Genomic DNA, 60,948 nt, shown 5'->3' with positions numbered 1-60,948 from the left:
CATTTTCCTAACGTATATCTTAAAGTATCTTGTATGTATGTGTGTAATGATACACGAAAGTTTTATTTTTTTAACTTTTAACCTTTATCATTTTAACTCACCGAATGGCACAGGTTCTCTTATAACACAGGAGATGATTTTCTTGCATAAATTATTGCTCAAGTAATTAATTATTATTTATTTATTACGAAATATTATTATTATTATTTTTATCCTTATAAATTAAGGAGGGAGAGGACTCAAATCTGAACACATTGAAAGCTGAGCTCTAACAATTAGGCCAATAATTAATTTGCCATAGTTCCTTGCCTGACCAGATGAATGAACCCCAAAGACAAGAAGTTTGGTAAAAAGGTCAAAATCTTCAATGTGGATGTGATCAAGGCAAAAGTTGACTTTTATAAAATTGTTGACAAAGTTATATGCTAAAACAAAACAAAACTTCTATATTCAATTAAAGGAGTATATGAGGGAAAAATCAATTTCAAGAATTGACGCACCTTTAATAATTGCATTAGTGGCATTGTGATCACACTAGACCTGCGAATGGAGTGCATTTTGATTCGAATAAGAATTGAAAATTTAATTCGCTAATTCGTTAATGATTCGAATTCGATAATTCGTTAGCTAAACAAATCATATATGAATTATGGTCGATCCAATTCGATAATAATTCATTATAATATAATATATAGCACAGGAGATGATTTTCTTGCATAACTTATTGCTCAAGTAATTAATTATTATTTATTTATTACGAAATACTATTATTATTATTTCTATCCTTATAAATTAAGGAGGGAGAGGACTCAAATCTGAACACATTGAAAGCTGAGCTCTAACAATTAGGCCAATAATTAATTTGCCATAGTTCCTTGCCTGACCAGATGAATGAACCCCAAAGACAAGAAGTTTGGTAAAAAGGTCAAAATCTTCAATGTGGATGTGATCAAGGCAAAAGTTGACTTTTATAAAATTGTTGACAAAGTTATATGCTAAAACAAAACAAAACTTCTATATTCAATTAAAGGAGTATATGAGGGAAAAATCAATTTCAAGAATTGACGCACCTTTAATAATTGCATTAGTGGCATTGTGATCACACTAGACCTGCGAATGGAGTGCATTTTGATTCGAATAAGAATTGAAAATTTAATTCGCTAATTCGTTAATGATTCGAATTCGATAATTCGTTAGCTAAACAAATCATATATGAATTATGGTCGATCCAATTCGATAATAATTCATTATAATATAATATATAATTATCCAATTTATATATTATAAAATTTGGTAAAGTAAAAATTTGCATATTCCGGAGTCGGTGGCGATTCCTGCATGACAAGAGAGAAGTGATGACCGGCGTGGTGCCAGTCGGGAGCACTTCGACGGTCAAGTTAGTACTTAACGATTGAATGTCCGTATAATATTTTCATTTTTTATCATTTTCCATTTTTTGGAATTTTGTTATTTCAAGGACATTTTCATCTTTTGCCGTTTTGCGTACTGAATACCGTGGGGTGTGTCGATTGTGTCCGAGTGTTGGTTGGGATATTTCATTGAGTTTAGGATTCTTTGAAATATAAGGTTTGTCATTTTTACATTTTTCCGTTTTCTGGCCGAACGGTCCCGTGTGAGACCCGCAACCGGAATTGTTGCGTACAGGATTTTTGTTTGGGTCCATTTGCATCATAAATCATTTTGTTTAATATAATTTATGTGGTTGTAAATTAATATGAGTATATGTATATATATATATTTGTGTGGTGTAAAATGAGGAGATAAATAAAAAGAAAAGAAAATATTTTTAATGATGGGACCCACCACCACTTTAATTGGTCAAGAGACCACATTTCCTCTCTTTTTTCTCTCTCACCCCACTGGTCTCTCTCTTCCCCCTCTTTCTAGACTTTTTTCTTTTTCTTTTGATTTTAATATTCAAACCTTGATTTCTCCCACAATTCTTGGCATTTTTGGGAACCGTTTGCAGCAAATTGAAGATCATGGCGAGATCTACAAATTGATCGGAGTAATTTCGTATTTGAAGCACTTTAGGAAATTTGAGATCTTGTGCACAAATTTGGGAGTTCTTGCTTAATTTGAGGTAGGAGTTTCTAATTCCCAATTTCTTGTTCCCTCGTGAATTTTCTTTCAATATTTGTTGTTAAGCATGTTTAATTTAAGTTGATTGCTTTAGAAATGATATTATTGTTGTAGATAAAATATATGATTATGTGTAGTAATTAAATTGTATAAAAAGCATGCCTAAGTGTTAATTTTTATACCATGGTGTTTATTATTTTGCTAGAAATTTGTTATGTGGAAGCATATTAAATTATATAGTAGAAATTCTTTTATTTTCATAGTGATGTCAAAGTATGTGACATGCATTTATAGCATTGGGCATGGAAAAAGGAGCAAAATGATTTGAACTAAATGAAAAAGAGATTTTGGGGCAAAGTTTTGATTAAAGTGATTTTATGAAAAACTCGATTGCCACGGAGTCACCAAAGGGCCGTGGTATTAATATAACCTAGAGGGAATTAGGGAGATTACCCTAGCGTGGTTGAGCTAGCTGAGCCTCAAATGATGCCGCGGAGGTACCAAGGGTCAAGGACAGTAGCCAATCCTTCTCTTGTGTCACTGCAGAGTCACCAACGGACGGGTTATATTAACAGTTTCTGAAGTAATGGATAATTTTGAAAATGGGGAGTGACATACATGGCATTGCATATCATGGCACAACATTGTTTATTTTTGAATTTGAAATTAATGTTGTATTTTCCCCCGGCTTAACATTATCTCGCTTAATTCCTATTGATCTATTCATTGTTTGGATTCACGGGGTTACAAGAGATGTATCTTAGGCACCACCTATTGAGCAATTTGCTCACCCCATTACATTTCACATTTTTTCAGGACTCGGGAAGGAAGTAGGAGATGCAGACCCTTCACAAAAATTAAGGAGGACTAGGAATATATATATTTTTTGCTATCTTTTGTATTTTGCTACACTTTTGTAAAGTCTCAAAACCATAGTGAAGTGTACACATTTTGCAAGACATGGTCATGCATTTTAAACTATAACTCTTGTTGGTATTTTGAAGGGAAGCGAGACTATGTAAATATTTTGTGTTGAATGTAATGATGATGATGGCCATCTTGAGGAGATTGCTGATGTTGTTGTTTTGGGCTTGTATTATATTTTTTTGTATTGTGTGTTGGGGCAGGTTGGATAAGTCTTGAAGGATCAAGAAAAGGCATTGCATTTTATTATTATTTTTTTATTTTTTATAATTTAAGTAGATTGTTGGAGGTCCCTTTTTAACAGGTCATGCCAATTTATTTATTTATTTATTATTTATTATTATTATTATTATTATTATTATTTTTAATTGGTATCAGTTTAGGGTTGTTATAGTCTAATAAGGATTAAATATGAAATTTATAGCGTACTTTTTTAGTTTGACTGATGACTTCTTTTATAGAAGCTTTAACGGTAGTAGTCTTCTATCATGAAACAAATTTACTTTCCTTGTCCATTACGGATTTAAGAGTCATTGGAGAGGGTAATAATCGTTATTTTTATTTCCTCAAGTTTATTCATACCCTTTGAGTCTCCATGTTACTTGAAATTCTTATCTAGTCGAATATTTCGTATCAAAATTAAATTATAATTCGATTTGAATCCGACCCGTTTAAAGGTCTAAATCACACATCTCCTTTGGCTCTGCCTAGAAGATGCAATATGACAGTGAAATTCACAATTAAGCATTAAAATGACAGTTAAAGTAGTTGGTTTATCACTGGCTAATTCTTGCTTACCCAACATTTGTAGTTGGTTTATCTCAAGATTTCCATTTGGAGACATGGATCAGAAATTGTTAGAATCTATTAGTGTTACAATCTTATCTTCATTTCTCCATTTCTTTTTCTGGAGATGTTAAAACAAGTAAAAAAATTGCTAGAAATCATTCTAGATAAACCGTAGGAGCAAAATAAATGCATGAACTACTTTCACGACCGTACAAAAATGGTGCTACACGTTTCCTTTTAAGTGGATTAAGCCGTCTTGCTTCATATATTACATAAAATTTTATTTCTTTCATCATCTTTTGCTTGATGTGAAGATGGGAGAGAGATAAAATGTTCATATTAGCATTTTTAAGGGCACTCTTGATGTGAGGATGGATAATCAAGTTCCACATGGAAGTTGGTATAAATAAACAAAGTAATTAAATTAAATAACTCAAATTAGATTTCTACTTTTGTAAATCCAAATAATATTGGCAAAAAATTACCAACGGGCCAGTGACCTAACGATATCAGGCTCTTACTTTGCAAAGAGAGGTCAGAAATTTAAGTCTCAGAAGAGACAAGTGTGTATGAGTACTAACTAAGAAAAAAAAAAAAAAAAAAAAATTGGCAGAAAATTTTTGCCATCAAGGAAGAAGCCTGGGGTAGGCATGACATTGGACCAAATTGGGCTGAATAAGCCTGGGGTAGGCATGACATTGGACCAAATTGGGCTGAATAAATATATACATTATAATATCATCAATCTCAAGACGAGAGGTATATTTAACTTACATTATTTTTTTACTTTTCTTTTGATGGAGAGATGTCACCAAATACAATGAATAAATTGACCAAGTGCTTAGTTGAATCTAGAAGGTTCATATTATTATTGTTGTTTTTATTTTTATTTTTTATTAATAAAGGTGATTATTGATTTATTGTTAGGGAAAAAAAAAACAGAAATTAGTTGGCTTCTTAATGAAATTTGCCAGCCAAGTTATTTGAAAGCGTTGTTTTTCATATGAAATGCAAAGTAAGAAGTTGCCTGAGTGACCCAAAGATTGGAAGCCTTGGATGAATTATAGAAACAGGGTTTCTCCAAAAAGCATCAACATGAATGGATCAAGGCAAAGGCTGGCTTTTGAAAAAAAAAATGACAACAACAATGAGAAAAACAAAACTTTGTATATTCGATTGCAGTGTACATTGGGAACGAAACAAGCAAAAGATTACATACATGCTAACGGCCTTCAATGACTGTAACAGTGACGTTTGCAGGAGAGCTTTTATTTGGGAGAATCTCTTTTTCAGTAAAGGTAGGTTGCTTTGGAGTTGGAAGATTTGCAATTTCACTACTAAACATTGAGAGAGCAGTAGAAATAGTTAGCCTATCTCTGGTGAATTCTTGGACACATAACAGACCTACATGTATGTATCTCAAGATCTCCACTTCGAAGCATGGATCAGAAATGGTCGGATCAATTAGCATTACAATCCCATCCTCATTCCACAACTTCCATGCTTGGACATAGCAACACAACCATTAAATGTTGAAATTAGAAAGATTAAAAGGAACAATGGAGTAACAGAGGCAACACTTCAGGTGAACGAACTTACAAATCCTAGAAGGCTTAAAGAGTGCTCATCGTGATAAAAGCTAGTGTTCTTCCGCCCACTTACAATCTCTAATAACAATATTCCAAAGCTAAAGACATCAGATTTTTCCGAGAATCGCCCTTCCATTGCATATTCAGGGGACATATAGCCGCTGCATTGTGTCATTACAACCCATAGAGTAAAATTATTTGAGTTGAACTATCCCATGAGAAAGAAGGATTATAACATGAATGATTATCATTTCGGACAAAGCAAAGGTTACTTACTATGTTCCAACCACCCTTCTAGTGTTGGCTTGGTCTTGTTTGCTTCCAAAAATTTTTGCCATGCCGAAATCTGAAATTTTTGGAATTAAATCTTCATCTAACAAAACATTACTCGTCTTTAAATCTCTATGAATAATTGTTAAATTGGAATCCCTGTGAAGGTAAAGAATGCCTCGACCAATCCCTTCAATAATCTTGGCACGTTTTCTCCAATCATGGAGTTTTTTTCTTGATTGGATTTGGAAGAATATTGAAGGAAGAAAAAACAAGAAAAGAAGTAGGTTATCAAAAGTTGTAGTGAGAATAAAATTATTTTGAGACAAAAATTATAGTTTTAGTAGATCAGCATGTCCCTAAAGAGTAAAGACTACAAAAGAAAAGGTTATGGTATTGAAATAACATATTTAACTTTATCATGAACTAACCAAAGAGAAATGCATCCAAACTTTTATTTGGCATGTATTCATATATCAACATCTTTTATTCTCCTTCCACACAACAACCAAGAAGTCGAACAAGATTGCGATGCTGGAGTTAGGAAATTACCACCACCTCATTCATAAACTCCTCCAGTCCTTGTCTAGAGGATCTCGAAAGTCGTTTGACAGCGATATTTTGTCCGCTTGGCAATTTTTCCTGAAAATAAAGATGAAATTTATATATATATATATATATATATATATATATATATATATATATTTTTTTTTTTTTTTTTCTGGGGTGCAGTGTAAAAGCTCAAGATGAACAACCATTACCTTGTACACTGGACCAAAACCACCCTGTTCGAGTTTATTGGCCACATCAAATTTGTCTGTTGCATTTGCCAGTCTCTCAAAACTGAATAGAGGTAGCTCTTCAAATTTCATTTGATTCAAATAATCTCCAAGCATGCTTTGATTTGAACAATCTAAATTCTCTTCCCCTCTTTTAGATAGCAATATCTCACTTTTTTTATTCCTTCCCGAATAAAAATTTACTAATAGATAATCTACATAATAACAGCAAATATGTTTTAATCTCTTGAGCTAATTTCAATGGACATATACCTTGTGGTCTAGCCATCCACCTCTAGAAAAGATAGATACAGAATGCAGCGGTTACTGACACTATGACCACTGCAATTGTGACAACTAGTTTTGAGCTTCTCCTTTTTCCTGTAGAACACAACAAAAATTGAGACTTTAGACAATTTCCATGGCTCTCTTTTAAAATAGACTCACACGTTTCTAAATTAGAGTACAAATGTCAAGTGGCTAACATGTTTAGTATATGCAATGGTTCAAATTCAAGTGATATTTGCTTATTCTCAATCAACAAGTAAAAGAAACAGAAGAAGCAAAAAAGGATTACTAGTAGCACATATTACTATTTTATTTAATTTTCTTAAGGATGACGAAAAAAATTACCAAGTTCTGAATATGCTACACGAATGTAAAGATCTGCCTCACCATAGGAAAATTCCTGTATTTCAATTAATTCTCCACTCCACTTCATACAACCAATGCCACTATAATATGTATAAGCTATACAAGAACATACAAGAACAATTATTCAAGCACTGGCTTTTGCAGTCATCTTTTGAAGCAATTAGCAACTCAGCAAAGGCCGGCACTTTCACTGTCTTTAGCTTCAGAAACCCGTCTTTTTTGCTCTTTTCACCACCATCACTGTTGTTTCTCTCGCATTGCAGTTGCCTCCTTCTTACACATCCACTGGACCAATTTCCTCTTTTCCATTCATCCATATCCTTTGGATCAAAACCTTGTAAACAGGTGCAAATTGGTGAACCCTGCACAATATTGCAGCTTCCCAATGGACCACACTTGCCATATGCGTCACATTCAGTTTCTTGAGAGGACCACGTAGTTTCCCAAGTCCCCTTTCCTACCTCCTTTTGCTTCTGAATTAGAGTTCCGTTAGAAATTAAGGTAAGGCATAACAGAGAAGACTTGTTTGTATATGTGTAACTTAGGTCTGCGGTTCCTTCGTTATTATTATCTACAATTTCAAATCTGCCATAATATGCAGAAATCATGCCAGGTATGCCAATAAAAATCTGCCCACTCCATGGGCCACTGCGCCAGTATGGATGACTACCATTCCATACATAAATTTCTGGAATATTCAGAGGATTGATGCCAAAAGTGAAACTTCCAGTGGATGGATCTGAAGGGCTTTTCCATGCGGTCAGCTGAATCTTCTTATCTTTAAACTTGTTGGTACTAAGTTTCATCCCCTGCAAGAAAGAATCAGAAGGGTGTTCAAAACTCTCCCATATTATGTTTCCATTGGAGCCATCTCGCAAGATAAGATTCCCAGAATCTGAAAGCTGGGCACTTGAATTCGCCAAAGAATTTGGAACATCTGATGACCAAACAATCTGTTTCTGTCCATCCAAGACTACAAGATTTCCATCCTTGGAAATTGTCAGAGTACCAGAAGAGTCATTGAGAGGTTTATCTCTATTGGCGACCCATACCACAGCCTTGGCAGAGATGTCGTTGTACCAGATACCAACATACCGGTTGGTAGAATTAAGAAGACTAAAAAATCCCAGTTTGAAGGTGGCACCATTGGAGACTATAGCTTCAGTGTCTTTGATGGGTTGAGTTGATGTAACTGTATCTGTGGCAGTGCAAAATTCTAAGGTACAAAAATAGTAAGATACAAGAACAAGGATTAGAAGAAGAGGCATTAAGCTTGTACGTACCATTGCAGTCCGATAACTCTGTTGAGTGCTTCTTGTTGGTGAAGATGGAAGGTGTGATGTCTTCTCATCTGTTGCCAAAGTACAATTCAATTGAAGGGGTTAGCCACAGTTGAATAATTCAATAGTCCATTTGGTTCAGCTGAAAACTTTGGAAGGAGAGATTACCAAAATCTGAATGCCAGGTGTAACAAAGAAAACATATGTAGATATGTCGATATAAAATATAAAATATATTGACAAAGAGGGCAGGTGGTGATCAACTGATGATGGTTAGAACTGTGGGGGCCAAGGCAAATAAAGAAAGTGGAATTTTTTATTTTGACTTTGCTCGCTCATATGAAACTTTGAACATCAATCTGCCTATCTCCATGTTTCTTCGAAGCATGGATATCACCTGTCTAGGTAGCACCCGTGTTAAACACTTGGATCAATACCTTTTGTTTCCACAGGGAAGTTAGTATAATTAAACAAAGTAATTAAATTAAATAACTCAAATTAGATTTCTACTTTTGTAAATCCAAACAACAGGCAGAAAATTTTCTAAAAAACTACTCACGGAAGAAGCCCTACAAGAAGAATGAATTATCCGTGGGGTAGGTAGCTAGCATTATTCAACAATGTGTTGCAGTCTTTTTTAATCCATAAAAATGATTAAAAAAAGGATTTGAAGCTTCCATGAATCACCTTTTGATGCATGACATTGGATCAGTCACTTGTACAGAGGATTAAAATTCCCACCCCAACAGTAGGGACATCCCTCTAGTCAACCCAAAATAAATTAATAAATAAATAAATAAATTTCTACACAAATACCAAATACCAAATTGGGCTGAATAAATATATACATTATAATATCATCAATGTCAAGACACGAGAGATACATTTAACTTGCATTCTATTTTTACTTTTCTTTTGATGGTGAGATGTCACCAAATACAATGAATAAATTGACCATAGTGCTTAGTTGAATCTAGAAGGATCATATTATTATTGTTGTTTTTATTTTTTATTAATAAAGTTGATTATTGATTCATTGTTAGGGACAAAAAGAAATTAGTTGCCTTCTTAATGAAATTTGCCAGGCAAGTTATTTGAAAGGTTGTTTTTCATATGAAATGCAAAGTAAGAAGTTGCCAGAGTGACCCAAAGATTGGAAGCCTTGGATGAATTATAGAAACATGTTTTCTCCAAAAAGCATCAACATGAATGGATCAAGGCAAAGGCTGGCTTTTGGGAAAAAAAATGACAACAACAATGGGAAAAACAAAACTTTGTACATTAGGAACGAAACAAGCAAAAGAGTACATACATGCTAACGGCCGACAATGACTGTAACAGTGACATTGTTCGCAGAACAACTCTTATGGCTCTGTTGAGAAGAGCTTTTATTTGGGAGAATCTCTCTTTCAGTAACGGCAGGTTGCTTTGGAGTTGGAAGATTTGCAATTTCACCACTAAGCATTGAGAGAACAGTAGAAATAGTTGGCCTATCTCTGGTGAATTCTTGGACACATAACAGACCTACATGTATGTATCTCAAGATCTCCACTTGGAAGTATGGATCAGAAATGGTTGGATCAATTACCATTACAATCCTATCTTCATTCCACAACTCCCATGCCTGGACACAGTAACACAACCATCAAATGTTGAAATTAGAAAGATTAAAAGGAACTATAGAGTAACAGAGGCAACAGTTCAGGTGAACGAACTTACAAATCCTAGAAGGCTTAAAGAGTGCTCATCGTGATAAAAGCTAGTGTTCTTTCGCCCACTTACAATCTCTAACAATATTACTCCAAAGCTAAAGACATCAGATTTTTTCGAGAATCGCCCTTCCATTGCATATTCAGGAGACATGTAGCCGCTGCATTTTGTCATTACAGCCCAAATAGTAAAATTATTTGAGTTGAACTATCCCATGAGAAAGAAGGAATATAACATGAATGATTTATCATTTCGGACAAAGCAAAGGTTACTTACTATGTTCCAACAACCCTTCCAGTGTTGCCTTGGTCTTGGTTGCTTCCAAAAATCTTTGCCATGCCGAAATCTGAAATTTTTGGATTAAGATCTTCATCCAATAGAACATTGCTCGTCTTTAAATCTTTATGAATAATCTTTAATCGGGAATTCCTGTGAAGGTAAAGAAGGCCTCGACCAATTCCTTTAATAATGTTGGCACGTTTTCTCCAATCTATGAGTTTTTTCTTGATTGGATCTGAAAGAATATTGAAGGAAAAAAACAAAAGGTAGTTAATGTAATGACCCAAAATGCTACCAGTCATAATAATTAAAAAAAAAAATCGGCATGACTTCTGCTAAAAAGGTCCTATCACAACCTGTTGAACTGCATAGAAAAAGTAATAGCCTCATTTGGCCTTAAACTCATCTATCCTGTCCCAATGCACAATGCAAATAATATAAAACATTCCCAAAATAACAACATACGTATAAAAAGAGTCTCATTCCTCCAATTCCTTTAAAAACATGAAAGTGCCAGTCCACTACCTAGTCCCATACTCATTTGCAAGGAACATATTCTAATTACATCAATGTACAATCCATGAAATACAGCTGAAATCAAAAGTCTATAATTTATAACATTATACAAATTATACTAAGTTTTACAGAATAGTCAAGATTTACATTTACAAAATATTAAAGTTTTAAAACAAAAATAGCAAAATATGAATCTCCAATCCCATCTAATTTGTGGTGGATAGTCGTCCGCCACATTCTTTCCGTGCCCTGAAAAATATTAATAATAAAGGGGTGAACACAATGGCTCTATAGGAGGTACCTAAGACATACCTCTTGTGACCCAGTGAATCCAAACAAGGAATAGGAAAAAAAATTCGGGATTATGCCATTTCCGGAAAAAATATAACCACAACATCAACAACAATAATTTAAGTCATAAAAGAACCATCTCATGCTATGGAATGCAATGTCATGCAATGTCGCTCCCCATTTTCAAAACTTTTTCCGTTATCATTTCCAAAACGATAGTGTAACCCGTCCCATGGCAACTCCATGGTGGCACGAGAGAAGGATTGTCTAACTGTCTTGACCCATGGTAACTCTATGGCATCATTTGGGGCCAGGTAACTCAACCACGTTGGGGAAATCTCCCTAGTTTTCTTCAGGCCACACTAATGTCATGGTCCTAGGCAACTCCTAGGCGGCCAGATTTTTCGCAAACCTTTTCATGAAAAAAAAAAATCATTTCCCTAAAAATCATTTCTTTCCTTTTCAAATCAAATTTCTCATTTTCTGCCCAATGCCACACATGAATGCATCATGCCTTTCCATCTCATGTCAATATCAATTTCCACATATTTTATATACATCATTCTTGAATACAAATAAAATAAAATTAAAAAAAATAATTAACTCAAAAGCTTCAACAAAAATCGAACTCAAATTCATAATATATAACATTCTAGGCACATAGGGAATTTAACTTAGCATGTTTTTTCATATAATTTCAATTAAAACATATTTATAGCACTAATTTCTCACATAAGAATACAACTAGCATGATTATTACACATAGCTCATACAACCACAAGCAAAATCATATAATTAAGACATGGTGGAGTCAAATAATAGAGAAATAATTCACCAAAATCAAATATTGCATGCATTAGAGACCCCTACCTCCAAAAATGAGAAAATCCCCAAAATGGGTCCAATTTTTTGAAATCCCTAAGGTGGCCAAAAGTGTGAATTGCTGGTATCTATGTGTAGATCTCGCCGTGTTTTCCAATTTGCCGCAAACTGCACCAAAAATTTCTCAAAGCTAGAGGAGAAATCAAGCTTTAAAGCTTGAAAAGAAAAGAAAAGAAATGAGCGAGAGAGTTACATACCTGAGGGGAGAGAGATAGCTAATCTGCATAATGGCTTTAAGGCCATAAAAATGAATGAAAAGGTTGGTGGGTCCCATTTGCTTTAATAATATCTTATTTTATTTTATTATATACAATGTACATTCACTAAACCCACTACACCACATGTACAAGCACACAACCACATAAAATGCATCAAAGAGTAAGCATGAAATGAAATGGACCCGATACTCAACCCCTGTGCTCAATAACCCAGGCAGCGGGTCCCGCTTAGGACCTCCCAGCCCGAAAAATTGAAAAATAGCGAAATGACAACTAATACATTTCCAAGAGTTCTGAACTCAAAGAAATGCCCCAATAAACTCTTTGACACACCCGGCACATCCCACGGTATCCGGCACGTAAAGCGAGTAAGGACAAAAACACCCTTGAAAATCATAAAATTCCAGAAAATGGAAAATGAAGAAAAACAGGAATACTACAGTTAAAGTTGTAGGGATAGTAAAATTGTTGTTGAGACAAATTATAGTTTTATAAGATCAGTATGTTCCTAAAGACTACAAAAGGAAAGGCATTCTGTAGTATCAACACAAGAAGTTCCTGCAGATGATAGTTATGAAATTGAAATAACTCGAAATAACACAAGTAACTTTATCATGAACTAACCAAAGAGAAATACATTCAAGCTTTTATTTGGCATGTATTCATAAATCAACATCTTTTCTTCTCCTTCCACACAACATCCAAGAAGTTTAACAAGATTGCAATGTTGGAGTTGGGAAATTACCACAACCTCGTTCATAAACTCCTCCAGCCCTTGTCCAGAGGATCTCGAAAGCCGTTTGACAGCTATATCTTGTCCGCTAGACAATTTTCCCTGAAATTAATGATGAAAGTAATTTTTTTTTTTTTTATAGCAAAAAGCTCCGGATGAACAAACATTACCTTGTACATTGGACCAAAACCACCCTGCCCAAGCTTATTGGCCACATCAAAATTGTCTGTTGCAATTGCCAGTTTCTCAAAACTAAATATGGGTAGCTCTTCAAATTTTATTTGGTTTAGATTATCTCAAAGCATATTTTGATTCAAACAATATTCTGGATTCTCTTCCCCTCTTTTGGATAGCATGATAACACTTTTTTTCCTCCTTCCTGATTCAGAATTTAGTAATGGGTAATCTTTCTAGTAACAGTAAATATGTGTTAATCTCTTGAGCTAATTTAATGGGCATATACCTCGTCGTCTAGCCATCCACCTCCAGGAAAGATAGACACAGATTGCAACAGTTAGTGACACTACGAGCACTGCAATTGTGACAACTAGTTTTGATCTACTCCTCTTTTCTGTAAAACACAACAAAATTTGAGAGAGTACTTGAGTTAATATGGATTAAAATACTTATGCTTTTCTCATGAATGAACAAGTAAAACAAACAGAAGCAAAAAGGATTACTAGTAGCACGTATTACTATTATTATTTAATTTTCTTACGAATGATGAAAAAAATTACCAAGTTCTGAATATGCCACACGAATGTAAAGATCTGCCCCACCATAGGAAAATTCCTGTATGTCAATTAATTCTCCACTCCACTTCATACAACCAATGCCACTATAATACGTATAAGCTATACAAGAACAATTATTCAAGCACTGGCTATTGCAGTTATCTTGTGAAGCAATTAGCAACTCAGCAAAGGCCGGCACTTTCACTGTCTTTAGCTTCAGAAACCCATCTTCTTTGCTCTTTTCACCACCATCACTGTTGTTTCTCTCACACTGCAATTGCCTCCTCCTTACACATCCACTGGTCCAATTTCCTCTACTCCATTCATCCATATCCTTTGGATCAAAACCTTGTAAACAGGTGTAAATTGGTGAACCCTGCACAATATTGCAGCTTCCAAATGGACCACACTTGCTATATACGTCACATTCAGTTTCTTGAGAGGACCACGTAGTTTCCCAAGTCCCCTTTCCTACCTCCTTTTGCTTCTGAATTAGAGTTCCGTTAGAAATTAAGGTAAGGCATAACAGAGAAGACTTGTTTGTATATGTGTAACTTAGGTCTGTGGTTCCTTCGTTATTATTATCTACAATTTCAAATCTGCCATAATATGCAGAAATCATGCCAGGTATGCCAATAAAAATCTGCCCGTTCCATATGGATGACTGCCATTCCATGTATACGCTTCTGGAATATTCAGAGGATTCATGCCACAAGTGAAGCTTCCAGTGGATGGATCTGAAAGGCTTTTCCATGATGTCGCCTGAGTCTTCTTACCTGTAAGCTTGTTGATACCAAGTTTCATCTCCGGCAACAAAGAATCAGAAGGGTGTTCAAAACTCTCCCATACAGTGTTTCCGTTGGAGTCACCTCGCAAGATAAGGTTCCCAGAATCTGAAAGCTGGGCACTTGAATTCATCAAAGAATATTTTGGAACATGATCCAATGACCAAATAATCTGTTTCTGTCCATCCAAGACTACAAGATTTCCATCCTTGGATATTGTCAGTGTACCAGAAGAGTCATTGAGAGGTTTATCTCTATTGGCGACCCATACAACAGCCTTGGCAGAGATGTCGTTGTACCAGATACCAACATACCGGTTGGTAGAATTAACAGGACTAAAAAATCCCAATTTGAAGGTGGCACCATTGGAGACTATAGCTTTAGTGTCTTTGATGGGTTGAGTTGATGTAATTGTGTCTATGGCAGTGCAAAATTCTGAGGTACAAAAATAGTAAGAAATGAGAACAAGGATTAGAAGAAGAGGCATTAAGCTTGTACGTACCATTGCAAGTCCAGTAACTCTGTTGAGTGCTTCTTGTTGGCGAAGATGGAAGGTGTGATGTCTTCTCATCTGTTGTCAAAGTACAATTCAATTGAAGGGGTTACCCATAGTTGAATAATTCAGTTGTCCATTTCCTCGCGAGAACTTAATTGAATTATTCAACATTTTTGCCAGTTTATATACATATATAACTAGTGCCACGTGATTGATTGTTAACATACGCTATTAAATTCAAATTTAATTATTTTGATTTCATCTAATATCTTATCTAAAAATGTATATTTTCATTAAAATTTTAATGTAGAATCAATGATCGATAATACTTGGATACATAATGAAAACTTTTACTTAATCTTCCTTCAAAATCAGAATAGTTGGCCAAATTAAAAATCAATAATTCAATCACACAAAATATGCAAATATAATTACTATACTCAGATTCATCAATATAGTTACTATTGGTTGAATGGCACAAGAAATTAAGAATCACTCAAGATTAAATAGAATTCCTTATAGAAAATTTAGTTAAAACAAAGGTAAGAAACAAATAAGAAACAGAGTGTAACACTAACCATCTTGTGTCACAAGAGGATAATCTGAAGCACTAAGGTTTATAAACCAATCCCAAGTGAAGCTCTGGCTTGAAGGGTGCAAGCAATAATTGTTGCGCACTTATATGTCACCAACCAGCTAAGAAAATCAAATTCAAGCTCAGAACAACAGCCAACAATTAAGATTACATTCTTGTCGACTTAGCAATTTTTCCTCAAAATAAAGATACAAAATTCTATATATTTTTTTGGTGGGTAGAGCGTAAAGCAATGGATGAACAAGCATTACCTTGTACACAGACCCAAAACCCTCATGCCTGAGCTTAGTGGACACATGCTTTCATTTGAAAATTCTGCATTCACTTCCTGTCTTCTAAATAAAAACTTCTCACTTTTCGTCTTCCTTGTTGATGCAAAATTTAGTTTTACTTAATTTATAAATCAATAACAGCAAATATTTTCTCTCTCTTCAACTAACTGTATTTTGCATGTACCTCTTGGTTTAGCCATCCACCTCCTGCAGATAATCGCAATTGCTACTGACCCTATGATCACCGCAATTGTGATAACTACTTTTGTGTTTCTCCTTTTTATCTACAAAGCAAAACAAACATTGAGTGAGTTGTGTTGAAATGGATTGAAGAATTGGAATTAACTATATAAAAATAAAAAGTTTTTATGCTATATTCGGTACAAATTTCAATTTCAAGGCACCAATTTCATGCTACTAAACATAGCTTTATTGTAATGGTCTCAAAATATGTTAGCAATTCAAAACTTATTCATTTCTTTCTCACCTGTTTATCCAAACTAAGCCAATCAAAAATATGTGAGGACCCATATCCATTTATATGTTCTGAATCAACAAGGCAAACAAACAATAGAAGCAAAAGAGGATTTATTTGAAGCACAAATTAAGTTATTTACAAGATCAGAAAAAGGAGGAAACATATTACCAAGCTTTGAATATGTTACACCATGTAAAGATCAACCCCACTATAGTAGAATTTTTGAATGTCAACCAATGCCACTATAATATGCATATATTATACAGGAACAATATTTTCGCAGTTATCCTCCAATGCAGAAGACCACTCAGCAAAGGCCGGTTAAAAGAGTACTTTTATAATTGTAATATGAACTAGTGACGGTAACCGTGGGCATGATATGACTTTACAAGTTCCGTTTAAATAATAAGAATCTCATATTCTGGTCGGATTGATTTTTCAAAATTCATTTTCGTCCGTTACATAATAAATGAACCCGTGCCTGCCCCATTTACGCAATTTTTCTTATTTATTTATTTATTGTGGGCAATTCAATAATTATTTGATAACAAAATAAATAACAACCCAAAAAAATTGAAAGCCCGTGAGTGAGTGAGTAAGTAAGGTTGCTTTAGTAAAAACTTACTATATATATATATATATATATATATATATATATATATATATATATATATATATAACAGGACGAGGCGGGTTTTTTTCAAACCCCATCTCCTCCCATAACCCGCGACATGTTATCGTTTTTTCTTATACTTGTCTTTATATTGCATAAACAGTTCCCATACCCTTACAATTTGGGACGGAATGGGACAAATTGCAATCCCTAACTATTAATAATAACACATTTTGTGTGAGTTACATAGCTGTATATAATTGAGTTTGGAGGGAAAAAAAAAAAAAAAAAAAAACGGAAAACATTTGGGAGTAAATGGGACTTGGCAGATGCCCACGGGCCACGGATGAAAAATTATAAATAAAGCTGGAAATATGATGGCAAGGCAATCTGTTTAGGCAATTTTAGATTGGATCAGACTGAGGTATTTTAAATGATGGCAGGGCACGGGTGAAATATTTATTGTACTTAAAATATCCTATTGTCACGCCCCAAAAATTTTAACACAAGAACCCTTGTCTTATACTAAAATCTGGTACGTGACTCACATCATCCATCCACCATAATCCATGATTAAATCAGTAAGAATACATTTTATTTAAAAATCCATCAATCAAAAGAAAATCTATTACATCCCCAACTAATTAAAATTCCACCAATTAAGTAGATCTTTTTACAAAGTGTTTGCTAAGAAACAATAATAAAACAAAAATGTGGAAAAAATTCGGAAAATCTCCATCTCCCATTAAGCCTCTTTTGTAAGCTAAATTCATATGCACCTGAAAATGATAAAGGGGTGAGCTCACAAGCTCAACAAGAAATTGCTAAACACTATCATCGTTCAGCAAGTCAAATCTTACTTATAATCCATATATATATACATATATATAAGTGATCACGAAATATCTACAAATCATCGTCATTCTATAACATTAACTCAAACCGTGAACTTGTAACCCATCTAGAATTTAAATTACTAAAATTCCACTTACCTCACATGAGCCCCTGGCTCCCCTCAACCAGTTGGCGTTTTAATGCCATTACTTCACATGAGCCCTTGACTTCACTCTAACTAAATGTTGTGAATTGCATAGTCATTGACTACCAAATACACACATGTGGCTGGGTTGTACGTCTACTCGCCCTAATCCTTGATCACGTCCACATACTAAGGGCACCATTAGCCCAATGGCCATAACAAAAGAGTAATTCACTCCCGTAGACAGTCCCTGACTGCGCTCAACAAACTCGTCATTGGTTAAGTCCATACTATGTACCGCTCCAACTAGTTTAATCACTTCAATTAAACACTAAATACATTTAAATAATTCTTACTCATAATATCATGAGTTTATCAAACACCTTAATTAATAATTAATTAATAAATATCAACATACCAGTACCAACTCATAGTCCTAATTACAATAAGTTGTAAACTTATACTCTAAGTTTCAACCTCAATATCATATGTTCTGCCATTACCATCACTTTGCAAACTTAACTCTAATAATGTAATACTCTTAATCACTATTATCAATTCAAGTGATGATATGTGACGGTCTAACACATAACAGAGGGTCCCAAGCCATGAACATAACTTCAAGCATTTAACTATATCTAAATATCCAATAACTTGTACTCCAGTAGTACTCCTATAATTAACCTATGTGATTAAAACTTAAAGATAGCAATAAGCATTAGTCTTGTAATTCCAATCTAACCAAACTTTCTTCCAATGAGTCAACTATTGAGCCAACAATTTGAGCTTTCATTGCCACACCCACTTTCATTCTTAGTCTAAATATGATTCATTAATTACTCCAACTAATAATAGTACTCATCATTACATGCAATTATCTCAATAACAGGTCACATGTATTTCTTATACCTTTTTCTACACTTACTGACCTAACTAATCAAATATACATTAAGGCTACAATTAAAGATGAGCCAAAATACTAATTATGAAAGTCAATACGCATCACTGTAGCCATCCTCTGAACTTACCATTGATACACAACTTATATGTAAATGATAATAATAATTTAGTAGCATAGATGTACATTCCAGCAACCAAAAAATTGAATGATTAATTAAGCACCTGCTCCACCTATATATGTATGTAAATAAATACCATTATATATCTCCAAATCCTTCATCATATCCATGTGCAGCACATGCATCACATCATGAATTCATAGTTCTTTATTTAATAATTATCTCCGAATCAATGATTCAACATTCAAGTACTGGTGTCTCAAGTAAATGTCAAACAGGTACTAAAAACTCTAAATAAAATGATTTAATCAATACAGGCAACGATCAACCCATTTCTTGCTCATTCTCTTTATGTACCTATGGATTAAAATTTCTGACTAAGTATACCCATGAACACGAGGAAATTATCTTTCGACACTACTTAGATCCCATGTGTGCACACACACACACGTACTATCACATCCATGTAATCGGAGACTATTCCATTGGACAAATTTAAGATATTTTGACTACATACAAAAATATCAAAATTCACTTTCTAATATCCATGCAATCCTAAATAACATCAAAATAATTACTATTGCAACCTTCCGCACAGAAAACTACAAATAGATATGAATATATAAAGTAATATATTGTTGACACCCTTTTTGGTAAATTTTGTATTAATGACATGGCAACCAATTTGGGTATAAATTGACACGTGGAAAAGGTAACAGAAGCTGCATGAAAAGGTGGAAGATTGGAGAAGCTTTGAATTAACTAATGGATAGGGATCAAGTGCTAGTATTTATCTGTTAGTTGGTTTTAATTAAATATTTATGTTTATCTCTAGGATTAGTTTAATTTAAATTAATAGTTGGTTAAGTGATAGAGTTGTAATGCAAGTAAAATACTTGCATATAGGAGTTTGTTTCTATATTTTGTTCTATAAATATTCAAAGAGGCATGCTAAGATAGAGGTCCAACACCCTCAGAATTTTTATATTATTTTGTTTGCTTTCTCAAGCTCTTTCCTTATTTTTCTCTATCTCTATATCTCTCCCTCTTTACTTCAGTCTCGTTCTATTTCTCTGCCTATATCACTCTCTCCCTATCTCTTTTCCCTATCATTTTCTATATTTATATTTTCTCCCCTTTCTATTCTCTCAATTATTACTATATATTATTCACTGATAAAAGTCCTTTTAATTAAGGCAATTAGAACTCAAAGAGGAGTTATATTTATTCTCTTTCTCCTCGAACCATATAATTGGTTCTGGCATGCCCGTATCGCATTAATTTAAGATTGGCTCCAGCCGGTCGATTTTAGCATCAACATTTTTGGTCGACCGAAATAACCCTTAAACAGTGTTTTTTGCTATTGGAATATGAGATTGCTGTACAAATACCAAACCATTTGACATCATTTCGGTCAACCGAAACACTTCAAAACCCTGCTGCTGAACCTGCTATGAGTCCAAGATGCTAAGGTCTAAGCTTTACTTTGAATCCCTTCATGAATTGGTTCAAAATGCATGTGAAAAACTGACTTTTTTCATGAAGTTTGAGTGTGTGAACATACTAACATCTTTGATATGGATCCTTGAATGCAAATTAATGGCCGATGGCCTCATACACAACATTTACAAGATTTTGACTTCTAAAACCTCAAATTTTGATTAAAAGACATTTAAAGCAAAACTTTAATACAAAAAGTGTCTAAGTACAAAAATAGACATGCTTGGTCCTTGGCCTCTTTACATACATACTTAAAATGTTAAAAGCAAATATTTGAGTGTTATTACATGTCAAGAAAGCTACTAAAGCTCTAAAAGTACCATATACCCATGGCATTTAAAATATGATATCAAAAGTCATGTCATGCTAAACACTTGCATGTTAATATACAAAAATGCTTCAAATAGCTCAAAAGTTTCTAAGGATGATGAGCATCCATGAACATGGTCTCCTTACCTGAAAAACAACCCAAACCACTAGGGTGAGTAATCAAGTTACTCGTAGGAGAAGTATATGCGTATATCCTAAAGTTTCAATATCATTGCAAGATCAATATAGACGAATACAAGGGAGCATTCCACTTAATGTCTATGTTCAAAGAGTGCTAAGGGATTATCTTAAGCTAACTTGAATGATTCTTTAACAATACAAATCAATATCAATGTTCTTAACAACATCAATTCGCCAATAACAAGAACTTCAAGCTACAATTAAGCATTGGTTGTCAACTTGAAATTTATGCGAAAACAAGTAATGGAAGACTTGGACATCACGTCTTGGACTTAACCAAGAACAATACGGTTATTCCGGGCATTAACCCGCTGGGAAGACCACCCTAGTGTGCACTATCTCTATTGGGGAGAACCCATACCTCCCGCACTAAAGCCAAACTTTAGCTATGTCACATGTAACAATGTCCCAAGAGATTCCAAAATATATATCGAGTTCAAAACATATATATATATAATAAGGCATACAAACCACCTTCCATGCACAAGTATTTTGAAACCATACAAACCATGTCTTAGGGTTCCAAATCTAGAATGGCATGCCAAATGACAAATTCACATCATGATATTATGCAAAATACAATATCACAAATTTATCAATTCAAGTCATGCCTCAATAACAAGCTCTATATACTAATTATCAACATTTAGCAATAAGCTCCTAAATAATTACAATTAGTAATTCACAAGGGCATAGAATTATTGTAACAACAAATATAGCAATTCATATCAATAGAGATTGCATATAACATCAATAATTCTACAAGTGTCCCATGTCACTAACACATGTGAAATTTTTAGAATTTAACATGCTACTAAATTATATAATCCTCCTATACATGGTTTACACATATCTTACATGCTTAAATCAATAAACCCTAAGTCAAGAAGTGAGGGTTTCCTATAATATGCAATACTATCATATCAAAAGCATATACACAATAGATATTAAACCACAAGGATTATAAAACACTTAGAATATAAACATACTACCACCCCTACCTCAATAGAGAATTGAATCTCTACAATCCAAGCTACCAAGCACAAAATGGAAAACAAGGTTAGGATTCTTGAAGAGGAGAGTGATAGGAATTTTTTCTCTCCTAAGGTCAAAAGGCTAGGGTGAGTGGAAGAGTGCCAAATGTGAAGTCAAAGTTCTATACTAAGCTTTCCTCTAATGGAGTCTTTGCTAGGGTTCATGAGAGATAATGGAATAAAGAAGGTAAAGTGTAAAAATGGTGAGTGGAAGGATTAGAAATCCTCCACTCACTATATGTTCTTGCACTACCTCTTTCACACACACAAAGCAAGACTAAATGGTGAACTTACACTTGTCACTAATCCAATGCCCCTTCCAAGACTTAATCCTAGACCCACACTTATCAACAATCAATGGTGACATGTGCACCAATCTAAGGCCAACACATGGATAAATCTCCACCCACCAAATGTCAAGAAGTCATGGTGCCAAGTCTTTTCACCTAAATGCTAACAAATGGCTCCATGAGAGTATGACACTTGTCACACTTTCCAAAAATTACAAAATGGTCCTTTTTCAAAATATCTTCCCAAATAAATTGCAAAAAGGTCCCCAAAATGAAAAATAATTATTTTACATAATTACACTAAAACTCCAAAAGTTATAAATAATTATACTAAAGTATGCATTCATGCCCTTTACAAGAAAAGTACAAATCTAGCATGCTTTTCAAGAAAAGTAAAAATACCAATGTCATGGAAATCAAATATCATGAATGCATGCAAAATCGGAATCAAATCCGAGCACAACAAGTGAGGTTATGCAAGGAAAAATAAAAAACGACTAAAAAACGAAATAAGGAAAAGACAAAATAGGAAAAAGACGAAAAAAAAAAATCGCCGAAAATGGAAAAAAGAGGAAATAGATCGGGTCATTACAACTATTATCAATTCAAGTGATGATATGTGACGGTCTAACACATAACAGAGAGTCCAAAGCCATGAACATAACTTCAAGCATTTAACTATATCTAAATACCCAATAACTTATACTCCAATAGTACTCCTATAATTAACCTATGTGATCCAAACTTAAAGATAGCAATAAGCATTAGTCTTGTAATTCCGATCTAACTAAACTTTCTTCCAATGAGTCGACTATTGAACCAACAATTTGAGCTTTCATTGCCACACCCACTTTCATTCTTAGTCTAAATATGATTCATTAATTACTCCAACTAATAATAGTACTCATCATTACATGAAATTATCTTAATAACAAGTCACATGTATTTCCTATACCTTTTTCTACACTTACTGACCTAACTAATCGAATATACATTAAGGCTACAATTAAAAATGAGCCAAAATACTAATTATGAATGTCAATATGCATCACTGTAGCCATCCTCTAAACTTACCATTGATACACGACTTATATGTAAATGATAATAATAATTTAGTAGCATAGATGTACATTCCAGCAACCAAAAAATTGAATGATTAATTAAACACCTACTCCACCTATATATGTATGAAAATAAATACCATCATATATCTCCAAATCCTTCATCATATCCATGTGTAACACATACACCACATCATGAGTTCATCGTTCTTTATTTAATAATTATCTTCAAATCAATGGTTCAACATTCAAGTACTGGTGTCTCAAGTAAATGTCAAACAGGTACTAAAAACTCTAACTAAAATGATTTAATCAATACAGGCAACGATTAACCCATTTCTTGCTCATTCTCTTTATGTACCTATGGATTAAAATTTTAGACTAAGTATACCCATGAACATGAGGAAATTACCTTTTGACACTACTTAGATCCTATGTTTATGTATACACACACACGTACTATCACATCCATGTAATCAGAGACTATTCCATTAGACAAATTTCAGATATTTTTTTTACCAAAAAAATAAATAAATAAATAAGATATTTTGACTACATACAAAAATATCAAAATTCACTTTCTAATATCCATGCAATCCTAAATAACATCAAAATAATTACTATTCCAACCTTCCGCACAGAAAACTACAAATAGATATGAATATATAAAGTAATATATATATATATATATATATATATATATATATATATATATATTAATTATAACATTAGAATTCTAGCTTTTAATTGATAGCATAGTAGTTTGGATCAAGGGCGAATTCAGGAATTGTCAGTGGGATGGGCTAAAATTAAACATAAATTTAATAACACAATTTCTTACGCAAATTTTTTTATAACATAATATAGATAAATATTTGAATTCAAATATTATAAAATATCTATCTAAGTTGTGCTCGACGAGTCTTTAAAGACTTAAATTCGTCGATAATAGACTCCAAGTCAATTTTTCAAACAAGGTTCTGTACGGTCATGCAATCAGTAAGAAATTCATCTCCCATCGTGCTATGTTTTAACACGATTCATATTTGGTTTTTTTGGTTTTAAAGATTGAATTTTTGTAATTTTTGTTTGTGGTTTTATTTTATAAATCAATTTGAAATTCTAACACTTACCCATCTATATTTGTTTTATCTAAATCTGTAGTAAGTTAGTAACCTTTGATTTGTGAATTATTGGATTTAGATGTTTTCTTTTATGCTAATACTCCTTGTCTACTAGAGATCAAAATCATCAAATTTTCGTAATTTATAATGCCATAGATTTTTTTGTTTGTTTGTTGAATACTTTCTAGATAAACACAAGAGCTCTGTTTATTTTTCATGATGATTTGAAAGTGTTGAAGTTATGAATATATTTTATATATATAATTTCAGAACTGCCTCTACAACAATTTTATCTCAAAATATGTTTTACTTCATATCCTAATACTCATCATTAATAGGGCTTGTTAAGTTTGGACCTTTATTTTAGTATTGTGGCTTAGCTGACTTGGGCTTAATTGAGTGGGCTAATATTAATAATTTCTTTTCGGCTGGGCTAAAAATACCCATAGTAATAATAATAATAAAAAAATTGGGGTGGGCTGGAGCCCAGCCCAGCCCTATGCTGGATCCGCCAGTGGTTTGCATTACATATAAGAGATCAAAAGCAAGAATTAACTTGCCTGAATTTTCTTACAACGAACGTGTAAAAATCCTCGCGATAGCAACGTAGGTAAAAATTTAATACAACTAATTCTAGATATATAAATATATATATCCAGTAGTTGAGTTCAATAAAAACACTTTTAAATTTTAAAATAAATTAAATGATAGATTTATCTCATATATATATATATGTATATATATATATATATGTATATATATATATATATATATATATAACACAAGTTAACTAACTATATATATATAACACGAGTCTTGAAAATCACGGTTGTTACATTTTATCCCTCTTAAAAGAAATTTCGTCCTCAAAATTTTCTAGAATGCATAATTTCAACTCAACTTCAAAAAACACATCTACTTAATTTAATCATTGAAGCATCACCTTATTTATAAAAATTTTCCTTCCACGAGTTTAGCATAAATCAATCTACTGAAGGGACAAGATTAACTCTCGAGAAAGTTATTCTAGGACATGCAAAACATTCCCTTCTATAAAATTCTATAAAACTCTATAGATTTTTAAAACTTCTCTCATAATCTAAAAATATTATAACCACTTCCAAATGAGTGCTAATAAGGTATCACGCCTTACACTACTACAATTATGTCATACGCTTCCACTGCGCACTCTGATCACATGTCATAACATAATATCTATCTAGTCCATATATACTTAAATCATGAGACTACTCTATCTAATTTGCCAAATTATAATTCAATGCCCCAAAACAATCTAATACCTTTGCTCTTATACCAAACTGCCACACTCCAAAAGTTCTAATACAAGAATCCTAGTCTTACACTAAAATCTGGTACGTGACTTACATCATTCATCCACCATAATCCATGATTAAATCAGTAAGAATACATTTATTTAAAAATCCATCAATCCAAAGGAAATCTATTACATCCCCAACTAATTAAAATTCCACCAACTAAGTGAGTCTTATTACAAAGTGTTTGCTAAGAAACAATAATAAAACCAAAATGTGGAAAAAATCGGGAAAATCTCCATCTCCCATTAAGCCTCATTTGGAAGCAAAATCCATGTGCACCTAAAAGTGATAAATGGATGAGCTCACAAGCTCAACAAGAAATTGCTAAACACTATCATCGTTCAGCAAGTTAAATCTTACTTTTAATCTGTATATATATACATATATATAAGTGATCACGAAATATCTACAAATCATTGTCATTCTATAACATTAACTCAAACTATGAACTTGTAACCCATCTAGAATTTAAATTACTAAAATTCCACTTACCTCACATGAGCCCCTGGCTCCCCTCAACCAATTGGCGTTCTAATGCCATTACCTCACATGAGCCCCTAGCTCCGCTCCAACTAAATGTTGTGAATTGCATAGTCCTTAACTACCAAATACACAAATATGGTGAGTTGTACGTCTACTCGCCCAGATGATCCCTAATCACGTCCACATACTAAGGGCACCATTAGCCAAATAGCCATAACAAAAGAGTAATTTACTCCCGTAGACAGTCCCTAACTGTGCTAAACAAACTCATCATTGTCTAAGTCCCATACTACGTATCGCTCCAACTAGTTTAATCACTTCAATTAAACACTAAATAAATTTTAGTAATTCCTACTCATAATATCATGAGTTTATCAAACACCTTAATTAATAATTAATTAATAAATATCAACATACCAGTACCAACTCATAGTCATAATTACAATAAGTTGCAAACTTATACTCTAAATTTCAGCCTCGATATCATATGTTCTGCCATTACCATCACTTTGCAAACTTAACTCTAATAATTTAATACTCTTAATCACTATTATCAATTCAAGTGATGATATGTGACGGTCTAACACATAACAAAGAGTCCCAAGCCATGAACATAACTTCAAGCATTTAACTATATCTAAATACCCAATAACTTGTACTCCAGTAGTACTCCTATAATTAACCTATGTGATCCAAACTTAAATATAGCAATAAGCCTTAGTCTTGTAATTCCGATCTTACCAAACTTTCTTCCAATGAGTCAACTATTGAGTCAACAATTTGAGCTTTCATTGTCACACCCACTTTCATTCTTAGTCTAAATATGATTCATTAATTACTCCAACCAATAAAAGTACTCATCATTAAATGCAATTATCTCAATAACAGGTCAGATGTATTTCCTATACCTTTTTCTACACTTACTAACCTAACTAATCAAATATGCATTTAGACGACAATTAAAAATGAGCCAAAATACTAATTATGAAAGTCAATACGCATCACTGTAGGCATCCTCTGAACTTACCATTGATACACAACTTATATGTAAATCATAATAATAATTTAGTAGCATAGATGTACATTCTAGCAACCAAAAAATTGAATGATAATTAACACCTGCTCCACCTATATATGTAAATAACTACCATCATATATATCGAAATCCTTCATCATATCCATGTGCAGCACATACACCACATCATGAGTTCATAGTTCCTTATTTAATAATTATCTCCAAATCAATGATTCAACATTCAAGTATTGGTGTCTCTAGTAAATGTCAAACAGGTACAAAAAACTCGAAATAAAATGATTTAATCAATACAGACAACGATCAACCCATTTCTTCCTCATTCTCTTCATGTACCTATGGATTAAAATTTCAGACTATGTATACCCATCAACACGAGGAAATTACCTTTCGACACTACTTAGATCCCATGTGTGTGTGTGTGTGTACACACACACATACTATCACATCTATGTAATCAGAGATTATTCCACTTGACAAATTTAAGATATTTTGACTACATACAAAAATATCAAAATTCACTTTCTAATATCCATGCAATCCTAAATAACATCAAAATAATTACTACTGCAACCTTTTGCACAAAAAACTACAAATAGATATGAGTATATAAAGTAATATATATATATATATATATATATTAATTATAACATGAGAATTCTAGCTTTAATTGATAGCATATTAGGTTGTATTACATATAAGAGATCAAAAGCAAGAATTAACTTGCCTTACTTTTCTTACAATGAAAGCGTAAAAATCCTCGCGATAGCAATGTAGGTAAAAATTTAATACAACTAATTCTAGATATATAGATATATATATCCAGTGATTGAGTTTAATAAAAACTTTTTTAAATTTCAAAATAAATTAAATGATAGATTTACCTCCTTTTATATATATATATATATATATATATATATATATATATATATATATATAAAACACAAGTTAACTAACTATATATATATATATAACACGAGTCTTAAAAATGACGGTTATTACACCGACTTTGGTGAATCATATTAAAATCAATGAATTTGGAATTGAGATTTATGCTATGTTGTTTGGAATTGAATTTAAAATTGCAGTTGGTACAAAAATTTGATTTTCAATAAAAACATAGTTGTTTCGATATTTGGATTAGTGTCTTTTGTGATGCAATAAATAATAATAATAATAAGAGTAAAGTGCAAAAAACTCCCTTCAACTATTGGCCATGTGCAAGTAACCCTCTTGAACTACAATTTGCCTTCTTGAACTATTGAATTTGGTGCAATTAACCCCCAATGTCAGATCTCCGACCAATTAGTGTAAACGAAAATAGTGAAAGACAATTTTACCCCTTATAAAAATTGCGTCGTTTCAGTTAAATTTTTTGCAACAAAAAGCAAATTGGATCATACTGGATCGAATTTGTTACCCGGGTAGAATCCATCAGACAAACCCATTTTCTCTCTCCTTCAGTCTTTTCTCTCTTTTCTTCGCAATGGTCAGCCGCCGCCACAATCGCCAGCAACGATGACCTCTTGACAGAGATCCTCATCCGCATGCCTCTTAGGTCTCTGATCTAGTTCAAGTCCATGTCCAGACACTGGTTCTCTCTCATCTCCGCCTCTCGTTTCTCTCTCTTCCACCCTCCGGCCTCTTTCTCTGGGAAAACCCCTTTGAGTCCAAATTCGAGTTCGTTTCGTTCAGAGACAACAATCCCTCGAAAGCCCTCTGAATCTTTCAATTTCGCTTCAGCTATCAAAATGTTACAGTCTTGCAATGGCTTGTTGCTCTATTCTAGTTTTCCAAAATTTGGCAGAAACTCAACTCCTAATTATTATATATACAATCCCACTACCAAGCAATACTCAACACTTCCAACTCTCACTGAAACTGAATATTCTCATGTTTTCTATATTAGTTTGGCTTTTGATTCATTATAAGTATATGTATATGTATAAATCTGTTCATTATAAGTATATATGAATATGCATATGTATCTGTACTTTCATGAATTCTGTAATTGTTGCATAAAAATCGAGAATGAATTTTGATGGGTTTTCTCATTTGAAGTTTTGGGTCTGTTTGGCTTGATGGAATCGTGAGGTTTGGTGTTGGGGTCACTGCAATTATTGTTTACGTATTAGTATTTTTGCTGTAGTTGGAACTATTGGCACCTGCAATTTAAGGTTTGGTGTTGGCGACACCGTACAACAGCGAGCATGGATGACTGCGATTTTCTGGTGGTGATGCGTGATGAAGGAAATACTTTGACGGTGGTGACATGATGATAGGTTGGGTTTCAATGTTTCTCTTCATGGCCTTAGATGTGAAAAAGGTTGTATGGTCATTTAAAGAAATTTGGGTAGTCACGTGACCCATCACGTGCGTCTTTACGGTCAAATTCAACTGGCTTATCATCGGACGGGGTTAATTGCACCAAATTGGTTAGTTCAGGGAGGTTATATGCCAAATTAGTAGATCAGGGGTGTTTTCTACTTCATGGCCAATAGTTGAAGGGGGTTTTTTGCACTTTACCCTAATAATAATAAAAGCATGCATATAGTAATGGCAATTGTGGTGGAGTGTTGATAACTCCTCGAAATTAAAGTTTTTGCTTTCTATTGAAAATATCCTAGCTAGATTATTCCAGAGGGGTCAGTGTTCACTATAATGTTGAAAATTAAGTTTATTTTCAATCTTGTTCTCCGGATGAATGCAGACAATAAATTAAGGATATATTCGGTTGCACAAAATTGAAATTGAATTGGACTTTTAATTTCATATAATTAAAATTCAATAAATTCAATTCTAAATACACCGTTCGAACCAATTTTAGAATTTATGTAAAATTAAATTACAATTTTAATTCTTTTGTTCGGACTAAGCATTCATTTGGAATTGAAATTAAAAAATAAATTTACAGAGAAATAAATATGTTCTACAAACTCGTATAAATTAAAAAATAAATAAAAAGGAGCGCTCTCATAGTCTCACACTTGATCAATGGTTTGCATATTTATATACTACATACACGTTATATATAATTCTGTATTTTTTTTATTAAATTTTTTTTTTTTTTTTTTAATTCAAATTTTATGTCCAATTTTGTAAGGAGATTATATCTTATGTAACGAAGAGTATATAATTTAGTTTGGTATCAATGGAAGATTTGGGACTTTAGATGGACAAAAAAACAAAATCTCAAAAGTAAGGACTTATTATTTCTCATGTTATTGAACAATTTGCAAGAGTTGAAGAATGTCACACAACAATGGAACTCAAAATAAAAAAATGTCACTTTCAGTGGTTGCTCAATGAGTGAAAGTTATCAACGTTTACGAATAAATAATTTTCAGTCTACTGTGAAAATATTATTTGTCAATACATAGTTTCTTTCTGAACTACATGTATTTATTGTAAAATAAAAAAAAAATTAAAAAATAAAAAACCTACATAAAGAAAGCTGAAAATTTCAAATCCATTCAGAATTTTATTAATTAAAAAAAAAAAAAAAAAAAAAACCCAAACGTGGTTTGGGAGCCTTAAACCATGGATTGAAAAATAGCATATATCAAGAGCAAGTTGATGAATTTTATTCCTTGGCTCGATTCTGATCGATATCTTTTCAAGTCGGACCAAGCTCGTTGATATTGTTTGGAAGTCCAATGGGTAGAAGTTTTACTTAAAAAACAAAAATATCTATTTATTGGATGAGGTACATCAAATCCGATGAAATATGATTCTTTCTTATTTAGAATTATAATTTTTTAAAAAAAATATATGGTATATATATGATTCTTTCTTATTTAGAATTATGAATTTTTTTATTATTTTTATATATTTGATATCATCTCCAAAATACCTTAGCTCATGGGATCGTCTTCAATCAGAAAGGATCAATGTGGATATGATCAAGGGCAAAGTTGAGTTTTACAAAATTATTGACAAAGTCATTGTAAAACAAAACTGTACTTCGTAAATTCAATTAAGGTGTGGATGAGGGAAAAAAACAATTTCAAGAATTGACATGTTAATCGGGCCTTTAATAATTGAATCTCCGGGATTGTTCATAGCACACCTCTTTTGACTTTTGCTTAGAATCAGTGACAGTGAATTTCATATTTAAGCATTGAAATGACACTTGTTTGGAACATCAAACTGACGTTTTGAATTTAGAATTGAAAATTTTTAAGTCAAAATTTTAACTTATCTTAAATTTTAAATTCAAGCTCCCAAACATAACATAGAAATAATTGATCTAACTCTAATAAATTCTTGAACAAGACATAATCTTTCATATATGCGATGCCATATATATATATATAAAACTATGACATATGAGAGAGAGCCACGTATCATTCAAGATTTAAATTATGAAATTTATTCATGTATTATTTAATCCTTTACCTCTCAAGATCTCTCTCTCTCTCTCTCTCTATGCCTATGGGTATCAAATATTTTTACTCCCAGACATGTAGAGAGCCGCGGTTGCTAAATAAGTCTATGTCTACTCTCTCTTTCAATATGGATTCAAAAAAGAAAAAATAAATAAAACGTGACAAACAAAGTTGCTGCCACATTTTCCAGGATAAAATTCATGAAATAACTTTCATGATGTTTATCATTTTCCTTGAAGTTTACAAATTCTAGATAACCATAGGAGCAAATTAGATGTTAATTATTTTCAGGACCAAATAAAAAATTGCTAAAATTTTTGTTTTTTAGTGGCCGGTTAAAAGAGTATTTTTATAATTATAATATGAACTAGTAACGGTAATCGTGGATGTGATATGACTTTACAAGTTCCGTTTAAATAATAACGATCTCATATTCGGGTCGGATTGATTTTTCAAAATCCATTTTCGTCTATTACATAATAAATGAACCCGTGCCTGCCCCATTTCTCAAAATTTTATTTTACTTTTATTTTTATTTTTATTTTTATTGTAGGCAATTCAATAATTATTTGATAACAAAATAAATAAAAACCCAAAAAAATTGAAAGCCCGTTGAAGAGCAACCAACAAAATTTGAAAGCCCTGAGTGAGTAAGTTAGGTTGCTTTAGTAAAAACTTACTACGTATATATATAACAGGATGAGGCTGGTTTTTTTCAGACCCCATCTCTTCCTATAACCCGCGACATGTTCTCATTTTTTCTTTATACTTGTCTTTATATTGCATAAACAGTTGCCATACCCTTACAATTAGGGACGGGATGGGAAAATTGCAATCCCTAACTATTAATAATAACACATTTTTTGTGAGTTACATAACTGTATATAATTGTGTTTGGAGAAAAACAAAACCAAAAAAAAAAAAAAAAAAAAAAAAGGATGCCCTCGGGCTGGAAATATGATGGCAAGGGAATCTGTTTAGGCAATTTTAGATTGGACCAGAGTGAGGTATTTTAAATGATGGCAAGGCACGGGTGAAAGATTTGTTGTATTTAAAATATCCTACTCTGGTGAATCATATTAAAATCAATGAATATGGAATTGAGATTTATGCTATGTTGTTTGGAATTGAATTTAAAATTACAGTTGGTATAGAAATTTAATTTTCAATAAAAACACAGTTGTCCCGTGAATTAGTGTCTTCCGTGATGCCTTGCAAAATAAATAATAATAATAATAAAAGCATGCATATAGTAATGGCAATTGTGGTGGAGTGTTGATAACACCTTGAAATTATAAGTTTTTGTTTTCTAATGAAAATATCTTAGCTAGATTATTCCACAGAAGGGTCACTGTTCACTATAATGCTGAAAATTAAGTTTATTTTCGATCTTTTTCTCTGGATGAATGCATACCATAAATTAAGGATGCATTTGGTTACACAAAATTAGAATTGAATTGGACTTTTAATTTCATATAATTAAAATTCAATAAATTCAATTCTAAATACACCGTTCGAACCAATTTTAGAATTTATGTAAAATTAAATTACAATTCTAATTCTTTTGTTCTGATTAAGCATTCATTTGGAGTTGAAATAAAAAAATAACTTTACAGAGAAATAAATATGTCCTTTTGTTCTACAAACTCGTATAAATTAAAAATTAAAAAATAAATAAAAAGGAGGGCTCTCATATTCTCAAACTTGATCAATGGTTTGCATATTTATATAATACATACACGTTATATATAATTCTCTATTTTTTTATTAAAAAAAATAATAAAAGTATTTTTTTTCTTTGTATTCAAAATTTATGTCCAATTTTGTAAGGAGATTATATCTTATGTAACAAAGAGTATATAATTTAGTTTGGTATCAGTGGAAGATTTTGGACTTAGATGGAAAAAAAAAAAAAATCTCAAAAGTAAGGACGTATTATTTCTCATGTTATTGAACAATTTGCAAGAGTTGAAGAATGTCACACAACAATGGAACTCAAAATAATTAGTCAATATATATTTTCTTTCTGAACTATATGTATTTATTGTTAAAAAAAATAACAAAAATAAAGCTGAAAAATTCAAATCCATTCAGAATTTTATTAAAAAATAAAAATAAAAAATAAAAAATAAAAAAAAACATGGTTTGGGAGCCTTAAACCATGGATTGAAAAATAGCATATATCAAGAGCAAGTTGATGAATTTTAATCCACGGCTTGATTCTGATGGAGATCTTTTCAAGTCGGACCGAGCTCGTTGATATTGTTTGGAAGTTCAATAACGGGAAGTTTTACCTGAAAAACAAAAACATCTTTTTATTGGAGGAGGTACATCAAATCTGATGAAATATGATTCTTTCTTATTTAGAATTATGATTTATTATTATTATTTTTATATTGTATATATAAGATTCTTTCTTATTTAGAATTACGAATTTTTTTTATTTATTATTTTTATATATTCGATATCATCTCCGAAATACCTTAGTTCATGGGATCGTCTTCAATCAGAAAGGATTAATGTTGATGTGATCAAGGCCAAAGTTGACTTTTACAAAATTGTTGACAAAGTCATTCTAAAACAAAACTATACCATTAAGCATTGAAATTAGGGTGTGGATGAGGGAATAAAAACAATTTCAAGAATTAACATGTTAATCGGCCTTTAATAATTGTATCTCTGGCATTGTTCACAGCACATCTCTTTCTACTTTTGCTTAGAAGCAGTGACAGTGAATTTCACGATTAAGCATTGAAATGACACTAGTGTTTGGGAATATTGTACCGACACTTCGAATTTAAAATTGAAAAAATTTTAGTTCAAAATTTTAACATGCCTCAAATCTCAAATTCAAGTTTCCAAACATAACATAAAAATAATTGATCTAATTCTAATAAATTCTTGAACACGACATAATATTTCATGTATGCTATGCCATCTATATATATATATATATATATATTGGCATATGAGAGATAGTCACAAATCATTCAAGATTCAAATCATGAAATTTATTCGTGAGGTGTATTAATTAATCCTTTACCTCTCAAAATCACTCTCGTTTTACGCCTATGGGTATCATATTTTTTTCCTCCCAGACATATAGAGAGCTGTGTTTCCTAAATAAGTCTATATCTACTCTTTCCAATATGGATTCAAAAAAGAAAAAAAATAAAACGTGACAAACAAAGTTGCTGCCACATTTTTCAAGATAAAATTCATGAGATAACTTTCATTATGTTTATCATTTTCCTTAAAGTTTACAAATTCTAAATAACCATAGGAGCAAATTAGATGCTAATTATTTTCAGGACCATATAAAAAATTGCTAAAATTTTTCTTTTTTAGCGGGCGAAAAATTTATCATAAGGGCATGTCGACATGTCCATTCGTGAATCAGTTATGATTAGAACGTCCTCAATGGGGAAAAAAAACTCAGCCACACACGCATTTTCTATTATTGACTTGTCAAATTGTTGAGAGAATAAGACTACTCAAGTTGCCCACGAAATTTAGAGTTATCAAAGAAAGTAATTAAATTAAATAAAATCAAATAATATTTCCCATGTTTGCAAATCCAAACAACATTGGCAAGAAATTTCTGAATAAAGAAAACCACTCAAGGAATAAGACCTACAAGAAAAATGAATCAACCATGGAGTAGCAATGTGTTTCATGCAGTCTTTTTATTAAATATATAACATGAAGACGACCATTTACAAAAGGAATTGAAGCTTCCAAGAATCACCTTTTGATGCATGGAATTGGACCAGTTATTTGAAAGCTTGTTTTTCATATGAAATGCAAAGTAAGAAGTTGTCTGAGTGACCCAAAGATTGGAAGCCTTGGATGAATCATAGAAATAGGTTTTCTCCAAAAACCATCAACATGAATGGATCAAGGCAAAGGCTGGCTTTTGAAAAACAATGACAACAACAATGTGCAAAACAAAACTGAAACAATGACAACAACAAAACTTACTTTGTACATTCAATTGCAGTGTACATTAGGAACGAAACAAGCAAAAGAATACATACATGCTAACAGCCTTCAATGACTGTAACAGTGACATTGTTCGCAGAACAACTCTTATGGCTCTGTTGAGAAGAGCTTTTATTTGGGAGAATCTCTCTTTCAGTAAAGGCTGGATCTATTAGCATTACAATCCTATCTTCATTCCACAACTTCCATGCCTGGACACCAATCACAATAACACAACCAAGAAATGCTGAAATTAGAAAGATTAAAAGGAATTATAGAGTAACAGGGGCAACAGTTCAGGTGAACGAACTTACAAATCCTAGAAGGCTTAAAGAGTGCTCATCGTGATAAAAGCTCATGTTCTTTCACCCACTTAAAATCTCTAACAACAAAACTTCAAAGCTAAAGACATCAGATCTTTCCGAAAATCGCCCATCCATTGCATATTCAGGGACATATAGCCACTCCATTGTGTCATTACAACCCAAATAGTAAAATTATTTGAGTTGAACTATCCCATGAGAAAGAAGGATTATAACACGAATGATTTATCATTTCGGACAAAGCAAAGGCTACTTACTATGTTCCAACAACCCTTCTAGTGTCGGCTTGATCTTGATTGCTTCCAAAAATCTTTGCCATGCCGAAATTTGAAATTTTTGGATTTAGATCTTCATCTAATAGAACATTACTTGTCTTTAAATCTCTATGAATAATCTTTAATCTGGAATCCCTGTGAAGGTAAAGAAGGCCTCGACCAATCCCTTCAATAATCTTGGCACGTTTTCTCCAATCAAGGAGTTTTTGCTTGATTGGATCTGAAAGAATATTGAAGAAAAAAAAAAGTAGGTTAAAGTTGTAGGGAGAATAAAATTGTTGTTGAGACAAATTATAGTTTTAGACGATCAGTGTGTTCCTAAAGACTACAAAAGGAAAGGCATTATGTCGTCTCAACACAAAAAGTTCCTGCTGATGTTAAGGTTATGAAATTGAAAAAACTAGAAATAACATAAACAACATTATCATGAACTAACCAAAAAGAAATGCATCCAAGCTTTTATTTGGCATGTATTCATAGATCAACAACTTTTCTTCTCCTTCCATGCAGCAGCCAAGGAGTTTAACAAGATTGCGATGCTGGAGTTGGGAAATTACCACAACCTCATTCATAAACTCCTCCAACCCTTGTCTAGAGGATCTCAAAAGCCGCTTGACAGCTATATCTTGTCCACTTGGCAATTTTCCCTGAAAATAAAGATGAAATTATTATTATTATTATGAGTAAAGCGTAAAGCTCCAGATGAACAAGCTTACCTTGTACACTGGACTGAAACCACCTTGCCCGAGCTTATTGGCCAAATGAAATTTGTCTGTTGCAATTGCCAGTTCCTCAAAACTGAATAGAGGTAGCTCTTCAAATTTAATTTGGTTCAGGTTATCTCCAAGCATGCTTTGATTCGAACGATCAGGATTCACTTCCCCTCTTTTATGTAGCAACTTCTCACTTTTTTTCTGAATCAATTTCTTCCTTCCTGATTCATAATTAAGTAATATGTAATATATATAACAACAGAAAACATGTGCTAATCTCTTGAACTAATTTCAATGGACAATATACCTTGTCGTCTAGTCATCCACCTCCATGAAAGATAGATACAGATTGCAACTGTTAATGACACTATAAGCACCACTGCAACTGCGATAACTAGTTTTATGCTTCTCTTTTTTTTTTTTCTGTAATACAAAACAAACTTTGAGAGAGTACTTGAGTTAATATGGATTAAAGAATTGAGAATTTAGACAATTTCCATAGCTCTCTTTTTCTGTTGGCAAATGGGAAAAAGTATTACACTTGTGCTATTAAAATTTAAAATAGACTGATGCATTTTCTAAACTAGAGTACAGATGTCAGGTGGCTAACATGTTTAGTATATGCAATGGTTCAAATTCAAGTGATATTTGCTTATTCTGAATCATCAAGTAAAAGAAACAGAAGCAAAAAAAGGATTATTAGAAGCACGTACTATTATTATTTTTATTTTAATTTTTTTATGGATGATGAAAAAAATTACCAAGCTCTGAATATGCCACGCGAATGTAAAGATCTGCCCCACCATAGGAAAATTCCTGTATGTCAATTAAGTCTGCACTCCACTGCATACAACCAATGCCACTATAATATGCATAAGCTATACAAGAACAATTATTGAAGCACTGGCTTTTGCAGTTGTCTTCTGAAGCAAATAGCCACTCAGCAAAGACCGGCACTTTCACCGTCTTTAGCTTCAGAAACCCATCTTCTTTGCCCTTTCCACCACTAGTGTTGTTTCTCTCACACTGCAATTGTCTCCTCCTTACACATCCACTGGTCCAATTTCCTCTACTCCATTCCTCCATACCCTTTGGATCAAACCCTTGTAAACATGTGCAAATTGGTGAACACTGCACATTGCAGCTCCCAAATGGACCACACTTGCCGTAAACTTCACATTCACTAGCTGGAACCCACCCCCCAATTCCCCAAGTATCCTTTCCTTTTTCCAGGTACTTCTCCCTTAGAGTTCCATCAGAACTCAAGGCAAAGTAAAACAAAGAATGCTCATTCGCATAAGTATAGCTTAATGATACGGTTTGTTCTTTCTCATCTACAACTTCAAATCTGCTATAGTACACAGAAACCATTTCAGGTACGCCAATAAAAGTCTGCCCATTCCATGGTCCGCTCCGCCAATATGGATGACTACCATTCCATATATATTGTTCTGGAATATTCAGAGTATTTAAGCCAAAAGTGAACCTTCCACTGGATGGATCTGAAGGGCTTTTCCATGAGGTCAGCTGAGTCTTCTTATCTGTAAACTTGTTGGCACTAACTTTCATTTCCTTCAAGAAAGAATCAGAAGGGTGTTCAAAACTCTCCCATATTATGTTTCCATTGGAGTCATCTCACAATATAAGGTTCCCCAGAATCTGAAATCTGGGCACTTGAATTCACCGAATCATTTGGAACAGCTGATGACCAAACAATCTGTTTCTGTCCATCCAAGACTAGAAGATTGCCATCCTTGGATATTGTCAGACTCCCAGAAGAGTCATTCAGAGGTTTATCTCTATTGGCAACCCATACCACAGCCTTGGCAGAGATGTCGTTGTACCAGATACCAACATACCGATTAGTAGAATTAACAGGACTAAAAAATCCCAGCTTAAAGGTGGCACCATTGGTGACTATAGCTTCAGGGTCATTGATGGGTTGAGTTGATGTAACTGTGTCTATGGCAGTGCAAAATTCTATAGTACAAGAACAATAAAATATGAGAACATACATTAGAAGAAGAGTTATTAAGCTAGCTTGAACCATGGCAAGTCCAATAACTCCTTTGAGTGCTTGTTGGTCAAGATGGAAGGTGTGATGTCTTCTGATCTGTTTTCAAAGGACATCCATTCATTTCCTTGACAAAATGGGGAGCCGAAGGTTCCTCCACCACTGGATGGATTGAAGGAGGACCCACGGCTGAAAATTCAGTATTCTTTCTTTTTTCCAAATGGGTACCCACAGCTGAATAATTCAATTGTCAATTTCCTCGTGAATCTTGACAAAAGAGCCGAAAACTTTGAACCAAATGGGAAGGTCTTCCACCACTGGATGGATTGAAGGGGGGACCCATGGACCACAGCTTAAAATTCATTATTCTTTCCTTATACTAATTATTATTATTATTAATCGGGTAAATTGGGTAAGTATTACAAACAAAAAGAAAGAACTGTACATGAACTCAAAGGAGCAACCAGGGCCTATAGGGAGCAAGTTGCAGCAGCAACTAGACAAAAAGAGAACCTTCAAAAGGGAAGAAGACGTGAGATCTCATTACAGAGGTCATAAGGAGCACCATCAACATCAAAATCAAGAGTCCATTAACCATCTATTTTCCACCAACCAGGCTTTCTCACTGCTTAGATGGGAGAGCAGGTCATCCTGGGTGGCAGTCTACCTAAGAATGGCAGCATTCAAGAGTTTGAGACATGCAAGTTTACTACTGATTGCCTTCCCAATCAGACAGATAATGGACTGAGGAGAAGAAGCCTTGCCTCTGTAAGCCCTGTCATTCCTTTCAATCCAGATGAAGTACATAGTTGCAGTGAAGATCAGCTTACGAAGAAGGGATGAACTTGCATTACCAGACCAGTTGCTGGAGCACCAATTGAAAAGGTTGAACCAGCTAGTGGCTGGAGGGGAGAAGCCAGCGTCGTAAGCAAAAAACAACCAAATGATGGAGGTGAAACTGCACTGAGAAAATAGATGGTCCATGGACTCAGCTTTGACAAACAAAAATGATAGGCATTTGGCCAATGAAGGTTAGCCATAGCAGGGTTGCCTAGTGTTCTCAATCTTCCCTTTAGAGCAAGCCATGTGATGAAGCTCCACTTGGGTACATGATACTTAAACCATATAATGTGTGACCAAGCACTAAAGGTGCAGGAGGTGAGAAGTAAGAGAGGGTTAGGGAGAAAGAAAAGGAATATGTGGGAGAAGCAATCCATTGAATGGAGTCTCTATCTGAATTAGGTGGGGTCATGGAGAGAAGCTGGTTGGTGAATAAAGGTGTATGGAGGTATGGGATGTTGTGTTAAGTGAAATGTGCCATTGATTATAGGAGATAATGGTATCCACAGTGGAGTGAAGTTCATGGATCATAGCCACCTCTTCAGAGTTTAGCTGGTTGATAATGGGACCATTTGGCGTCCAATAGTCCAAACATGACATGGTTTCAGTACCACAACCAACCCTGTGCCTTATCAAACGTCTAGCCATATCTCTGATCTTCAGCAGCCTCCTCCAAAAACCATAACTGAGAGAAGAGGGCTTAATACTCCAGAAGCTCTTGGTTTTGATAAGATATTTGAACCCAAGAGGACCACAACCTGCTGTGCTTGCAGAAGAATAAATTCCAACTGTGCTTTAGGTTAGCAACCCTGTTTGCAAGGTCAAGGCCTGGAAAACCAAAGCCACCATAAACTTTAGGCATGCAGACACTTTACCAAGCAACCTTAGCCCCAGTCTTCTTCATATCATGACCAGTCCAAAGGAAAGCTCTCAATTTTTGATTAACCTGATCAATGACCTTATTGGGGAGAATAAAGGACTGAGACCAATAGGAGTGCATAGCAATTGAAATGGCCTTAATCAGGACTGATCTACCTGCATAGGAGAGGTACCTAGCTGTCCAACTCCCAACCCTATTGGTAATTCCGTCTACCATGGTCTTGCAGTCCCTGGCTGAGAGAGCTTGAAGATGTCAAGGGTAAGGCCAAGTACATAACTGGGACGGTGTGTATAGCAGTTTGGTCATCAGGATGAACCCCATAGAGGAAAGAAGAACCCTTGGTATGATTAATGCAAAGCCTAGAAAACACACAGAGCATTGTAAAGGACTTGAACTGATTGGGGGTTGCCAATGAGAACAGCAAGATGTCGTCAGCAATACCAGGTGAGTTAAGGACAGCTTGTTACAACTCCAGTGGAATTTGAAGGATGGGGAGTTGGAAATGTGATTGGTAATAATGGAGGATAGCACCTACATAGCAATGACAAAAAGGAGGGAAGAGATGGGATCACCTTGCCTAATTCCTCTCCTACCCTTAAAGAAACCAAACGATTCACCATTTAAAGACATGGAATAGGAAGCAGTGGTAATACAAGGCTTAATCCAATGGATGAACAAGATGGGAACTTAAAGAGAAACAGTGCATCAATGATGAAGTGCAAGTGAATGGTGTCAAATGCTTCCCTCAAATCAATTTTAAATGCACAACTAGGTTAGGGAGAATGCCTATGGTATCCATTCAGAAGCTCATGTGCAAGGAAGGTGTTCTCATGGATGCTCCGACCCCTAACAAAGGCATTTTGGTTTGGACTAATGATAAAAGGTAGAACTGGTTGCAGTTTGTTAGAAATGTTTTATATATATATATATATATATATATATATATGTTGGGTCATTATGTAATTACATATAGTTGGTAGGGCCCTTGTGTTATTAAGTTAGACTTGTGTTATTAAGTTAGACTTGTATTCTTTATATAAGCCTACATAGGATTATTAGGGTTTGTGTAAAATATACAAGTTACTCTCTCTCTCTCTCTCCCTCTCTCTCTCATGATTTGGACATGGTATCAGAGCTGTGCAAAATCGTGGGTGTTAGAAACTGAAATTTTGTTTGTGGTACAAATTGGAATTGCGATCGAGGTGGAATTAGTGGAGTCGTGGAATCCTGTTCTGTGCCGGAGGTTGGTCGAGGTTTGGTTGGTCGCTGATGTTTAGAGCCCCTTGTCCATCGTTCAGTTCAAAGCTTCTCGTCCGCTGTTCTCAGATCTGAAGCTCTCTGTTTGGTTTATCAATTTCCGGTGGCTGCCTTGGCTAACACAAGTTGCAGAGGTTCCATCATCGCGAACCATCTCTGCTCGTGATTAGGTCGCTGCGTGTTGATTAGGTCACCGTCACTGTCGCCGCGTGCTTGTCAGCGTCTGCGAGTTGTCTTCGTCGCTGTTATTGCCGCTGCATTCTTGTCAGCATCTGTGGGTTTGTAAAGAAGAACAAACTTGTTTGGCTGCAAGAGTAAGGTAGCCCAAACCAGGTCTACTGGAACCCGGTTTCTTCACCAACTCGTTTTCAGATCCAGCCCGAATTAGATCCGGCCCGTTTGCCCAGATCCGGCCCGTTCGCTCAGACCCGGCCCGTTTGCCCAGATCCTGCCCGTTCGCTAGATCCAGCCAAAATACAATTTCTGCTTCTTTTTCTTCTCTGTTTTGCTGGGTTCAACATGACGTCCAGTTCCGAATTGATTTCTCCCACATCCGGTCTTCATTCTCCCATGACTTCAGTTAAACTCAATGGGAAGAATTATATACTGTGGGCTAAATCTGTTAAAAATTTTCTCAAAGGTAGAGGTCTTGGTAATCATCTGACTACAGATAAACTCAAGGAAACTGATGCTTCTTTTAATGCATGGGAAAAGGAAGATACTCAGATCATCTCTGTGATGATAAACAGTATTGAACCCCAAATCAGTTCCACTTTACTTTATTTGCATACTGCCAAGGAGATATGGGACAGATTGTAGCAATTGTATTCTGAGACAGGTAATATCACTCGTGTTTATGAGCTCTGTAAGCAATACTTCAATCTTGAACAAAGTGATCACAATATAGAAGAGTATTATTCTAAAGTTATGGGAGTCTGTGAGGAGTTGAATATGTATCAGCCCATTACTGCTGATGTTCGAAGTATGCAACAACAACGTGAGGACTTTAATGTTGTCCGTTTTCTTATTGGTTTGTCATCAGCATATGAGTCTTTTCGATCACAGATTTTGGGCAATCCCACACGTCCATTTCTTGCTGATGTGTTTTCTCGACTTCAGCGCGCTACACTTGCAAATGACACCTCAAATTTGAATACTGGGCAGAGTGGTGAGCGTTCAACATTGGTAATTTCAAAAGGTGACCATAATGCTTACCGTGGAGGTCGTGGGGGACACTCCACACATGATGGTCGTGATTCACGGGGAGGACGTGGCCGTGGCAGGGAATCACGAAAATGTACTCACTGTGGCCTTTCTAATCATACTGTGAATTTTTGTTGGGACCTTCATGGCAAACCATCTAGTTATGCAAATCAAGTTTCCTCCTCTCCGAATGATGTTGCTTCTGGATCTCCAAACGTAGCTGAATCAGATACGGTCCCTGTTCCACATGATGAGTATACTAAGTTTTTGTCTTAAAAGCAAGCATCTAATTCATCTTCAACGGCTACCTTTGCCCAGTCAGGTACTGCACGCACCTGTCTATTGTCTTCCACTAGCAGTCCTTGGATCATAGACACTGAAGCATCCAATCATATGACTGGATGTTCTTCTCTCCTGTATGATTTTAATTATGTACCTCCTTCTCAAAGTGTTACTCTTGCTAATGGTTCATCCACTAAGGTTTCAGGTTTGGGGACAACTCAACTTAGTGATTCCTTGTCTCTCTTGTCTGTTTTATATGTTCCTCAGTTTCCCTTTAATTTAATATCTATCAGTAAGCTTACTAAATCTCTTCAGTGCTCTGTTACATTTTATCCTACTTCTTGTGTGTTTCAGGATCTCAAGACGAAGAAGAAGATTGGTATGGGGTATGAAGCTGGTGGCTTATATTTCTTTGATTTGGAACCTTATCCTGTGGCTCTTCAGTCTTCTCTGTCTCCATTCCAGTGGCACTGTCGTCTTGGTCACCCGTCACTTCAAGTTTTGCAGCATCAAGTTCCTAGTCTTAGTCATTTGAAATTATTGTCATGTGAAGTTTGTCAACTTAGTAAGCACCATCGCGTGTCTTTCAAGTCTAGGGTTAATAATCGTGTCTCTAGTCCTTTTCATTTGGTTCATTCAGATGTATGGGGTCCAATAAAGCATTCTTAAATCAAGAAATTTCATTATTTTGTGACATTTGTGGATGATTATTCTTGCCTGACTTGGTTGTTTCTAATGAAAGATCGTTCAGAGTTATTTTTAATTTTTCAAAAATTTCGAAAGGAAATCAAAATTCAGTTTGGATGCCTAATTCGTATTCTACGTTCTGATAATGTTAAGGAATATTCTTCAACCCCCTTTGATACATATCTTAGTGATAAAGGAATTATTCATCAAAATTCATGTGTTTATACTCCTCAACAAAATGGAGTTGCAGAACGTAAGAATAGACACCTCTTAGAAGTAACCCGTGCTCTGTTGTTTCATATGCGTATGCCTAAACGGTTTTGGGGTGATGCTGTTCTTACTGCCTGTCATCTTATTTAACCGTATACCGTTATTTGTATTAGATGGCAAATCTCCATATTCTATTTTATTTCCTGATTCTCCCTTGTTTTCTCTTCCTCCTAAAGTTTTTGGATGTTAATGTTATGTCCACAATCTTGGTCCTGGTTTTGATAAACTAGACCCACGTGCTACAAAGTGTGTATTTCTTGGATACTCTTGTTCTCATAAAGGTTATCGCTGCTATAGTCCTATTTCTCAACGGTACTTTATTATCGCGGATGTAACCTTTTGTGAGTCCATCCCATATTTTTCAAATAATGATTCACTTCTTGATATCACTCCTGAGTCGCCTCTTCCTGCGGTTCCTCTTCCCTTACTTTCTCTTCAACCTAGATCTCCTTCGCTTGCCCGTTACAGGTGTACACTCGAAGACCAAAGCCATCTGTTGTCGTGCCTCCTCCATCATCTTCAAAGTCTTTGGATCCAACACCATCTACTATGTCTGATTCCTTGCCTATTGCACTTCGTAAAGGTACCAGCTCGTGTGTCACTAATTATCCTATTGATCATTATGTCTCTAATAATTCCTTATCACCATCCTTCTCATGTTTTCCCTCTTAGCTGTCTACTACATTTGTTCCTAAGACTGTGCAGGATGCTTTGTCTGATTCAGGCTGGAGGAAAGCCATGCAAGATGAAATGGATGCTTTGCATCAAAATGGCACGTGGAATCTTGTTCCATTACCTCCAGGTGCCAAACCTGTTGGTTGTCGCTGGGTATATACTGTGAAGTATCTTCCAGATGGGTCTGTTGAGCGTTTAAAAGCACTTCTTGTTGCCAAAGGTTATACTCAGACTTATGGTATTGACTATGATAAGACGTTTGCCCCCGTTGCTAAGATTTCTTCTATTCGTGTTTTGATTTCTCTTGTTGCTAATAGACATTGGTCTCTATTTCAGTTAGATATTAAAAATGCCTTTTTGCATAGTGACTTAGCAGAAGAGGTTTATATGGAGCAACCACCTGGGTTTGTTGCTCAGGGGGAGTATCTTCACACTGTTTGTCGCCTTAAAAAGGCCCTGTATGGATTGAAACAATCTCCACGGGCTTGGTTTGGAAAATTCTCTGAGGCGGCGTTAAAATTTGGTCTTAACAGATGTCAGACCGACCATTCGGTATTTCACCAGCGCACTAAAGCTGGCTTCATATATCTTGTGGTATATGTAGATGATATTGTGATCACAGGTGATGATTCTGAAGGCATTGCCAAGTTGAAGTTGTTTCTGCAATATTGATTCCACACTAAAGACTTGGGTAAACTTAGGTATTTCTTGGGTATTGAAGTTGCTAGATCCAAGAAAGGTATAAGTTTATCCCAACGAAAATATGTGTTGGACTTATTAGAAGAAACAGGTATGTTGGGTGGTCGTCCGGTTGATGCTCCAATGGATTCAAATATAAAACTTGTGTCTAATAAGGGTGACCTATTTAATGACCCGGGCAAATTTCGTCACCTTGTTGGGAAATTAATTTATCTCACTATCACTCGACCTGATATTTCATATGCAGTTAGTGTTGTAAGTCAGTTCATGGGAGCCCCTAGAATGCCGCATTGGATTGTTGTTCTTTGGATTATCCGATATCTCAAGCAAGCTCCAAGTTTTGGGTTACTATATAAATCAAATGGTCATCTCAGGGTGAAAGGTTTTACAGATGCCGACTGGACTGGTTCTCCTTCAGATAGGAGATCTACTACGAAATCTTGTTACATAGCGAAGTAAAAAGCAAACGGTGGTAACTCGATCTAGTGCTGAAGCTAAGTATAGGGCAATGGCCCATACCACTAGTGAGTTGACATGGATACAACATTTTCTAAAAGAACTTGGGTTGACAGTTGAAGCTCCTACTCCATTGTTCTGTGATAATCAAGCAGCAGTTCACATTGCATCAAATCCTGTGTTTCATGAGAGGACCAAACATATTGAAGTTAATTGTCACTTCATTCGAGAAAAAATATTACGTGGGAGCATCTCTACTCCATTCGTGAAGTCTAAAGATCAATTAGCTGATATGTTTACCAAAGCATTGGGTCATAACAGGTTAAGAACTATCTGTTCTAAGCTGAGATTATTTGATATATATTCTCCAGCTTGAGGGGGAGTGTTAGAAATGTTTTATATATATATATATATATATGTTGGGTCATTATGTAATTACATATAGTTGGTAGGCCCTTGTGTTATTAAGTTAGACATGTATTCTTTATATAAGCCTACATAGGCTTATTAAGGTTTGTGTAAAATATACAAGTTACTGTCTCTCTCATGATTTGAACACAGTTTAAGGGCTATCAATTTGGAAATACACTTGTATATGATGTTCCAACAGGAGATAGGCTTAAAATCATTGACTCGCCCCGCCGGGGGGGGGGGGGGGGGGGGGGGGAGTCTTTAATAGAAGTCTTTAATAGCACCAGTGGTTCATTACCTATAATAGGCCAGGTATTCTTGTAGAAACAAGAATTCAAGCCATCTGGTCCAGGACCCTTGAATTGGTGGAATGAGAAAAGGCATTGTTGAATCTCAAGGTCAATTGGTACAGAGGTTAAGCTGGGCACAAGGTGGGTGGGTATGAACTGATTAGGTAAAGAATTGAGAGAGAGGAATCATACCTGTGTAACCTTGATGTGTCTTACCAAGCAGAGATTGGAAGTGATTGATGAAAGGATCCCTTAAGCCATTGCCTTCCACAGAGATGCCATCACAGCTGTAGAGAGGTGATTTTCTTCCTATTTGCTATGCTTGAAATTCATAAAATAAGCTGCGTTTTGGTCCCCCTCCTTGAGGCAATATATCTTGGATTTCTGATTTTAGAACACCTCTTCAGCAAGGATAAGCTCAGACAACACTTTAGATAACTCTGTTTCCTTGAGCCTCAGGTCTGAATCCAAAGGGTCAAGGTCAAGACTAGTTTGACAGAGGGAAAATTCATCCCTTGCAGAAACAACCCTGGAAGAAATGTGACTAAAGTCATTCTTGTTGATAAGCTTGAGGGGATGCTTCAACCTTCCCAGCTTCCGCACAACCCTCTACATTTTACAACCATGGATTTCCTGACACCAAATCTGAGATACAATAGGCAGGAACTGACTACTAAGAGACGAGAAATTGAAGAATCTAAAAGGGAGATTACTTCTAGGAGCCAAATCACCATGCTTGAGAATCATAGGAGAGTGGTCATATATTCCCTGAAGGAGGAAATTACATTCTGGGAGAGGAAAAAGGGAATTCCAGGCATGGTTAGTCAAAACTTTGTCAAGCTTTCTGGATATGTTGGCACAGCTAAAGCTTTTATTAGTCCAGGTGTGAAAAATCCCTGTGAATCTCAAATCTTCCAAATTATTTATGAAAAATCTAATAGGTGGAGGATTAGGCAAAGAATGTGGTTCATGATGAGGTTGATGCGTGTCATTATTATCCGCCATTGGAATAAGAGAGTGATTGCTAGAGAGAAGAGGTTTCCTATATGAAGGGACCTTCTACCAAGCATACACCACAATAAAGCACATCAAAGTATCAACAACCACAACATCAACAACAACAATTTCTCCACATACGATGATCCCATCCTCCTCAAATCAAACATAATGAAATAAAAAATAAATGGCCACGACAAGGACCAATGCTTGAACAAGAAAAATAAAACAAAATAAAAGCAATGATAGCCAAGACAAGGACTATCCAAAACAGAAACAAAACTAAACTAGAAAGTGCACAATTATAAGTTCAAGATTTCAAGATAGACTCACAAAGGTCCCAAGCAAATCAATGATTCCCAAGCTTGCTCCTCTCTCGATCAAATACCTAGAATAGGACAAAAACAAATAATAAGCAAAATATATACACAAATCCTAAATTAACCATGAAATGATCACTAATGTTAAATTAAATCAATTGCACCATAGTCCTTGGCAACGGAGCCAAAAACTGAAGAGGCTCGTGAGAGGTCGCTTCACAAGGTCAATATGAATGTGGTTTTGGAAGCTTTGGAAGTCAATTTTACATTTATAAAACCACTACTACTATATAGTACAGTGAGTAGGGATCGTCACAGGGACTAGCGGCTTGATTCAATTTACAATTAGTGAACAAGTGATTCAATAGAAAAGGGAGTTTGTTTAAAATCCTAATTACAACTAAACAAACTAAAGTAAAGTAAATAAAAGAATTGATAAATGGATAACGGAATGAAGATATTAAGAAACTTAGGTCATGGAATCAACCTCTACGCCTTGTAATTGTACCTTTGCAATCAAATTGGGAAAAATACTTGTGCAATTAAAAATTGTGGCTACAAGCATACAATCATCGTCAAGAGAATATGTATATTGCATCAACAAGCATAACTCATCAAAGCTAAGCATGAATTGTCTACCTACCTACTTCTACTCTAATGTTGTAGCACAACCCATCAAATCTAACCATGAATTATCAAATCAAATGCGAATACATTTATTAAGCACCATTATTTAACCATCACCCACACAACTACAAAAAGTGAAGATGTTGAGATCAATCAACCCCAATCAATGCATAAGACAATGTAGAGATCAAAAGAAGATAGATTAAAGCATTAAGCACATTTGATCTTGGTACAACCAAGTATAATTCACAAGGTTAAACAATATACACAAATAATCCCCAAATTGAAAAGCATGATACAATACTTGGCTTGGGGCTTCATCCAAGCCCTAAGAGAAGAACTAGCTAGCCATGGAGAACGATGAGATGATCATGAACGCTCCAATCACCATCTCCAAGCACAGCCAAAGATCTTCAATGGTGGAAGAGAGGAAGTCTAGAGAGAGAAAGTCCCAAGCCTTGCCCCAAATCCTCTTCAATCCGAATCCCCTTCCGAAGGAGGCTTCATCCTCCATAGATACTCAGATTTTTGGCTCTAGGATGGTCAGAACTCGGCCCAAGGATCATACAGTTCATGCACCGCCCATTGGTTTGAAGAGAGCTCCAAATCTGACTTTATAAACAATCTGCCGCGAATGTGACCAATCGCAACGCGACCGATCACAGTTCCATGTGATCAGTCACAGGGAACAGTAACTTCTACACTTCTGCCCTTCTTTGCCAAGACTCCATTTGATCCTCCCAAAAGCTTTAAGGCATTGGATTTAGCCCGTTTAAGCCTTATTAACACAATAAAACAAATTAAAACTAAAAAGATGAGTAAAGATAGATTAAGGTGCTAACATATGCAAGGATAAGGGCTGCAATGAGCATCTTTCAGCACTTATCAATAAGCATCTTCTGAACTCATTGACATGCAGAAGGACATTGAAGTCGCCAACCAGTATCCATGGTTCATTATTGGGGTTCAGAAGATTAAGAGTTTTCTAAAGGAATCTTCTATCAGTTACTAGATTGGCAGCACAGACAAAAGAAGCTACAAAAATCATATTAAGGTCAGCGATTGTGATATGGCAGTTGAGAACCTGAGATTTTTCATTGATGATGCTAACAGAAAGTTTAGAACCGTTCCCTAGCAACCATTAACCATACCCAACCCATCACAGGAGGAGTTACAACAGCACTGCCAAGTGTGAGCAATGAATTTCTGGATGGCCTCCATATTGACTGAACTGACTTTAGTTTCGAGTATTGCAATGAGATCTAACTTGGAATCTGTAATGAGATTCCTCATTTCAATTTGTTTATTAGGGGATTTGAAACCCCTAATGTTCCAAGCTGCCCAAATCATTGTGATTTAGAGAGGCCCTTCAACCCTCTAAAACCCTTAAGGGTTACAATAGGAGTTCTCTTGTGCCTCCTAAGACAGATAGACTAAACATGCTTGGTGGAAGCAGTGATGAAGCAGTGCCATTTGCAGGTATCATTGAGCATGCTGGGGCATCAGGAATGGTAAAAGCAGGCTCAGAGCAGTGTTCATAAGCACCAGAGGAGAGCGCTTCAAAGGGAATGGATGTAAATATGGGAACAGGAGGTGGAGTGGAGCTAGGGATGGAAGAAGGCATGGGAGGGGGAGGGGGAGGGGGAGGATCGGGGGTGATAGGGTTGGCCTCAGGAGGTGCAGCAAAAACTGGTGAAGTCATGGTGGGGTTAATGTTGTGTACATGCTCCTGAGGTGGTGATTATAAAGATTTTGAAGGGGAAGAGTGCTTACTTATAGAGACAATTTGACATTGCTGCAAGGGTTTAGGGATTGTAGGTAAATTTGGCTGGTTTTGCTTACAAGCATTGCTGGGGTGACAAAAGCAATAGCAAATAGAGAAGGAAGATGGATTCCAGGGGTATTCAACCCAATTGAAATATAATTTCCACTTCTGGTCTTCACTTGAAAAGAGTCAATGAGAGCGGATTGTGGAGTGATGTCCACACAGACCTTAGCAAAATCAATTCTTGATCTACTCTGAGTCAAAGCATCCGCAAATTTGGGAACTCCCACAGCAGCACTAGCCAGATAACTCAGGCCTTTGGGAGTTTAGAGCTCAAGAGGGACGTTAAACATTTTGATCCAGATAGAAATGGATGACCTGTCATTGTTGTCCTTACCGTGATCAAGATGTCATGGTCTGAGAGAGAGGCTTACCTGCAATGAACCACGGACCACTAGCAAGGATTTTTTTTGAATCATCCATGGAGTTGAAACAGAAGAAGAAGGAACCCTGCTTGTTAATGATAACCTTCCGCAGTCCTCTCTTTCCCCTACAGACGGTGCGCCATTGATGAGACAAGATTGAATGGCATTTTCTTGTATGGGAAAGTACCAATGAGACTCGTCTGCCAAAACATGGCACCTTCATCACTGACTTCGTCAAGAGGGTCGAGCTTGATAGCATCACTTCCACGGACGAGCTTGAAGAATTCGAAATTCCAGGATTCCCTCGAGGATTGAGCAACATAGGCCCAGCTTTTTGCGGTGTCAGGTTACTGATCAGAGGAGGGCATGGGAGCAGGTAGATGCGAAGGGGATAAGGAGTTAGGTGGGATGGGATTGAGTGAAAGGGATTGGTGATTTGAAGGAGAAGTGTTGCAGGTATGGGCAATTGCAGAGGGTTTGGCAGAGTGGATGGATGGCAAATGGGGAAAGTCAACAATGCGGTTGGACTGAACCGTCAAAAAACCGTTAAATCTATTGGATTTCAAAATGGGCTCAGAAGGGCATGTTATAGGGCAGGCGTTGGAACCCTGAGGTGGCACGTGTTCACCACCACCCTGTGATACCCCCCAATTAGGGGCATTACACACCCTTTGATTCACCTGTAGATGATGAGTTACCATTGCACGAGATGGTTGGAGAAGGAGGGGAGAGGGGGTTCTTACCCCTGAGCTCTTGAATGGTGGCCCTAAGTTGCCTGATTTCAAAGTGGAGTTCCTCATTCTCTAAGTGATGAAAACGGGCAGAAGCGAGTTGGGCACACAGGTCTTCGTCTTCCTGTCCTTGGAGCAGTCCGGTGAAGCTTGATTCCTTGGGTATTATTGGTTTGGAGAAGGTGGCGAAGGCATTTGACCTCCAATCGAAGGGCTTCAACCTCCTGCGCTTGGGCCATGGATTGCTTAACTAACCAAATTACAAGGACTGAAAACTAGTCTTGCATCAAGGTTGCATTGCTTCTCTCTCTTTATTTTTTCTTATTTGAGTTGTAAATATGTACAGATTTACATGAGGGGGATAAACCTAATTACAAGAGGCCCGAGCTTGAAAGTTACCAGCCTAAGCAACAGTCAATAGCACAAAATAGCTATGGGCAAGAGCTGCTGAGGATAAAGATAAGCAAGAAACAACAACCTATGGCAAGGAATAAAAGCACAAGGATAGCTGGGAACAAACACCCAAACTACAGTGAAGGTAGTTTGTGAGAACCAAGAAACAGAGGACAACAATGAGGATTACATTCTTGTCCACTTGGCAATTTCCCCTCAATATATATATATAGATTTTTTTGGGGGTTGGTAAAGCGTAAAACATTGGATGAACAAGCAATACCTTGTACACAGGACCAAAGCAACCCCGCCCGAGCTTATTGGCCACGTGAATTCCATTTGTTGCAATTAGAGTTTTTCAAAACTGAATATCTCCAAGCATGCTTTCAGTTGAAAAATCTGCATTCACTTCCAGTCTTTTAGATAATAACTTCTCACTTTCTGTCTTCCTTCCTGATTCAAAATTTAGTTTTACTTAATTTATAGATCAATAACAACAAATATTTTCTATCTCTTGAGCTAACTGCAATTTGCATATACCTCTTGGTTTAGCCATCAACCTCCAAGAAAGATTGATGCAGATAATTGCAATCGCTACCGACCCTATGATCACTCCAATTGTGATAACTACTTCCGTGTTTCTCCTTTTATCTGTGAAGCAAAACAATCTTTGAGTGAGTTGAGTTGAAATGGATTAAATTGGAATTAATTAGATACAACTTCCATGGCTATCTTTTCTTTGTTAAATTAGATACAAGTGATGTGCTATTTTCGGTGGCATATTGGAATTTGAACTATTTTTTCTATAATTCCAATACACCAATTCCATGACGATATCAAAACTTAATCAATAATATGTGATGAGTCATATATATCTATAAGTTATGAATCAACAAGTAAACAAAAAATAGAAGCAAAAGAGGATTATTTGAAGCGCATATTAAATTACAAGATCATAATAAATAGGAGGTAACATTTACCAAGCTCTGAATCTGTCACACCAATGCAGATGACCACTCAGCAAAGGCCGCCATTTTCACTGTCTTTAGCTTCAAAACTCCCATCTTCTTTGCCCTTTTCACCACTCCAAGTGTCTCTTTTTCACATTTATATTCCCAATTTTCCTTTTCAATCACCAGGTTTTTCTGCACCGTAATTCCATCAGAATTCAAGAAAAGAGTACGACACATTCATTTGTAGACGTGTAAGTTAAATTCACAGATCCTACTTCATCAGAAAAAAATAGACTTGCACCATACCAAACACACACAGATTAGTCGAATTCACGAACGGGAGATTACAAAGCTCTCAAATCCCAAATTCTCCGTGTGTCTTTCACAATCTCCTTTTACGCTTCGAGCCCTAGCATCGTCGGGTAACTAACTGGATTTACACTAGAATCTGCAAATCGGGTCCTCGACCCACCTGCGAAAACGAACTAAAAAAGGTCCAATTTTCAGGCCATAGACAAATCGGGTCCACGATTAAGGGTGCAACTTGAATGGGCTAACCCAAAACCAATTCAAGCAAAGCCTGATTTTTTAGGATATTGAGCAAGAATTTATTCAAATAAGGGGTGGCAATGCGCGTTAACGAGTTGTAATCGTGTTGTATCAAAGTATGGATATTTTATTATATGGATCAACACGAACACGACACGATTATTATTCATGTCAAGAAATTCTGATACGAACCCAATACGATTATTACACGGGTAACACAACATGACACGCGTAACTTGATTAATAAATGAGTCATGACATGAGTCACGTGATATGACAATATACTTTTAAGTTATTTCTGACACGAACACGACATATTTATTCAACATGTTAATTAGCTAAATGGATCATTTTTAATACGAACACGACACGGTTATCTGATAAGTTTAGTTAATCAAGTTATAAACGAGTTGCAAGGTTAAACACTAAACAACATGTTTAAATACCGTGTCAATTTGGGTTGACATCAACACGATTAAGCCAAACACAAACTCACTTATCCCGTGTCATTTCAAGTCATGTTAACGTGTTGTGTCAAATATTGTCATCCCTATTTATATTTAAGGTTGTACCTGAATTGAAAAATCTCAATTCAAACTTAGTTGAGGTTGGGTTTGAGTTGAGGTGCAATCAACTCGAACTAAAATTCTAATATTATTTTAGGCTACTCCAAATCCAATTCAAGCACGGTTTGATTTTTCATGACCTTAAGCAACAATTTTTACAATTAAGTTTGGACCAGAATGAAAATATTGATTTAAACTTAATTAACATTGGGTCTAGGTTGAGGTACCATCAACCTGAACCAAAATTCTAATATTATTTTTACATAATTTGTTTATTTTAAATATATTATTATAAAATACTCAAATTATGATCCCATGTTTCTTTTCAACATCCTCTGTATAAATCTTAATTTAATATTAAGACTTTGAATAATTAATTTTCTATGATTTTTTTATTTTTAGAAATTTGCATTGAGTTTTAATTAACATTGGGTTTAGGTTGAGGTACCATCAACCTGAACCAAAATTCTAATATTATTTTTACATAATTTGTTTATTTTAAATATATTATTATAAAATACTCAAATTATGATCCCATGTTTCTTTTCAAAATCCTTTGTATAAATCTTAATTTAATATTAAGACTTTGAATAATTAATTTTCTATGATTTTTTTATTTTTAGAAATTTGCATTGAGTTTTTAAAATATTTTGTTCTTAGGAGTATTCTAATATGAAACTAACTTAGGATCACATCAAATTTTTAGTGTGGAGATCGACTATATTTGTAACCCGACTTTTTAACTCAAAATCTAAACCGGAATTTAAAAATTCAATGACGGGTTGGGCTTAAGTTGATTAGTTAGGGATATGCATCGGATTAGGGTTTTGAACATTTGATATGTTGGATTTGCTCTGAGTTGCACCTCAGGTCCTCAACCCTCCCAAGTTGCTACAGTCCTATAATTGAGTTGCAAATGGCAAGAGGGGAGAACATCACATACATTGAGTGATCTTGTTTGAGGGAGGGATGGGATAAAAAAATATTTTGTAAATAAGTCCAACTCTTGCCCAAGCCTTAGGGGAGGTTAATATAAATTACCCTAATAGAACTTATATTGTTTTTTTTAAGGGTTAAGTGCAAAAAAACCACTTGGTATATAAAAAAAATGTGCAAAAAACACCCCTATTAGAAGAAGGAAAAAAAAAGGTGCATATAACTTCTTGTATTATTCATATTTTGAGCAATTTGCCCCCTATTAAATGGATTTGTTGAAAAAGGGCAGTTGGTGATGTCATTGAAAAAAAAAAAAAAAAAATCAAAAGTGACCTTTTTGTGTGACAAGAATCCCCCTACTACTTTTGTATATGTTTGAACACTGAATAGGTTTGTTTGAATGTGCTTCAAGACCTGTCCAAGGAAAACTCTCTGTGTGTCGCCATAATCTAGCTCTCTAAAAATATATATTATCTCTTTAAAATATCTCGCTACCACCGATATTATCTCTCTTTCTATTTTTTTTTCTCTCTAAAATTTTTCTATCGTTGCCAATATTATCTCCTCTCTAAATGATAGATGTATATTTTCTTGTAAATGAATGAGACTCCTTTAATTTGCTTTGACACAAATTGTTATCAGATGAACTTAGGATTTCTATCAAATTAAAATTTTGATCTAGTTACTCTTCAGCTGGACACAAACTCAAGCAACACTTTTTTAAAAAAAAATTGTTTATTTTATTTTATTTTATTAATGTCTATATTTTTAGCATATCATCTTCTTTATTATTGAAATATATAAATATTTCTATATAATTGTGGAGCAAAATCCTCCACCAATCACGGTGATTCGGGTAATTTCCTATTTTCTTCCAACTATAAATTTTTCTATATAACGGAGCAAAATCCTCCACCAATCACGGTGACTCCTTTGACTATTGTATATCTTCCACATTTTCTCATCTTTACCATGCATGTATATAGGCTCTTTGTACTGAAACAAAATATACCTCTGAATAATAGAAATGTAGCCCTTATAGCTCTTTGTCCATCGATATAGGCATTAATGTCGAACCATGTATATGCATGTGGTCCCTATCTTTCTCTTTTCCCTTTTCATATTTGCATTTCTTATTTCCGCATCCAAATTTTAACATGGTATCAGAACCTAGATGTTATTATAATCCCATCTACAATTTGAGGGGGAGTATTGGTATTATTATCATGGAGCATATTATCTATGTCTTCACTCTTCACATTCCATTTTCCGACATAGTTCCGGTCCATTTCCTGGCGTTATTCTACCCATAACCTGGCATTATTTTGGCTTTTCCCGGCTTAGTTCTGGCTCTTTTCCCTGGTGAGTTCCAGTTTATTTTCCCCGGCAAGATCTGGTCAATTTCTTGGCTTTGTTCCAGATACCTTCTCATCATCTTTGAGGTGTTTCTTTGGCAAGTTGGGCATTCATGATATCCATGCTTTAACTTGAAGGGGAGTATTGAAGTATATAAATATTTCTATAATTGTGGAGCAAAATCCTCCACCAATCACGGTGATCCGGGCAATTTCTTATTTCCTTCAAACTGTAAATATTTCTATATAACGGTGGAGCAAAATCCTCCACCAATCATGGTGCCTCCTTTGACTCTTATACACCTTTCATATTTTCTTATCTTTACAATGTCTATATATAAGCTCTTTGTACTGAAACAAATCATACATCTGAATAATAAAAATGTAGCCCTTAGTGGCTCTTTATCCATTGATGTAGGCCTTAGTGCCGAACCATGTATATGCATGTGTTCTCCATCTTTCTTTCTTTCCTTTTCATATTTGCATTTCTTATTTCCACATCCAAATTTTAACATTTATAATAAACAAGCACAAGGATTTAACATCACGTGAGCCAAACGTTTTGAATTTACCATTAACTTTTTTTTTTCCTAGTTGGTTTACCATTAACTTTTTTTTTTTTTTTTTTCCTACTTGGTTTACCATTACCTTTTCAAGCATAATTTCTCAAAAATATTAATAACTGGGATAAAATGCAGTTAAAAAAATTTATTATTGATAAGTGAAATTGATGTGTGGTTAGTGACGTAGGTCTATAATTTTTTTTTTATTTTTAACTACTATATATATATATATATATATATTGAATGTATTGGAAGGACAATGGTTGAATTTGGTAAAAGGTAACTGGACACCCACATTCCAATTTTGTTTTAAATATTGGGATACTCATTTATAATCCTTATAATGTTATGTTATTATTTTAAGGGTAATTTTGATATTTTGAGTAACGACTCAAATCGGAGGGTCCGAAACACTACCCGAGTCCTAACCCGACAGCACAAGGGCAATAAGGTCATTACAAGGTGAAGGAGAGAAATAACTTGACTCTAAATGAATCAAGGGGAGTCCATTTAGGTCTTCACAGCCATATAAACTCATTTGGTACGGTTCTAGATACGAAGACAATGATTTTGTTAAATTAGGCTTTTACAATTTGGAAGATTTTCAAAGCAATCCACACTAAAATGGTCATAACTTCCTCTACAGTTAAAATTTGGGAATGAAATTGATATCATTGGAAATCTGACTCAAAATTTGATCCAATTTGGTTAAGAAATGAAAAGATATGACCATTTGAAGTCAGGTTAATAAATCTAGTGTGTTGAAGGCATCAGCCGGCCGAAACTAGCAGATTAACCTGCCGATAGTGATGGTCAACCGGTTGAAACGATGTTTTAGCGATGCCAACTTTCTATTTTTGCCAAAAATGAACTTTTGATTGGTTAGCTTATATCACTAGCCAGCTGACGCTCCCTAGGAGGTAAAAAATGGCCATTTTCTGGGTACTTAAGGCATCGGGTACCCCATGTCATCAATGGTGACCTCAAATTAGTCTCAAACCCTTCCCAAATGATCTGAAAACATGCATGAACATAAAATGAAGATAGGACACATCCTACGTATACGTTCTCTAATGTAAAATGACATAAAAACTCTTTAACTACTACATCATTCCCAAACATTCATCCATTGCATAAAGTCAAAAAAATAATGCTTAGGGTTGATATTTACATACTCCAAAAGAATAGATTACATTGCCATTTAGGCGTTTACAAAATAATATCATGCTTGGCTCAACATTTACAAAAAAATGTCATTTAGTTCAAAAGTTATAAAAGTTGCAAAAGAAGGGATTCTTCAACTTGAACTACCCTTATAGAGGAATGTTGTCGACTACCTCCTTGGCATGACTTGAAAAATGTTAAAGGAAAGGGTGAGCACGGAGGCTCAGTAAAAGTTGCCTAAGACGTTAACTTTGAACTACCTTGGGCCACATAACACACAAAGGGAAAAAAAGAGGGAAACTGGGATCATACATTGGGGGGTTTTTTTTTTTTTTTCTTTAATCACATTTATATCACAAATAACATTTCATCAACGACAACTGTACATTTTAATAAAGTTGTGCATTAAATGAAATGCAATGCACTATGTCCGTAGTCTTTGGTCTCTATCGACCCTAACTCACACCAAAAATGCTAACCGACTTTACCGAGGCGAGATTGATTAGTTATCCCTGGCCTCTAAACTGACGACCATTTGAGGCCTAGTAATTAACTTTACGCATCCTAAACCGGCACGCACTCCTTCTAGGTCAAGTTAACATCGGACTCGCGAAATTCGGGTTTTTTATTTATTTATTTTTATTATATATATATATAAATCATTTCAAAACCCTTTTCTCATTTCCCTTTTCCCCACATGCCATGCATATGCGTCAATTTCATCATTTGTCTTCATTTTCATCAACAAAGCAACAATAGAATAACCATAACATTTTCTACAACATGATCATAACATGGCACTTTCAAAGACTAAGCACAAGCATAGTTACCTTCCACAAAATAAATACAAGCATGGTATCTTTCCAACATTCAACCATAAGCATACTCTTTATATAACTCAATACAACACAATCATGCTAGCACTTAACATTCAACATAAAATGATATATTTGTTCCATATATGCATGCTTTGAACACTTAAACACATCATTATCTTTTAACTAGCACCAAAATCATGATGTAGCATTAGACATGGAATTAAAGGAAGAACATGATAGTAGTTCTCAATAAAATACAAAGTTTAAGGACTTCCTCAAATTATGCTAGCTAAACAAGCCACCCAAAATTCAAAATCCTCAAACCCCTTGGTGGTCTCAAAAGATAGTCCTTGCCAAGTAGAATGAAATTCCCTTCTTGGTCTTCTTCTAATTTTCACTCCAAACCCCTCAAATTCATGCCATAAACATAGAAGCATATATGTGTGTAGATATATAGAGAGAAAGAAGAAGTATATATAGAGAGAGAGGGTTTGCTGAAATGGGGAGAGAAGGGCGTGATGGTATTGTCTTGCTTTTGATTCCATAGCCAATAGTGTGGTACTTGTCAAGCCTCTCTATATATAGATATATGTATATGTATATGCATATGAAATGCCTATAATGCCCCTCAATGAAATTGGTAAAACTGGGAGAAATTCCCAAGCTCAGAAATTTTCCCGACTTCCGAAAAATCTTAAAATTATTCTCGTCAATTCTAATTGACTTAAAATAATTAAAAATACACTACTAAAACTCTCAACTCAAGAAAATGACTTAAACGGTCTTCGGGGCAGTGTGACACGCAAAACGAGGCATATAAAAATTCAAAAAATTTGGGACATTACATTTTGTCTTTTGCCATTCATTTTTTTTTTTTTTGATAATAATAAAGTAAGGTTAATTTAGTAATTTTACCACCAAAATGATGATTTGTCCTTATTTGCACAAATTGAAAACAGTAAGGGGTTTTTTGCACTTAACCCTTTTCGAACAATTAGGGATAATTGCATATTTTGCATATTATGAGGGTGTTTTTTGCATTTAACCTTTTTAAAATTCATATAAATTTTAACTTCAATCCTCCCCCCCACCCCCCACCCCAATATATATTATTGTTGTTCGAGGTCGCCCCCACTCATACAATTTTTTGATCACTAGATACCGGCATATCGGTTGGTAGAATCAACAGGGTTAAAAAATCCCAGTTTAAAGGTGGCACCATTGGAGACTGTAGTTTTAGGGTCATTGATGGATTGAGTTGATGTAATTGTGTTTATGGCAGTGCAAAATTCTATAGTACAGAAATAGTAAAATATGAGAGCAATGATTAGTAGAGAAGTAATTAAGCTTGTACGTAATAGGACAATTAAGTCTAATAACTCTGCTGAGTAGTTCTTGTTGGTGAAGATGATGCCTTCTGACCTGTTGCCCAAGGATTTTCATGCATCAATAGTAATTCAACTCTCGATTTTCACATAAGAGTGAAGTCACCTAATCAGAATAATATTTTTAAAGACGACCTTGAACAGTAATAATATATATATATATATAATCGTAATAAATATAAGGGTAAAGTACAATGACACCCCCCTGAGGTTTACTATATGAACAACCATGCATATTCAAGTTGGCTATTTTTTGGACAAGGAAACCCTGGTCAGAATTCTCATCCAAACAAGGCCTTAAATGGTTCAAAAAGACAAAATTGTCCCTTAATATTAAAATCAATTTTATTGTAAAATATCATACATATTGAAATATCGAAATAACCCATGAGTTAATA

At 34.8% G+C, this 60,948-nt stretch overlaps 2 protein-coding genes, 1 long non-coding RNA gene and 2 pseudogenes across 8 annotated transcripts; 1 reads left to right on the top strand and 4 right to left on the bottom strand.

Annotated features, from left to right (window-relative positions):
- Positions 1-1,783: 1,783 nt before the first annotated feature.
- LOC132306935 (uncharacterized) lies at positions 1,784-3,169 on the top strand. Its single transcript, XR_009482135.1, has 2 exons — positions 1,784-2,104; positions 2,920-3,169. It is a non-coding gene; the product is annotated as an uncharacterized LOC132306935 (long non-coding RNA).
- A 1,804-nt stretch (positions 3,170-4,973) lies between these two features.
- On the bottom strand, positions 4,974-8,761 carry LOC132277731 (G-type lectin S-receptor-like serine/threonine-protein kinase At1g11330; annotated as a pseudogene).
- On the bottom strand, positions 5,039-6,547 carry LOC132277736 (G-type lectin S-receptor-like serine/threonine-protein kinase At1g11300). Its single transcript, XM_059779584.1, has 3 exons — positions 6,437-6,547; positions 5,412-5,613; positions 5,039-5,319 (listed from the first exon to the last, which is right to left on the bottom strand). The coding sequence occupies exons 1-3, from the start codon at positions 6,545-6,547 to the stop codon at positions 5,039-5,041; spliced, it is 594 nt and encodes a 197-aa protein (XP_059635567.1).
- A 942-nt stretch (positions 8,762-9,703) lies between the features above and the next one.
- LOC132277722 (G-type lectin S-receptor-like serine/threonine-protein kinase At1g11330) lies at positions 9,704-28,909 on the bottom strand (annotated as a pseudogene).
- Positions 28,910-33,779: 4,870 nt separating this feature from the next.
- Positions 33,780-53,644, bottom strand: LOC132306900 (G-type lectin S-receptor-like serine/threonine-protein kinase At1g11330). 6 transcript variants are annotated; one of them, XM_059804511.1, is made up of 11 exons: positions 53,242-53,644; positions 52,802-52,912; positions 52,545-52,714; positions 48,334-48,388; positions 37,348-37,462; positions 37,044-37,261; positions 36,764-36,974; positions 36,310-36,547; positions 36,044-36,193; positions 35,786-35,941; positions 33,780-34,042 (listed from the first exon to the last, which is right to left on the bottom strand). In XM_059804511.1, the coding sequence occupies exons 3-9, from the start codon at positions 52,598-52,600 to the stop codon at positions 36,112-36,114; spliced, it is 975 nt and encodes a 324-aa protein (XP_059660494.1). In that variant the 5' UTR covers positions 52,601-52,714; positions 52,802-52,912; positions 53,242-53,644; the 3' UTR covers positions 33,780-34,042; positions 35,786-35,941; positions 36,044-36,111. The 6 variants fall into 6 exon arrangements, with proteins under 6 accessions (XP_059660494.1, XP_059660502.1, XP_059660478.1 ...); XM_059804519.1 differs by lacking the exon at positions 33,780-34,042 and having other exon boundaries at positions 35,703-35,941; positions 53,242-53,406; positions 53,490-53,644; XM_059804495.1 differs by lacking the exon at positions 33,780-34,042 and having other exon boundaries at positions 35,703-35,941; positions 53,242-53,406; positions 53,521-53,644.
- Positions 53,645-60,948: the final 7,304 nt, after the last annotated feature.

This window comes from Cornus florida, unplaced genomic scaffold (genome assembly GCF_030987335.1).
Source record: "Cornus florida cultivar Cherokee Brave unplaced genomic scaffold, ASM3098733v1 CherokeeBrave_3.0.0_Hap2_Chr01, whole genome shotgun sequence".
NCBI classification, from domain to species: domain Eukaryota; kingdom Viridiplantae; phylum Streptophyta; class Magnoliopsida; order Cornales; family Cornaceae; genus Cornus; species Cornus florida.
The sequence above is the reverse complement of the archived record's forward strand: the minus strand, read 5'-3'. Positions and strand labels throughout refer to the sequence as shown.

Coding starts and splice junctions, on each gene's coding strand:
- LOC132277736 (XM_059779584.1), bottom strand. CDS start 6,547: ATGAAATTTGAAGAGCTACCTCTATTCAGTTTTGAGAGACTGGCAAAT. Junction 5,614..6,436: donor GTTTTGGTCCAGTGTACAAG/GTAATGGTTGTT, acceptor CTCATGGGATAG/TTCAACTCAAATAATTTTAC. Junction 5,320..5,411: donor AAGCCTTCTAGGATTTGTAA/GTTCGTTCACCT, acceptor GCTATGTCCAAG/CATGGAAGTTGTGGAATGAG.
- LOC132306900 (XM_059804511.1), bottom strand. CDS start 52,600: ATGGAATTCACGTGGCCAATAAGCTCGGGCGGGGTTGCTTTGGTCCTG. Junction 48,389..52,544: donor GCTTTGGTCCTGTGTACAAG/GTATTGCTTGTT, acceptor GTCCTATTCTAG/GTATTTGATCGAGAGAGGAG. Junction 37,262..37,347: donor GTGGATGACTAGACGACAAG/GTATATTGTCCA, acceptor ATTATGAATCAG/GAAGGAAGAAATTGATTCAG.